This window comes from Cervus canadensis, chromosome 4 (genome assembly GCF_019320065.1).
Source record: "Cervus canadensis isolate Bull #8, Minnesota chromosome 4, ASM1932006v1, whole genome shotgun sequence".
NCBI lineage: Eukaryota > Metazoa > Chordata > Mammalia > Artiodactyla > Cervidae > Cervus > Cervus canadensis.
This window is the reverse complement of record NC_057389.1, coordinates 51,451,211-51,523,299: the sequence shown is the minus strand read 5'-3', so window position 1 is coordinate 51,523,299 and position 72,089 is coordinate 51,451,211. Positions and strand designations below refer to the sequence as shown.

The 72,089-nt window shown below is 36.6% G+C and overlaps 1 protein-coding gene across 5 annotated transcripts; it reads left to right on the top strand.

The window, feature by feature from the left end:
- The first annotated feature begins 12,859 nt into the window (after positions 1 to 12,859).
- Positions 12,860 to 70,069, top strand: RBM27 (RNA binding motif protein 27). Of its 5 annotated transcripts, none has more exons than XM_043465103.1 (21): positions 12,861 to 13,119; positions 22,469 to 22,587; positions 24,836 to 24,960; positions 29,243 to 29,334; positions 29,997 to 30,190; positions 31,117 to 31,377; positions 32,864 to 33,145; positions 37,379 to 37,513; positions 44,688 to 44,852; positions 46,751 to 46,900; positions 48,976 to 49,120; positions 49,548 to 49,701; positions 51,981 to 52,274; positions 53,566 to 53,706; positions 57,808 to 57,927; positions 58,813 to 58,887; positions 59,030 to 59,194; positions 60,738 to 60,842; positions 60,955 to 61,146; positions 65,300 to 65,410; positions 66,830 to 70,069. In XM_043465103.1, exons 1-21 carry the CDS (start codon positions 13,061 to 13,063, stop codon positions 66,911 to 66,913), a joined length of 3,168 nt encoding a protein of 1,055 aa, XP_043321038.1. In that variant the 5' UTR covers positions 12,861 to 13,060; the 3' UTR covers positions 66,914 to 70,069. The 5 variants fall into 5 exon arrangements, with proteins under 5 accessions (XP_043321039.1, XP_043321038.1, XP_043321036.1 ...); XM_043465101.1 differs by having other exon boundaries at positions 31,114 to 31,377; XM_043465104.1 differs by lacking the exon at positions 53,566 to 53,706 and having other exon boundaries at positions 12,860 to 13,119; positions 31,114 to 31,377.
- Positions 70,070 to 72,089: the final 2,020 nt, after the last annotated feature.

Here is a 72,089-nt window from a genome sequence, read left to right as displayed (position 1 = left end):
AAAGTGTATGTACGTGTGTGGTGCTCACAAGCTTTGGAGTAAGATGTCTAGGTCTGACTGGGAGCTTTGTCCTGTGCTAGCTCTGCTCCTTCAACCCTGGGACTGCAGGTCTTCACATATAATGTGTGGGTAATGATAGAACCTACTTCCTAGGCTTGCTATGAAACTAAAATGACCTATGTCAAAGAAGGTGATTACTGTGGTTCATGATCTAAGTGCTCAAGAAAGATTAAAGAGAAAGAGAAGTGGTTGACTGGAAGCCAGTTAGATCATTGTCATGGTCTAAATGTTTGGGTCTGCACAAAATTCATATGTTGAAATCTGAATGCTCAATGTGATAGTATTAAGATTTATGAGGTGCTTGGGTTAGAAGGATGAAGCCCTTTTGAAGGGATCAGTGTGCTTATATGTGATTCCCAGGTGGCACTGGTGGTAAAGAACCTGCGTGCCAATGTAGGAGACGGAAGAGACATGGGTTTGACCCCTGGGGTCTGGAAGATTCCACTGGAGAAGTAAATGGCAACCCACTCCAGTATTCTTGCCTGGAGAATCTCATGGACAGAGGAGCCTGGAGGGCTACAGCCCATGGGGTCACAAACAGTAGGACGCGACTGAAGCGACTTAGCATGCACGCATGCAATGCTCTTATACAGGAGAGCCCACAAGCTCCCTACGTCTTCCACCTTGTGACGATACAAACAGAAGTGTTCTCAGTGGAAGAGGGCCCTCACCTGGTCATGCCGGCACCCTGCCCTCAGACTGTCAGTCTTCAGAACCATGAGAAATTTTCTGCTGTTTACAGGCCTCCCAATCTATGGTATTTGGTTATAGCAGCCCAAATGAACTAAGAGAGTCATTCAGTTAATGGGAGTTCTGTATCTGACTGACATAAGCTAGGAACAACTAGCCATATTAATTAAGAAGACAAATGTAACCAAATTAGAGAAGTTGCACTTCCAGGTACCAAAGTTTCGAGAAGCCCCTGTTGCCTAGATTTCTCCTAAAGCAATGATACTTGTAATTCTCAGGACTTGGAAGTCACTCATTCATGCCATCCCACTGCAGATTCAGGATCCACATGCCTCAGCCTGCTCTTGTCAACATTCCACAGAGCATTGCCAGGGTGTCACAGGGTCATATGGGAAATGTGACACCTGAGTCATCAAAACACTGCCTGTGATTCCTAAATAACCTGCCTATCCAAACTGCTACCAGCATTTCCATCACCATAGTGGAGCAGTCCAAGGGCCTCCAGAAATAGAAGGAATGGGATTCCCCTGGTGGTCCAGTGGTTAAGAATCTGCCTGGTTGCACAGGGGACATGGATTCGATCCCTGGTCTGGGAAGACCCCACATACCTCGGGGTCTAAGTGGGTGGGCCACAACTACTGAAGCTTGCATGCCTAGAGTCCATGCTCCACAAGAGAAGTACCACAATGAGAAGCCTGAGCTCCACAGCTGGAGAAAGCCCACGCACAGCAACAAAGACCCAGTGCAGCCACACACACATACACACCTGAAATAGAAGGAAAGAGGGAAGGACAGACAGATGGAAAAGAAGAAAGAAAGGGAGGAGGAAAAAAACAAGTAAAGACAGCCAATCACTTATTACACAGTTTCCAGTTTCAGTGACTATATTTTTAAAATTTAGCTGTGCATTTACTACATTTGGGATTCCTATTTTTACAGTATCAGTGAAATCAGACTGGTCTAAATATAATACTGGAGTGTGTTGCTATATCCTTCTCCATAGGACCCAAGGATCAAACCCAGGTTTCTCTCATTGCAAGCAAATTCTTTATGTTTGAGCTATCTAGGAAGCCCTAAGTTCAAATATGTAAATTAGGGGCACAATCATGGTCTTACATTTTTTTCCCTAGTAATTGGACAGGCTCCCATTTTCTTTGTAGCCAGAAGTCAGTATCTTCCTCTAGATGCCATTCTAGGTAGTGTCTGAAAAGGTGGGCTCTAGTGCCAGGTTGCTTGACTCAAGCATACCCCCATTGCAAATTTGCTGTATGACCTTCGACAAATCACTTGATCTGCCTAGGCCCATAACATAGTAACAATAATAGTACTTACCTAGCAATATTGTTTTCATGATTATATTAGTTATTCATTAATATTTATTGCACATCTATTATATACCAGGTTTTGTTTTCAGCACTAAAGATATAATGCAAACAAGGAAGACAAAATCCTTGACCTCATGAAAATTCTAGTTAGGATGAGGTAAAGAAAATAAATTCATGAAAAAGTTTCAGACCATGAAAAATGCTATGAAAATAAAACAGGATTATGTGACAGAGAATAACTCTAACACTAATAACACAAATAATAATCACACTAAGAGAAATGTAGTGTTAATTTAGATGGATGGTCAGAGAAAGTCTTCCTAAGAGGGTGATATTTGAGCTGACAAGAAAAAATCGACCATAAAAAGATGTGTGGAGGGACTTCCTTGGTGGTCCACTGGTTAAGAATCCAGCTTGAATGCAGGGGACACAAGTTTGATCCCTGGTCCAGGAACTAAGGTCCCAGATCCCTGGTTGGGGAATTAAGATCCCACAGGCCACAGGACAACTAAGCACTTGCGTCACAACTACTGATCCCGTGTGACACAGCAAGAGTCCATGCACCTCAACAAAAATCCCGCATGTTGCAGCTAAAACCTGACATAGCCAAAAAGAAAAAAGATGCGTGGAAAGGAGTTGCAGACACGGTTTCCCAGGAGGGTCAGCGGTAAAGAAGCTGCCTGCCAATGTAGGAGACGAAGGAGATGTGGGTTCAATCCCTGGGTCGGGGAGATCTCCTGGAGGAGGAAATGGCAACCCACTCCAGTATTCTTGCCTGAAAAATCCTATGGACAGAAGAGCCTGGCGGGCTACAGTCCATCGGGTCACAAAGAGTCAGACACAATTGAGCACACACATGTATGTCAATTATACCTCAATAAAACTGGAAGAAAAAAATATTTTTTTAAGTTCTAGGCAAAAGGGCCAGCAAATACAAAGGCCCTAAGGTAAGAAGGAGCTTAAAATGTTTGAGAAATCTAAGATGCACCTCACACCTCTCTTCTCAAGCATCCAGCACTCCTTCTTCACATTCAACTGATGATTCCTTTCTAATTCACTGAAAACATAGAAGCAAACTGTAAAGAACCTCCATGAGCTCCTTTGACTACAGCTACTATTATGCCTCCGCCCCTTATCATGAGCTCTATTTTCTACTTATCATGAATAACTGGGGCGCCTATTAAGACCTAAACTCCGTTTGTACACTAAATCTCATTCTTTTCCTACTAAGAGACTTCATTCCCACAGTTGCCCATTTCACCTTCCACATCATTGAATTTTCTTTCCCAACTAGATCACACCCATCTACCTTCATACATATCTTCTAACCTAACATAAGCCAAAGAAAAACAGAACAAAATATAAACAAATCCTTCTTATCCCATCATATCTTTTGGTACCCTCTTTGTTCTACTCCCCTTTACAATAAAACTCAAGAGAACTGTCATACTATCTCCAATTCCTCTCTTCTCTTTCTCTCCCAGACTCTTTCCAATTGAGTGTTCACCTCCTGCATTCCATGGAATTTTTCAGATCACCAATGACCTCCTCATCCATATTGCCAAATCTGATGGTCAATTCTATGTCCTCATTCTACTTGATGGAGAAGGAAATGGCAACCCACTCCAGTATTCTCGCCTGGGAAATCCCATGGACAGAGAAGCCTGGTGGGCTACAGTCCATGGAGTCACAAAAGAGTCGGCCTCTACCTAGCAACTAAACAACAACAACATCTTACTTGATGCAAGAACTACATGACATAGTTGAAAACTCCATCTTTCCTGAGGCACATTTCTTGTTTCTTTATTCTCCTCCTTCATCACTGGCCAAGTCTTCTCAGTTTAGCACATATTATTCCCTTTCCTTGTAAATAGGAGAATGCCCTAATGGCCTTTCATTCTAGATACTGTAAATTCTTAGATGATCTTTTCCAGGCCCATGATTTTCAACACACTTTACAATGCTGATGGATCCACAGTTTTATTATCATTATTTTTTTTTTTTTGGATCCACAGTTTTAAACACCAGACCCAATCTCTCATGAACTCCAGACTCTTAGACTCAACTGTCTACTTGGTATTTCCACTTGGATTTTTTCCCCTACACTATGCATCTTGTAGGATCTGTCTCTTAGCCAGGGACTGAACTTAGGCCACGGCAGTAAAAGCCCAGAACCTAACCACTAGGTCACCAGGGAACTCCCTCCACTTGGATTTTTATATTAATTATGTGTCTTGCCTAAGAAATTACCCCAAATTCAGGGGCTTAAAACAACGTTTTTTTTTTTTTTTTTTTACTTTTGGTCATGCTGCATGGCTTGCAGGATCTTAGTTCCCCTACCAGGGATCAAACCCATACCCTCAGCAGTGAGAAGTGTAGAGTCCTAACCACTGGACTGCCAGGGAATTCCCAACAATAACCATTTATTATCACTCACAGTTTCCATGGGTCAGAAGTTTGGAAGCAGCTTGACCGAATGGTTCTGCTTTGGGGCTTTCATGAAAATGCAGTCACATGCTGACCAGGGCTGTGGTCATCTGAAGGTGTGACTGGGGCTGGAAGATCTACTTCTACCACGGCTCACTCGCAAGGCTAGAAAGTTAGTCCTGGCTGTTGGTAAGAAGTCTCAGTTCCTTTCAATCTGGGACTCTCCAAAGGGTTGATTGAGTGCCTTTGAACATGTGACTGGCTTTCCCCAGAACAAGAGGTCCAAAATAGGAGCTACAATACCTTTTATCCTAGACTTAGATGTAAAAGACTGTCATTTCAATGTATTCTGTTGATCATACAGAGAAGCCCTGATCCAGTGTGGGAGCAAAGGACACATGAATGTGATCCTTACAAGTTAAGGATTGTTGGCAGCCATCTTGAAGCATGGCCACCACCATGTCTAATGTCTAAGACAATGTCTAATTCACGACCCAAACTGAATTCATGATCTACCAGCCATTCTCTAAATCTGCTCCTCACTCATTTTCCCCACCTGAGGTCAAGCACCTTGGTTTCATCCTTGACTTCTCCTTGTGTTTCACACCAACAATCATTCTGTTAGTAAAACTCCTTGACTCTACCTTTAAGATACATCCAGAATTTAACTTCTCACTCTCTCTTTGAGTGCTAGTCTGGTCCAAACCAACATTATCTCTCACTTGGATTATTCCTTCCTAACTGGTTTCCCTTTGTTCATTTATGTCCCCTCCAGTCTGATAACCATGAGGCAGCCATAGCCATAGCTAGTGTTTAAAAATAAAACACTAAATCATATAATTTGATTCCTCTGTTTAAAACCTTCAGTGTCTTCCAGTCTCACTCAGAACAAAAATTCAAAGTCCTTACCATGACCAACAAAGTCCTCCATGATCTAGCTTCTCACTACCTCTTTAATCTCTTCAACCATTATTTTCTTCTTGGCTCATCCCATTGCTTTCCTCCTTTCCTCAAACTGTCAGACCACTGCTTTCAGATCACTGCTCAGTCCTCCTAACTCCCCCATCACTCTCTCCCCCCACTTTGCTTTCTTTCTTTATAGAATGTACCCGGCTATATGATAACAGTTGTTTACTTGTCACCATTCTCCTGATGCTAAAACAGATCTCCAAGACAATGCATATTTTTTTCACTGAACCAAGGCCTATAACAGTGCTTTGCCTATGATAGGTTGGCAATCAATATTTCTTGGAAGAAAGAAAGGCTAAATGCAGGAACCAAAAGAGGCTAATCTATGCAAAGTTGGTGGCAGAGTACCTAGTACACAAGGAGTATGAGTTATTATTACTTGCTGTGTGCAAATCCCAAAGGGCTTATTCAACCCAAGGAAGAGAGGGCAGTTGTCTTCTAATATCAGAGAGATAACCAGAGGGAATTGGAGTCTGGTCAGTCTACTGTTGCTATTTCCTGCTTGAAAAAATAAAGTCACTATTATTGCAGTGATGCGTCCCACATTTCTGCTGGATGTTTCTCTAATCTGCAAGGAAGGATGGCAGACTGAGACCCCTATGAAACTCTTGAAGAATGGCACGTGGACTAATTCTGGTCTACACATCCAGAGATGCCACTTTCAACCTTTCCTCCCTGTTGACATGGCTCTCTCCATGTGAAGCAACTTTTTAAAAAATTGAGATAATTGTAGTATCATAAGCAGTTGTAAGAAATAATGCAGAGAGAACTTTTGCACACTTGTCCTAATTTCCCCCGATAGTAACATTTGCAAAACTATGGTATATCATAATCAGAACATTGATATTGACATGTTTTATATGTAACCATTTGTGCACATCTGTGTGTGTGTGTGTGTGTGTGTGTGTGTGTAAACTTCTTTACAGCATTATCATACCTGTAGCTCCCTGGACCCATCCTGGCAGTCAAGATACAGAGCAGTTCCAGCCCCACAAGGATCCCTCATGTTGCCTTCTAAAAACCACACTCATGGGACTAACCTGGTAGTTCAATGGTTAAGAACCTGTCTACCAATGCAGGGGACATGGGTTCGAACTCTGGTTGGGAAATTAAGATCCCATATGTCACGGGCAGCTAAGCTGGTGCGCCACAACTACCGAGCCTGCGTGCCCTAGAGCTCCTGCTCTGCAACAGGAGAAGCCATGGCAGCCGGAAGCCCACAGACCTCAGCTAGAGAGTTTTCTCTGCTCTCGGCCCGGATGCAGCAATGACGACCCAGCGCAACCAAACATTAATTAATTCTAAAAAGCCATAGCCACTTTCCCTTCACACCCCCATCTCTGTCCTCTGTTACATAAATGGAAGCACACAATATGTAACCTCTGGGGATTGGTTACATATTGTATTTCATTTTTTTCCTCACTCAGCATAATTCATCCAAATTGTCGCATGTATTTAACAGTTCCTTCCTTGCTGGAGGGAAGCGTGGAGTCCCATTCCATGGTATGTTATATCACACAGTTTAACCATTCACCTGTTTAAGGTCACCTGAACTGATTCTTATTTGGGCCTATTATAAATAAAGCTGCTCTAAACATTTGAGTATAGGTTTTTCAGTGTAAACGGAAGTTTCCATTTCTCTGGGATAAATGCCCAGAAGTGTAATTGTTGGGTCATATGGTAGTTGCACATTTAGTTTTTAGAGAAAATACCAAAGTGTTTTTCAAAGTAGCCGTACCATTTTACATTATATCAGCAAAGTATGAATGATCCAGTTTCTCTGCATCCTTATTGGCATTCAGCGTTGCCAGATTTTTGTGTTCTTTTTTTTTTTTGTATTAGCCAATCTTATAGGTATTTAGAGAGAAGCAACTTTCTAAAAAAAAACCCTTTTAACATAGTTCTCCTAGGAAAACAATCGACATTTCCATAACCAAGAGACTATTTTGATTGACTGGCAATTTGGCTGCCTGCCCACTCACCTGGACTTTGTGTAAGGAAGATTCCAGAGACTTTTACTAAAGCAACTTTTCTCTGAGCCAGATGGGCTGCTCCAGGGGACCTAAACTCAAGAGAGACTGACATTTTGATGGGTGTGCTGTTCAATTAACTGATTATTTACAAATATACAGACATGACAGGGTCTGTTTGTAAGCATGAGCTTCCTAGTTTGAAATTCCACCAAAGTTTAATTTAACAGCATGTAGAGGAAGTCTATTGTGATTGTAAATGTCACAGAAAAAATTCAAAGATGACTCCCCACTTCTCTTATTGTACATTTGGGACATTCTCATAGGTTGGTGACTAAGGACCAATCCCCCTCCCCCAGCCTTCCTGCCCCAAAGTAGGCACAACACAGTCTGATTTTGCAAAGCCTGTTTACCCCTGACAACACTTGTGCAAAATCACCCACTGACAGCTCTTCCTGGTGGAGAAAGAACACACAGTTGACCTCAAGCCTAGGAAGAGAACTTGGTCAGAATAAGCATGTCTTTTCTTCTTGTCACTCTCTGTTTTCAATGTCCCATATTAATAATCTCTTTTTTCCTTTGATTTCTTTCTTTCTCCTCTGTGCAAATAAACTGAGAGAAAAGTCAATATTTGTTAAGTATTCATGTTAACATCCAACTTAACTAAGGAAAGAACATTTATTTGAAATCAGTTTTCCTCTGAATTATCCAAGAGCAGTGCCTAAGATATGGTAATAGGCTCAATATGTATTTGCTAAATGAACCTCATATCTCAGTGTTTGCCAGTGAGGTGATTAAGTGAAGGTTACAGGTGGGGCTTTGGAACCTAACAGACATGGTCAAGGCTGGGCCTCTTCACTCCAGCTTCATGACCTTTCTGGGATGCAATTTTCTTGCCTATGAATATTGTTTACTATACAGGGGGACTCTGAGCCAGATAGGCAACAATATACTGAGATATTTAGCATGGGGCCAGCATAGGGTAAGTATTCAACAACCTTGGGTTTGATTATTATGTCCAGTGCCTGACTATCAGACCACCAGAATCTGAGCTCCCAAAAGGCAGTGAATGGCTGCTGCTGCTAAGTGGCTTCAGTCATGTCCGACTCTGTGCGACCCCATAGATGGCAGCCCACCAGGCTCCGCTGTCCCTGGGATTCTCCAGGCAAGAACACTGGAGTGGGTTGCCATTTCCTTCTCCAATGCATGAAAGTGAAAAGTGAAAGTGAAGTCGCTCAGTCGGGCCGACTCTTTGCGATCCCATGCACTGCAGCCCACCAGGCTCCTCCATCCATGGGATTTTCCAGGCAAGAGTACTGCAGTGCCTTGCCATTGCCTTCTCCAGTGAATGGATATAACTCTTCAAACTTATGTCTCTGCCCCAGCCCAGCACACAGAATCTGGTACCTTGTACAATACTTGATAGAGGTATGTTGAATTAGTACCTATGTGTATGCACTGTCTTCAGGGTAGCCCAATAACTGAATGACTGAAATCAGTGCCTCATTCATTCATGGACTTCAGACGAGTCAGTTCTATGCATACAACAAATAAAGTATATGGAAAATTCTGGACCGTGGCTACTGACTAAATCTGAACCAACCATCTAGGAAATGGAGTGAGCGAGGCTTGGGAGTGGGATTCATCATACTGTATTCCACTTCTGGAAAAGTGACTCTTCTATAGATGCCACTTTCTCAAGGTATGGTTTGGAGTTTGACATCTACATTCAAATACTGAGCTTATATCTATCCATCGATGCCATCCTACTCAGTTTAGAAAAGTAATGACATCATAACTTGAAAAAATAGGGAAAAGGAAAAAACTATCCATGGTCCCCAAACCCAAATATGACTATCGTAATCATGTCTGTTCTACTCCCTGTAATACTCTTGATTAAATGATGACCTCAGTCACTAGAAAGCCAGTATCTCGGCACCCTCACCTCTGAAGTAAGGCTTGAAAATTTGTTCTATAAATATTACATTTAAAAAGTACTTTGAAAAAAAAAAAAAAGTACTTTGAAATTCTTGCAGCAGAGTGATTTATTGTGAAAAAGGCAATTCCTATTCCATATCAATCATGCTATCAAGTTCTTGCCTAGCTGCAGGCCTAATCAAATCACTTTTACATTTCTCTTTTTAAAATATCTATCATTTGTGGGTAATACTTCATCTCTGCAGGGGAAAGAACTGAAGGGAAAATGAGGATAAGAATAAAGCAAGAAGAGGAAGAGAGAGAGAAGAAAAGGCAACAGCTGAATGTGTCAAAGCTCTGGGCTTGCTGTTAGAAGATCCAGATGTTACTTAGTCTCTGTGGACTTGACATAGCTGCAGAGCTGGGGAGGAGATAACAGTGAAGGAGGCTCACTAGATAATTTCTAAGTGTGTTTCGCTTTTATTTTTATCTCTTATTCCGCTATGTAAGGGGTCCAGGCTTCCCAGGTACATATGTGCCTGCCAAGTTGCTTCAATTGTGTCTGACTGTTTGCAATCCCATGGACTGTAGCCTCCCAGGGGATTTCCCGGGCAAGAATACTGAAATTTTCTGTGATTGTGATTTTCATCTTGTCGGCCCTCAGACAGATAAGGATAAAAACATCTACTTCTGCTTTATTGACTATGCCAAAGCCTTTGACTGTGTGGATCACCACAAACTGTAGAAAATTCTTAAAGAGATGGGAATACCAGACCACCTTACCTGCCTCCTGAGAAATCTGTATGCAGGCAACAGTTAGAACTGGACATGGAACAAAAGACTGGTTCCAAATTGGGAAAGGAGTACGTCAAGGCTGTATATTGTCACCCTGCTTATTTAACTTACATGCAGTGTACAACATGCGAAATGCAGGGCTGGATGAAGCACAAGCTGGAATCAAGACTGCCGGAAGAAGTATCAATAACCTCAGATACACAGATGACATCACCCTTATGGCAGAAAGCAAAGAACTGAAGAGCCTCTTGATGAAAGTGAAAGAGGAGAGTGAAAAAGTTGGCTTAAAACTCAACATTCAGAAAACTAAGATCATGGCATCCGGTCCCATCACTTCATGGCAAATAGATGGGGAAACAATGGAAACAGAGAGATTTTATTTTTGTGGGTTCCAAAATCACTGCAGATGGTGACTGCAGCCATGAAATTAAAAGACACTTGCGCCTTGGAAAAAAACTATGACCAACCTAGACAGCATATTAAAAAGCAGAATTACTTTGCCAACAAGGGTCCATCTAGTCAAAGCTGTGGTTTTTCCAGTAGTCATGTATGGATGTGAGAGTTGGACTATAAAGAAAGCTGAGCGCCAAAGTATTGATGCTTTTGAACTGTGGTGTTGGAGAGGAGTCTTGAGAGTCCCTCGGACTGCAAGGAGATCCAACCAGTCTATCCTAAATGAAGTCAGTCCTGAATATGCACTGGAAGGACTGATGCTGAAGCTAAAATTCCATTACTTTGGCCACCTGATGCGAAGACCTGACTCACTAGAAAAGACCCTGATGCTGGGAATGATTGAACGCGAGAGAAGGGGACTTTAGAGGATGAGATGGTTGGATGGTATCACCTACTAGATGGACATGAGCTTGAGTAAGCTCTGGGAGTTGGTGATGGACAGGGAAGCCTGGCGTGCTGCAGACCATGGGGTGGCAAAGAGTCGGACACAACTGAGCAGCTGAACTGAACTGAATGCTTTAGTGGGTTGCCATTTCCTCCTCCACGGGACTTTCCCCACCCATGGATGGAACCCAGGTTTCTTATATCTCCTGCACTGGCAGGCGGGTTCTTTACCACTAAATGCCAGCTGGGTCACTTCGCAAGTGGTTCAGGGGTAAAGATTCGCCTGCCAATGAAGGGGACACAGGAGACGAGGCTTCCATACCTGGGTCAGGAAGTTCCCCTGGAGGAGGAAACGGCAACCCACTCCAGTAGTCTTGCCTGGAGAATCCCATGGAGAGAGGAGCCTGGTGGGCTATGGTCCACAGGGTTGCAAAGAGTTGGGTGCACACATACACATGCAGGGGGTCCACATATTAGCCTGCAAGCCCGACCATGTTGGCACCTGTTCCTAGACACCTGTGAGGTAACAATAACTTTTACACTTTTAAATGGTTGGAGGAAAAAAATCAAGGGAGTATGTTGTGACACATGAAAACTCTCTCACATTGAAATTTTCATATGCCTTTTATTGGAACACAGCCACAGTCATTTGTTTCCATATTACCTATGACCTATTTCATGCCAAGAGGGCACAGTTGAGTAGTTGTCAGAGACCTCATGGCCCACAAAACCAAAAAAATATTTGCTGTCTAGCCTTTTACAGAAAAAATTTGCCTACATCTGCTACATATTTATATTACAGTCTGTCTGCTTATTTTGGGTTGACCCATCTCTTTTATATGAGGTGTATGCTCATCAGGTATTTTTCATAATGTTATGATTACAACGCATAATCTCATAGACTGTTCAGCTTTCTGGGAGGAAGGACTGTTTGTTTTGCTCACCACTGGAATCCCAGGGTCTTACACAGTGCTGGTATACAGCAGGTGCTCACTAATCGTTGTTGAATAAAAATTCTAACACCAGTGCCAAGCCAGTCATTTCAAAACTCCAAAAGGAAATTTTTCATCTAGTACAAACCAATTTGCCCATTTCAGTGATTTCAATTTTTTAAACATTATTTTTAAAAACTTTTTTGCTGACCAACATCTTCCCTGCACAAAATCCCCATCGAACTTTAGACAAGCAATGAAAAGAGAATTTTTTTTTAAAATGGAATTCTTTTTCTCCCTTGTAGAGAATATACTAAAAATACTGATAAAATTGAAATGGCCTCTGTCTTCTGCAACCGTTGCGCCACGTTTTTAAAATGACGATTATTGGAGTCCAAGGCAGGGTTGCCATAGCATTGTGCATAATTTAAGCACAGCAGCAAAAGATACCAGCATGTGTGCCGAACAAAATGAGCGTGTGAGGAAAAAAAGTAAAATTTTGCGATCTGTGCACAGTGTCGAACGTGAACGTATTGCACGTTATGTTGCAGATTTACTACAGCTGAGTCATTTCGGGACACTAGTGTGTGTTTCCAGGAAAAAACGGGAGGAAGGAACCAGGCTGAGGGGCTCACCAGGTTCCCCCAGGCACTCCCAAGAGCAGACACCGGTATTCCGCGGCGGGCGGCGGCGTGGTTTAAAAAAAAAAAAAAAAAAAAAAAGTGCCGCGGCCCCTTTAAGAGCCACAGCACCTTCTCCAAGATACCATCTTGCACCAGGAGTTCACGTAAGCTCTCTACCTACCTTGGTAAATCCCTCCTCCTTTACTGGGTACGACCGGCGGGCGGGGCGAACGAGCCTGTTCATTGGCTTTGCGTGCACGGCCCTCTCTTTCCTATTGGTTCCAGCGCTCGCCACTCGACGCTATCTCCCACCCTCCTGTGCCGTCGGGCTAGGTTGAGTGAGGGCTCTTGGGTTAGTTCCTGTTAGGCCCCGGCCGGGGGAGTAGGTTGAAGTCTCCTAAGATGCCCGGTGGGCTGAGGCACCCGGAGCTGTGAAGAAGGCGTGAGGAGGCGGCTAGGGGCGACTCGCGGCAGGCCCGAACAAGAGCGGCGGCCGAGCCCGCCTTCCTTGCACCATGCTCATAGAGGATGTGGATGCCCTTAAGTCCTGGCTGGCCAAGTTACTGGAGCCGATGTGAGTGAGGCAGGCTGGGCCGGGGCTGGCGAACGTGGGCGTTGGGGGCCCGCGGGGGCGTGGGGGGAGGGGAAGCGGCGTGGGGGAGGGCGGAGCGGAGGGGCCGCGGTCGGGAGGTCCCGGCGACGTCTTCTCTGTAGTACTATCACCATTGTGGGGGGGTGGGGGGAGGAGAGAAAGGGACGTAGAGGCGGTGTGGCTCTGGGAACGGGGCGGGGGGGCGGGGAGGACAGCGAGGGCTTTTGAAATACACGTTTTAGGGTGCTCAAAGGGGGAGCGGGAAGTGAGGGAATTTAAAATACTGCTCTTTGAGAACTGAGAGAGTAATCGGGGCTCTTGAGTTTTAGAATTTGAATATCGGGATCTTGAAGGGAGTAGCAGGATATCAAGCGTTTTACAAACAGTATTATTCCGGGACTAAAAGATCTAGAAGCGGAGTATTGGGGGCCTTTTGGAAGCATGAAGGGAGAAAAGGAGAGTAGGGACATTGAGGGCTTTATAGCTATTACTGATGAGTTCTAAGGGTTCAAAAATATTGAATTAAAATAGGGTAGTGGATAGGGATTTGTGGACACTGAAGTGTTTGGGGAATTATTAGGAATCTGATAAGGCTATTAAGGGATGCTATTATTGAGGAGTTGATAGTGCCAAGAGAGCTGATGATTTTTAAATACCATTAGGGGTTGGGAAAAATGAGATTTTTGTAAGTTTGTTTGGGGGTTGAAAGGACTACTCGAGTATGTAATATTATTGGAGGACAGGCTGAAAGGGGTATACCGGCAGCACCAAGGGATTTTTAGATGCAGGTATTGGAATAATGAAACGGGTAGTGGAAAGAAAGAGTTTTGTAAATGCTGAGAGGATTGGGCTGTAGGATTATTGGTGAGGGGTTTGTTTCTGTTATCTGGAGTAGTATGGTGGAAATACTGTTGGGACCCTTGAAATAAAGGAATAGCGAAGATATGAACTTTTTGTTGGTTTTGTAACCGTTTTAAAGGGATGAGATGGTGAAGTGTTAATTTGGGACACTGGGGTATAGGTAGTCTCTGAAAGGTATCTCCGTGAGCCAAGAGGAAAAGCTGGAAGGAGGGTAGGAGGAGGTGGTATCTAACTCTCTTGGGAAAGAAGTCATGGGGAGGGATTGAAAGGAATCATTTGCTGCCCCTTTGTCATTTCTACTTATTACTTTTCCTCCTACTGGAGGTGAGGGCTTTCTGGCTGAAAGAAAAGGAGTACAAGAAGAGATGGGCAGGCTTTGATTCATTAGATCAGATAGTTTTAGTGGAAAAATTGAGTTTTTGCAGAGGTGGAAATAAAGGGTAATTCGGGAGGTGTGGAGGTGTGGTGAAGTTGGTTGGTAGGAGACTGCTACTTCCCTGTTTGTCTGTTTGCTTGTGCTCCTGAGAAACCCTGTTAACTAACTTGATGTTTTGCTATTTGGGTTTCTTGGGGTGGGATGGTAACACCTAGGAAGACTCATCTGTAGTCCATTGTGTCAGCCTTGTGAAGATGGTAGGGTGGGAAAGTGAGACAGCATTAGGGGAATTTTGATGTCTGAAGTGGTATTTGCTTTCTGAGGATGTGTGTTATGACTAGAGCACAGGTATGAATGAGTATACTCTAAGGGCTTCTGAGTTTTACATTAGTGATGGTCTAAGTAAACTGCAAATGACTTCTGGGCACACTTAAAAGTTTTATAGAAGAATATGGGCCTCTTAAGTGTGCATCATACTTTTCCAACATACAGTATCAAGATTGGAGCACAAAGGTGGAAATGGATTGTGATGAAGGTGGGAAATCATGAAGTAAGAGTTTGTGAAATTGACTGTATATGGAAGAGGCTAAGAATAGAAAAAGGTCTATTAAAATACAGAACAGGAGAACCTTTGTGTTTTTAGTTGGTTGGTAGATACTTTTGAAAGTATTAAATGTTGGTAATACTTTTGAAAGTATTAAATGTGTGTTTTATGTCTTGAGTAGCAGGTGACAAGTTTTAATATTATAGTTAATTATTTTTTTAAAGCTCCCTAAGATGTTTTGATCTGGGTAATGTTTTTTGATTTTTTTCTTATTGTCAGAATTTAGTTTGGGTGGGAACTTAAGTCTCCCTAGGGTGTTTTCACCAGATTTTTTGGACTATTTGTGCTGATTTTGTTCATATATATTCTGTAATTTTCATGGGTAAAAGTTATCTTTCAAAATGATTAGTTTCCCCATTTGTTTTGAGTTACATGTTCAACGTAAAGCTCACATCATGCCTCTTTTAAATTTTTGTTACTTTTTTAGTGTTAAGAAAAATCTGAAATCACTGCTTAGACTTAATAATAGAGATGATTTTCCTAGAACTACAAATTACAAAATAAACTACAAAACAAATGCTTATTTTTAACTCATATAGGTAATGGTTTTGGGTGAAAGTGTTAATAAATAGTAAAGGCAAGTGCAAATGTCACATATATTCTCATTCTTAATATGTTGTCATGGGAGATTTTTTTTGTCTAGACATCCTAAAATGTAAGAAATGATATGCTGAAGTGGGTTGTATTTTTAAGTTTACTTTTTCATATTCCAGATTCAAGAAAATTATCATGGGAGATTGGCATGTTGCTACAACATAGCATTTCAGAGCAGTTGTCAGGCTTTCATATAATGTAGTTGCAGTGGATATGTTTTAATCAGACTGTAGCTGTGTACATGATTTCCTGTTGCACTTTCTTATTTAGCTTAATTTAAAATTATCTAAATTTAGGGAATTCCCTGGTGCTCCAGTGGTTAGGACTCTGTGCTTTCACTGTCGTGGACCTGGGTCAATCCCTATTGTGGGAGCTAAGATCCTGCAAGCCACATAGATGGTCAAAAAAAAAAAAAGTAACTGAATTATAAAAGTTCTTGATTTTTAGGGATTTTTAGTATGGTCCACCTTGTCATTAGTGAAATGAAGTCATGTAACAGAATATTATGAAACCAGTCTCGTTTGTATGTGTTTGTGCCCCATAGACAAATTAGGAATCTCATACTGTTAGAGCTTATCTGTTTCCACTCCTTTTGTAGATGTGGGACATATTTGTTACCTTATTAGAGGAGGGACAGGAGGAGGGAGACTAGAAGAAATGACTCCTTAACTAGCTGTGGGCCACCCAGTACCATTTTCATTGGCAGTGCAGTAAAAGGGAGAGAAACCATCTTAGTCCAGGAGTTTCTCTCTCTTCCTACTGCTGCATGAATAGTATGAACTCACAGATCTTGTCTGGGGTCCTCATCTTTCTTCAGTTTCAAAATCTTCTAGATATCCTAGTTATAGAGACTATGTAGGGATTATACATGGGTAGGACATGTCATGATTTCTTTTTATTACAAGTAACTGCTCACTTGAACTATCAGACTCCTTAAAGATAAGATTCTAAGTAAATCTAGAGGATAAATCAGCCAGTGGAGAAATTTCTACAAATTTAGAAAACATTCAAGCAAGCATTTTTTAATAACAAACATGCATTTCTACCAAAAATGTTGTCTTTAATGAGGAATGTTTTAAGTTATTTTTATTTTATATATATTTAATATGTATAAGTACATCTAATTCACTGCTGCTTATTAGGTTTATTGTAAAAATTTGTCTTGTGATAATAATTTTGTAATGTATAGAAATACCAAATCACAGCGTTGTACACCAGGAGCTAATATAAGTGTTTTAAGTCAATTTTACTTCAAAAACAAACTCATAGAAAAAGAGATCAGATTTATGATTACCAGAGGTGGGGTTGGCCGGAGGAGAGTTTGAAGATAGTAAATAGGTACAGACTTCAAGGTACAAGATATATAGTACTAAGAATGTGAAGCATGATTAATATAATTAACCCTGCTGTGTGTTACATATGAAAGTTGAGATAAAATCCTGACTTCTCATGACAAGGAAAAAATGTGTTTTTTGTTCTTATTTTGTATCTATGTGAAATGAATGTTCACTTAATTTATCATGGTAGCATTTCATATATGTAAGTAAAATCATTAATGCTGGTTCAATTCGGACATACATAGTTCTTTATGTCAATTATATCTCAAACTGAAAGAAAAAAGCTATGAACAACCACAAAAAATTGCCTTGATACATGTTTTGAAGAGAGTGATAGGGTTTATAATACTTTCTGGGCAGTTGCATTCATTCATTTATCTGTCATCTGTTTTGGTAGAGCATCATTGTGCGATGCAGGGCATTTAGTTTCTAGATCTATATTTGAGTCACTGACTTTGGAGAGTTTTCTCACCTTTCTGTGTTAAACAATTAATTATGTTAACCTTTTACCTATCTCACAAATATGAGTATTATAGTGCAGACTATAAAAAGTACTTTATGTACCAGAATCATTAAATATAAGTGAATTTTATGGTTTTTGAAATGTGAAAATATATTAAACTCTTTTTGCAGAAATACTTATTAATACTAGTGTTAAGTCCTTCTGCCACTTAAAGAATAATCAGTCTAGTGCATGACAGATTCTCATTGCAGGCCCTAGACAAGAATTGGTAGAGAAAGCCATTGACTTGATGTGCAGTTTCTGTGAGTTTAGGCCATATCAAGATCTTTGTAAAAAAAAAAAAAAAATGCTGTAAAACATTAACTTTGTGTCATTTCTGAGTATGATGGAAAAGACACAATAATGTTCGTTGGGATGATTCTATTGATGCAGTGGTCAGGGGGTGTATATTTGGGTTGAACTCTAGAGTTTACATGCTGTTTGCATGTTTGCAATCCTTACCAAATTAATTTTGACTAGAAATCTCTGCAGTTGCCCAAATGGGAAGAAAAATCACCGTGTAGCAGCTTGTTAGATCTCACCTCTTAATAAATGAACTGCAAGGATAAAATGAGTATTTTGTAGGTATGTTCTTGAGACTGGAAAGTACTGATAATTTTCTAAAATGTATGTAGTAGCTTCAAAGAATTGATGTCCCTCTAAAGTTCTGTGGGACGTGTTTAAGGAGACCATTCACTATTTCATAGAAGACTTATATTCTGGCCCAAAGACTTCTTGGCAAGTTTTAGTATACTAAGTTAGGAACGTATTTGTTCTTATATCCTTTGGTCTGACTCCTAAATGTTTCTGACTTCACTCTCCCTGGCCCATTTGCTATAGGCTAGGAGCCGTATATTGCCTTCATAGCCTCGTTTCCTACCAATGTCTTCTCTCATCCTCTCACAGTATTGTTACTTCATTAATAATCTCTTTGTTTAGCCATTTGATATTTTGTACTATAATTATTATTTTTTCATTTCCTTGTGACTGAGGGCAAGGTCTGTCTTGCTCAAAGTAACTCCATTTCCCAGCAAGAAGCTTGGCATTTCCTTAACATTTAGTAAATGTCTAATCAATGTCCTCATATGTGTATTTAGGTTGGTCACAATTAGAAAAGTGTGATTTTTTTTTTTTTAAGTAGTCTCATTTTCTGAGTGTGCTTAGCTGGTGGCTACTGTGCTAGGAGCTGTATAGTTCCAAGTATCACAATGGTGTTTGCAACTGAGAAACGTCTGTTTTTCCCCTCCAGATAAATCTCGGGGTATTTTCTTCCACATCATCTTCATTCATGAGAGCCCCTAACTAATGATGGGGAATATGAAAGCTTTCATTTGAAAAGACGTGGAAGTACCAATATTTTTGTTTCCTACACAATAGTAGTAGTACAGTAGCCTCCAGCTAAGCACATCGAGAAAATCAGATTACTAAAAGTATCTGTAAGACTGAGTTGATAGCTCAGTGGATGTGTCAATACCTGCAATGGTGATTTCATTAAGAAGAAAAAAGACATTTGAGATTTTTACAGATAAGACATTTCTGGGCACTATTTCTGTTAACTTCTCGTGATAAAAATTCATTCTAAGCAATTTTTATTCTTTTAAATAAAAATAGATAATGGAAACATGTTTGTAGAACATTATGCAAGATGTGAATTTTAAAGAATCCTCATTTGTAACTTCCATTAAACTTTAGGAAACTTCTAATGGTTCTTTATTTTAACTGAAAGGTGATTACTGATTGAGGCTTAGAAAACATTAATTTGTCATGCAGATAAACATTAGAAAAAATGTATATGCTGTGATAGATTTTACTTGCATGGAATAGAAACTGAGTTTTAGTTCCACAGGTAGGCTGTCTCCCTGGTCTTGAATGGATCACTTGATTTGTCTTTACATATTTACAAATTTAGGCATCTGTAAAGTGAATAATAATTGATCATGCTGTTAAGGGGTTTCCCAGGTGGGGCTAGTGGTAAAGAACCCACCTGCCAGTGCAAGAGATATAGAGATGTGGGTTTGATACCTGGGTTGGGAAGATCCCCTGGAGGAACGCATAGCAACTCACTCCAGTATTCTTGCGTGGAGAATCCCATGGACAAAGGAGCCTGGTGGGCTTCAGTTCTTAAGATTGCAAAAAACCACAACTGAAGCGACATAGCACACGCACACACATGCTGTTAAGACCTTTTAGAGACTATAGAATAGTACGTTTTGGTGGATGTTATTACCTTTTCTAATCTCTTTGTTATGATGGAAACCCCTTTTTGTCTAGAAACGTGTGTTTAACATAGCCATGGCCCCATAATTTCAAAATCTCTTTCCAAGATATACTTTGTCCCTATAGTTAAGCAGAAATGAATTTCCATAAGCTTTGGTTATAAATGAAGAGCTAAAAGGGTTTTTTAAAAAAATTAATTAATTATTTTGGCTGCACTGGGTTCTAATTGCAGCATATGGGATCTTTGATCTTGCATTGCAGCATGTGAACTCTTAGCTGCGGCACATGGGATCTAGTTCCCTGAGCAGGGATTGAAACCCAGATCCCCTGCATTAGGAGAGTGGAGTCTTAGCCACTGGACCACCGGGGAAGTCCCAAGAGCTAAACGGTTTTAAATACTCTTTGGGTACTGTTTTTGTAAGAGAAGTAGGAAGTGGCCCTGCATTTGTCTTGTAACCTATCAAGGGTCTTAGTCATGCTCATATTTTTGTGACATACTTCTGAAAGTCGTTTTGGTCTAGTGTTAGTATTGGTATCATGTCCATGTCAGTGAAAGTCTCTCAGTCATGTCTGACTTTGCAACCCCATGGACTATCCAGTCCGTGGAATTCTCCAGGCCAGAATACTGGCGTGGGTAGCCTTTTCCTTCTCCAGGAAAGTTGGTGCCATAGCTACTATTATAGTATAGCTACTACCATAGCTACCATTATAGTATAGCTACTATTATAGTATACTATTATAGGATAGTATAGTATACTACTATAATGGTAGCTTGACTAGATGAACCTTTGTTGGCAAAGTAATGTCTCTGCTTCTTAATGTGCTGTCTAGGTTGGTCATAACTTTCCTTCCAGGGAGAAAGAGTCTCTTAATTTCATGGCTGCAATCACCATCTGCAGTGATTTTGGAGCCCAGAAAAATAAAGTCAGCCACTGTTTCCACTAGGAGCTGTTAAATTTAAATGGTCCCATTCCTTTGGCTGTAAACGTGCTTTTTGTATTTTATGCAGAATCATTTATTAACAATTTATTAACAATCAGTTGTTCACTCACATTAAACAAATATTTAGAATCTATAATCAGTCTTTTCTTGGTGTCTACTCCTACCTTGTAACTATTCATCTTGAGTTTTATCACTGTTCCATCAAAATGTATTTCATCAGAAACAACCTAATTCTGTATTTGTTTATTAGTCTGAATACTAACTATATGTAGAAGATACCTGGATTTGTTTAACTCACCTCGTTTTCCAGTAATCTGAGTTTCACCTGTTTCTCACTGGAAACCTCATATTCTTACCCAGTGTTATACCTGTTAGGTCCTGAGACTCCTTGAAGGTTCCCATAACATCAGGGAAATAACATTGCTTCTTTTCTGCCATTCTTAGTTATTTAAATAAAAAAATCCTTTCTCTTTGTGTTTAGAATATAAGTGGAGATGGTATATGTCCATTTTAGAATTTAGCAGTTGGATTTATTAAGGTAATCTGTTCATAATTCTCCAAAATATAATCATTTTATTTAAGGATTCCAGCTTTCTTTTAAGTAATACATAACTCATCATCTGTGTACTTAGACTTCTAGTGCACTTTGACATTTGCCCATCATTTTTTAAAAATTAGTTTTGAGTTTTGTAAAATTGATAGAATTGAAATTTACTCTTAGAATTTGGTACATAAATGTTTTAAAAGTATACACTAGAAGGGAAGTAAGGGTGTTGGTGGTGTTTTTTGCTTACTAATATCATAAACTTATTGGAAATGTGATTGATAGCTTGAGCTGAAACTTTTTTAACTTTCTGATTTATAGTAGAGGCCCAAGGATCATAGAATAAGATTAGTGTTTTATAGGGATATAATCATTTTGCTTGCATAATGATTTTACTTCTTGTCATTCTGAGTTTTTTCATTTTATCTTCACAACAGTGCTGTGAAGCCACAAAGGATATATGCTACTTAAGTGTACATTCATGGGGAAAATAGAATATAAATATATAAGCATGTGTATGTATTTGTTTATATAAGAAGAAAACTTTCTATTACTTGTAATATATATAAAATGTCAAGTCTGGCAGATTGCTGTACATTAGGAGTTGGCAACTCAAGGATCTTGTGCTGCCCTGGCATAAGAGATAATTTGGAATGTCAAAGTCAGGTTACTACTGACTAGAAAAAAAAGTGACGTAGATAAAGGTTATCTCTGCTGCCCTTTTACCACTTCTCTTATCCTTTCTAACTCCCCAATCTTTTCTTTCTTCCTAATAGCTGCTGAAGTGTTTGCCAATAAAATTTAAGGTGACATGCTTTTTGTGTTCTTACTTTTTGTCTTAAAATGATCCTTAAGATACTCACTGAGAAGATTAGAGGTAGAAATTGCCATTTTTAGATGCTGGTGCTTGGCATTACAGAGAATGGAAAAGCTGTCCCATCACTTGCCCTACTTCTTCTTCATTGATCACTCAGAACAGAGAGTTCCTGAGGAGATCTACAGCACTTCTACAGCCTGGGAGTCAAGCTGCACCTTAAGAGTCCATTGCCACCCTTTCCCTATTACCATTGAGAGCAAGTAAATATAGATTCATTCCAAAGTTCTGAGTATAATTGGAACATTGAAAATAGGAGGCACATTATTTTATAAAAATAAGCAGAAAAAGAAAAAGTTAACTATAGTATATATATAAATATGCTCTTTGTTAACGATAGTCGCCTATGTTTGCAGTCATTTTTTAAAACAAAGTTTTTTACTTGAAGCCTCCCAAAACGGGGGTGGTTTCATTAATGACATCAGTATTTGAAAAAAAAAAAAATGTTTAAAAATACTTGTTTTCTCTTTGTCTAACTAGATGTGATGCTGACCCTTCAGCCTTAGCCAACTATGTTGTAGCACTGGTCAAGAAGGACAAACCTGAGAAAGAATTGAAAGCCTTTTGTGCCGATCAACTTGACGTATTTTTACAAAAAGGTAATTATTATAGGCCTTCAACCGAGTATTTAAATAGAGATTTTAAATTTAAAACTTCCTGATAAAATCTTAAAGATAAAGCTTGAAAGGAAAGAAATTGGTCAGAGCCCTTCAAATACTTGAATATACCTATTCATGCTTAATTATTTATTGTGTATTCGGCAAAACTTTTTTCCCTTTCCTACTCTGCTCCTCTCCAATATTGAGGCAGTGGTAATTCAAGTACTTTTTAAGTGAAAGAATCCTTGGAGCTTGTGGTAGAATCTAGTTAATGGTTAAAGAGTAACAATTTTAAAGATAATGAAGCTGCTTATTCTTACTGTTTATTAAGACAATGAAGGTAACTTTTTCTCCTTCTTGACTGGGGCTTCTTGATGCAAGAAGAAATGGGCATGCTCCTCTTCTCTGTGTGTCTTTAACTTCTTATCTTAGCAAAATCTTGTTCCTAGTCTGCAGAGCTTCCTGGGTGCCTCCCTGCTGCTTCTGTAACCTCATCTCCTACCACTCCCTGTCATTTGTTTCATTCTAGCCACATGGACCACCTTGCTGTTTTGTAAAGCATGGCAAACATGTTCCCAACTGAGGGCTTTTGAACACTGTTTTACCCTTGCTTGAAACACGATTTCTCATGGTTTCTGGCCTCTTGTCAAATGTCATCTTCTCAGAGTGGTTTCCCCTGAACATCCTGTATACAGGATAGGTCACGCTCTCCTCTTCCCATTTTTGCTTTATTATTTTTTCATGGCATTTGTTACTCCCTGTCATGTTATATGTTAATCTGCCTGTTTATCTGTGTGTGTCTCTCTCCACCTCCCGTTTGTCTTTTCCTTTGTTAAGATTGGAGACTCGGAACCTACAGACTTGACATGTAGAAGATACTCAATAAATATTGTTGAATGGACAAACAGGAATGTGGATATTTTATATTTACTAGTTGAGATAGTTGTTAATAATGAGAAAAGATCCTTTAGCTCAAGTATCTGCTGAGAAAGAAAAGATAAGTCATATGGCTTCTCAGTCTAAAACAAAGGATTACATATTTTTTATGCATTTTTAAGGCTTTTTATACAAAATTAATACAGAATTCTTTCAGTACAAATGAGTTTTTTCTAAATGTATTAATTTATATTGCTTAGTTTTAATTAAAGATAGTCATGTATATATTTTAAATTACAAAAGTAATACATGTTTTAAAAAGTGCTTTAGAAATGCAGAGGCAGGTGAAAACAGTCTTCTGATCATAAAGTCTTTTGAATGGTCTGATTAATTTGTCTTAAAGTTATGTGTAAGAAGAGCTTACCATTTTATAATCATGGAAAATGCTTACTACACAAATTAATAACCTAAAAAGTTTATGAAAAGATGCTTTTCTGAAGAAAAAATTTGACATTTTAGAAATAGCTATTTGTATAAAACGTGTAGCAGTTGCGGTGTAAATAGAATCTGTATTATACCTTTAATGTCCTCTGTAGCTCTTCCTGAGGGGTAGGACCCATGGAGGTGACTTGAATTTGGTTTAAATAACGTAAATATCTTGACATTTAATTTTTAATAACTTTCTCTGGTTCTCTCCATTAAAGAGTCTGAAAAAGTTACAAAATAGAGCAGCCTTTTTCATGTTTTACTTAAAACACAAAATGATATTTTCATACCATTCTCATGTCAAAATTTATTTTTCAACTAATTTAAAAATATTTTAAATTAAATATTTGAGTAGGCAATTTAGTTAATCTAACAATATAAAGGTATATCATGAAAGTCTGTCTCACCTCATCTGATCCCTTCCCACCCCCAGTGCATTACTTTATCATTTTTGTGTCCTTTCAGAGTTTTCTTTAATGCAAATATATAGATACAATATTTAATTTTATATCTTGGAGCGTTGATATTATCAGTACTCATTCTTTGTATAGCCTCTGTGTGTTATTGTTTGATTGTCATATGATTTATTTAAATAGTCTCTTATTCATGGAAATTTGGGTTGTAGCCAATCTTTTACATACTCAAACAGGCAATCTTGCATATAAATCATTTTGTACATGTGCAAGTATCTTTAAAGGGTTTTAAACCCCAGAAGTGGGATTCTCCCCCATAAGGGGTAGACTCATTTTTAGTTCCACCAGCTGTGAATCAGATGTCCCACTTTCCTCAGCTTTGCCGATACAGTGTGTTGTCAAACGTTTGGTTATCTACTAGTCATTCCCCATTTCCCTTTGTGTAACATTTACATATTATTTCTTCTCCTTAGAAACTTCAGGTTTTGTGGATAAGCTATTTGAAAGTCTCTATACTAAGAACTACCTTCCTCCTTTGGAACCAGTTAAGCCTGAGCCAAAACCACCAGTCCAAGAAAAAGAAGAAATTAAAGAAGAGGTAATGTAAAGTTTTCTTTCGCTTGCAGGGACTTCTTAGGTCTTATTACCAGTATCATTCTTAGTTGGTAGTTGACCTCTGTAAAAGCTATTCTCTTTTAACTGGACATAGAGAACAGACTGATGGGTCCGCACAGGAGGAGGGGACTGGGGAAGGGGTGGAGTGGGAGTTTGGGCTTAGCAGATGTAAACTTTTATACACAAAATGGATAAACAGCATAGTCCTACTCTGCAGCACAGGGAACTATATTCAGTATCCTGTGATGGTAAACCATAATGGAGAAGAATATGAAGTTGTGTGTGTGTGTGTGTGTGTGTGTGTGTGTGTAACTGAATCACTTTGCTGTACAGTGGTAATTAGCACACCATTGTAAGTCAGCTACATATCAGTTAAAAGAAGAATGGGCTCCCAGTATGTTTCTTCAGGTAATGCAAATACGAAGAAACTTTTCTTCTATATTGGATAATGTATAATTTTTGGTTTAAGTTATAGGTTAGGGAATTCTGGTGGTCCTCGTTAGTATAGTGGTGAGTATCCCCATGCGGGAGCGAGCCCGGGGTTTATTCCCTGATGGGAAGGCAACATGCCCTTGGGCTTCCCTGATGGCTCAGATAGTAAAGAATCTGCCTGCAATGCAGGAGACCCAGGTTTGATCCCTGGGTTGGGAAGATTACCTGGAGAAGAGAATGGCAACCCACTCCAATATTCTTACCTGGAGAATTCCATAGATAGATGAGCCTGGTGTGTTAAAGTCCATGGGATCGCAAAGAGTCGGTCCGGACCAAGAGACTAATGCTTTCACTTTAGGGCTTCTTCGATGGCTCAGTGGGTGAAGAACTTGCCTACAATGCAGGAAACATGGAAGAAGATGCAGGTTCGATCCCTGAGTTGAGATCCCCTGGAAAAGGAAATGGCATCCCATGCCAGTATTCTTGCCTGGAAAGTCCCATGGATAGAGGAGCCTGGTACAGTCCATAAGGTCGCAAAGAGTCAGACACGACTGAGCAGCTAAGCATGCAGCATGCGGCACTTAGGACTCCGTGCTTTCATTGCTGAGGGCATTGGTTTAATCCCCGGTCAGGGAAATTTTTTTTTAAAGGTATAGGTTAAATCTTTGTATAATAAGTTAAAATTTTTGCAACATGTGTCCTTTTTTAGAGTCATTGAAGGTCAGTGGATTGAAAGTGTCTGTTTGAAAGATAGCTCCTTTGAATGAGGAAAATTACATTATCTTGAGTTTTGAAAGAACAGTTAAAAACAAATTGTTACACTATTTCATTTTGTATCTTTGCAGTAAATCCTAATTTTGAAAATTATGGAAAATGGATTTCAGCTTTTATGTATACTATCCCAAATGTCTGGCATTTTTTCCATTTTCTTAGCTTTTATAGATAACTTGTTATTACTGACAAATAATAGCTGGTAGAATAGTGTGTAAATTATAATAGTTTATAGTAATTGTTAGATAACATTGAAGGGAGGAAGTTGTCTTTTTTTGTACCTTCAGCCACTTGCCATCCTCATAAATACTTAGTAGGTATCTCTAAAAGGTTATATTTTTAAAGCCTCCAAATATTTTCGTATATAAAAGTAACAGTAACTCCTTAATATCAGATATCCAGTGTTTAAATTGCTAATTGTTCATAAATGTCCATTTTTTCCCTCATTTGTTTGAGTCAAGATCTAAATAATAAAGTTGACTGAACTGTCTTTTTTTTTGTAATTCTTTATGTATTCCCTCTCACTTCCCTCATGCCAAGATTACTGCTATTCTTATTTCTAATACAGTATAAAGAAGTGAAGTCGCTCAGTCGTGTCTGACTCTTTGCAACCCCATGAACTGTAGCCCACCAGGCTCCTGAGTCCAAGGGATTTTCTAACCCATGGAGTGGGTTGCCATTTCCTTCTCCAAGGGATCTTCCCGACCCAGGGATCAAACCCAGGTCTCCCACATTGTAGGCAGACGCTCTACCGTCTCAGCTACCAGGGATACAGTGTATTCTTGGTTTTTTCATTTTATGTAATAAGAATAATATAGACTTTTTAAAATCTGTACAAATCAAGCATTTTATTTATATAGCAAGGAAGCACCCATTTATTCTCGACTTAAGTATACTTGAGATTAAAAATCATGTTTGGCAATGTACTGCAGGATGCTGAATAAGACTTCACCCATATTGCTTTGGATTTTTTGATCTTTGTATGTTTTCCATACCCATGGGAACAATTAATTTAGCTTCCTTAACCTACTGGATGCTCCCTGGATGTAAAAGTCTTATACTCTTTTGTCTAGCTTCCTTAGCTTATTTTTATATGAGATTCATTCATATTGTGCATGCCCTTTGACTTTTTTAGAACATTTTCAGCATCCAAAAAAGAAACTTCATGCTCATTAAGCCATTACTTCCAAATGCTTCCAGTCCCAGTCCCCACCCCAGGCAATATACTAAACTATTTTCAATCTCATTAAATTTGCTTATTCTAGACATTTCATATAGGTGGAAGTACACAGTATGTAATCTTCTGTGGCTGGCTTCTTCTGTCTAGCATAACACTTAAAAGGTTCCTCCACACTGTAACATGTATCAGGACTTCTTTTATTTTTCATGGCTGAATAATATGCCATTTTATGAATATATCACATTTTCTTTATCCAGTCATCAGTTGATGGATATTTGTATTAATAGGCAAATAGTTAATACTTTTTATCTATCATAAACAATACTGCTATGAACATTCATCACAGGTTTTTGTTTGGCTTTATGTTTTTATTATTTTGGGTCCTTTAACTTTTTAAGAATAGATTTTCCCATTAGAAAAGCTAATTAGTAGTTTAGAAAATTACTTCCCTAAAATGAGGAAAATTCAAGGCGTGAATTAATAGATGTCCATTAGAAAAAACTTCAGAGGATATACAAAAGCAAAAAGAAGGATGAAGTTCTCCAAGTTGTTATCTTTTAAATCTCTTTATATTAACCCCCTGCTTCCTGCTTACCTATATATCTCTTCTTTTCATCACCCCCTTTTTTCCCTTAAATTTTATTTTGTTGAAGAAACTGAGCAAGTCATTTTTGCTCAGCAAAAAACTGAATCATTTGCTCCAGAAATTGGAGTTTTTGACTCGATTTTGGTGATTGCATCTTCTGAATTTTCTGTGAATTGGTAGAATGATTTTTTAAATATAGTTTAATAATTGTAGAATGTTTTTGTCAGCACCACATGGTTGTCACATTGTGGCTGCCATTATGTTGCCTGGATTTTACTAAATTGTTATCTTTTGTTCCATTCATTCACTTCCTGATTTGTGTATTTTTTTTTTTTTTTTGATTTGTGTATTTTTAAATGAACCTCTCACTAGATGGGCGTTTGTTTAGCTCTTCCAAATGTCCTCATTTGTCTTAATTTCTCTCTAATAAAGGCCATGTATATGTTTTTAACTTATTTACTTTTGGCTGTGCTGGGTCTTGGTTGCTCGTGTAGGCTGTGTCTAGCTGCAGGGCTCCTCTCTGGCTGTGGTGTGCGGGCGTCTCGTTGAGGTGGCTTTTCTCGTTGTGGAGCACAGGCTCTAGGTGCCTGGGCTCAGTGGTTGTGATGCGTGGGCTTAGTTGCCCTGAGGCGTGTGGGCTCTTCCCAGACCAGAGATTGCACCCATGTCCCCTGCATCGGCAGGTGGATTCTTTGCTACTGGACCACCAGGGAAGTCCCATGTATTTGCTTTGAGATTAACTTGTGTTTAAAAAACTAATAGAATCACTAGTTCTGTATTTCTGGTCAATCTTGACTTTAAGTTTTAAAAGAAGCCTTAACATTTCCAATAATTCTGATACCGTTTTTCCATAATTCACATGAAATACTTAGTTTTATAGCAGTGGTTAACTTAACCGTTTGTTCCTTAAACTTTGTCTATGAAATAAATCTAAAGTTCTCCTCAAATGAATTATATTGTGAGTATATTTTGTAATTAGGAAAACACACAAACCATTTTACTATATGATACTTAGAAGTAGAGATTTGTTATTTTTACTATTACATTTTAAAGAATGAATTAATGTTTTCCTCCTACACTGCTATTAGGGTGATATTTAAAATTTAACATGTTGCTGTTAAAGTAATTTCAACATCTTTTTTTACTTCTTCCCATTGACCAACTTTGGGGGGTGTGATTTGATTTTAGTATTTCAGTATATTTATGCCCTCTCTTGTGGCCAGAAAGATTTATGAGGTGGGTGTTTTATAATTTATGGAAGAACTGTTCTTGTTTCTAATGAATATTTTCATGTAGGTATTTCAGGAGCCAGCAGAGGAAGAACGAGATGGCAGAAAAAAGAAATACCCTAGTCCCCAGAAGACTCGTTCAGAATCTAGTGAACGAAGGTTTGTGTTTAATTAGGAAGACATTGATAACTCACTTTTCAGTTACCTTATAAGGACATTAGCAGGATTTTTGACATATGTTCTACTCCTCTCATTGTAAAATGATTAAAGAAATAATTTTTTTTTCTCATTCCCTGTGTTTTTTGTCTTTGTCATACTTTCTCTTCCTTTTATAAACAGTAATCATTATGTGCTTTCCCCAAGAGCTCAGGGGTGGGAGCAGTGTCCTTAGAGAATATTAATGAAATGTTCCATTTGGTTAGGGGTGCTCAGTATTAACATTGTCCATAGCATTTTATATTACAAGTGGTGTGGTATATATGTTGATTCATCAGCCTGCCATCAAAAAATTAGTTTTTGTTTAGGAATGCTTTGTTTTGAACTTTTTGTCTTTTCTAGTTTTAAATATGTTTTTCCTTTTACCCCTCCCCGTGCTTTGGATTCACCTCTTTTTTTCATTTCTCCCCACCCAGTATACTTGAAGGGAATGTTTTTCTTTTTATATAATGGATTAGAGAAATTATGCAGTGGTTTTACGGCTCTCTGGAAAAGCTTAGAAGTTACGAATTTTGATGAATCACAGAGTATAATTCATGTTCCAGATTTGTTTTCTGTCCTGTTTGCTCCAGTGTACCTATGGCTTTCATATCTGTGTATTACAGGACACGGGAGAAGAAAAGAGAAGACGGCAAGTGGAGAGACTACGACCGGTACTACGAGCGGAATGAGCTGTACCGCGAGAAGTACGACTGGAGGAGAGGCAGGAGCAAGAGCCGGAGTAAGAGCCGAGGCCTCAGTCGGAGCCGGAGTCGGAGCCGGGGGCGCAGCAAGGACCGGGATCCAAATAGGAGCGTCGGTGAGTCCATGTGGCTCCCCTGAAACCCCATAGTTGCTCGTCTTGTATCACAGGGGTGTCAGAACACCACTGAGAGGTAAACGTACCTTTAATGTGGAAACATTGGCGGCAACAGGAGAAGGAGGCGGCAGAGGATGAGATGGTTAGATAGCATCACTGACTCAGTGGATATGAATCTAAGCAAACTCCGGGATATAGTGAAGGACAGGGAAGCCTGGCGTGCTGCAGTCCATGGGGTCGCAGAGTCAGACATGACTTAGGGACTGAACACCAACAAGCAACCTTTAATATGTCTAAGCAATGTGAAATCTTGAATTGTGTCACAAAAACTTGATTTTTGTTACAAGGTCAGGGCTCTATTCTCAGGGTGGCATCAAAGGAGTTTGACTAAGAAGAAGCTATTTGTTCATGTATCATAGGACATGTCTAAATTTAAGTCATTTTGTGTAATTGAAACATATGTCCTTTAATCAACAAAACTATTACTGGTGGGAGAGGGTTGCCTCTTTCCATACCCACACCCACTGCCTGAAAATAATTGATTTGCTTTAAGGTTGGCTAGAGTATTTAAAAAGAAAAAAATTGCAATAGATTACTGGGATCCCAACCTCTGATATCCTAGGATATCAGTTTGAAAGTCAGTTCTTAGCATTCTTACTAAGTCAGTAGAGAAACTGATCTTTCTTCATTATGTATTGATGTTGATGTTATAAAAGATCATTTTATACAAGTTACTGGTCAAGATCCATCACATTGTTGATGTTCTTGGTTTTAGACTATAGTAATAATGAGAGCACTTTAAAATATGGACAGCTCATTAAGTTTACTTCAGTATTCTCATCTTTCCTTTTCTGTGAGAAAATAAATATAGTTTAACAACATAGAAGTCTGGTCTTATTTGTTTCTTGTCTTTGTCTCCAAAGCAGAACATAGGGAAAGATCAAAGTTTAAGAGTGAAAGGAATGACTTGGAGAGCTCCTATGTGCCTGTGTCTGCACCAGCTCCGAACTCTTCTGAGCAGTATTCCTCGGGGGCACAGTCTATTCCCAGCACTGTTACTGTGATTGCACCTGCGCACCACTCTGAAAACACAACGGAGAGTTGGTCTAATTACTATAATAATCATAGCTCTTCCAATTCTTTTGGTCGAAACCCACCACCAAAGAGGCGATGCAGAGATTATGATGGTAAATTCTCTTTTATGTTATACCCCAAAGTACTAGTAAAGTAAATGTTGCTAGTAGTGCATACCGTTTCATTACAGTCTGGATTTTATTAAAAGGGATGAATGAGGAGGAGAATCTCTTTCGGCATATGCTTCTTTACTTGTTGGATGTAATAGTTTGGCTCTTGTTAACATAGTGTTCAGATTTGACCCTTTAATTTATTTTTTGTTTTCCTCTTCCGACACTGTACGTACACCACCAAATTTGGTAGACACTAGGAATTGTCATTGTTTTATGTGCTGTTTGACCCTGGGGATTTGTTAAGCATGTGTAACCTACTGACAGTTTTAACTTGGCTAACTTTCCATTTGGATGAATGGATTGGTGTTATGTGTGCAATTATTTTAATTTTTTATTATGGGAATATTTTAAATATTTACAAAAATTCACAAGGTAATATAATTAATCCTAGTGTATTTGTGACCTCATATCAACAGTTGTCAATTCATAGGCAATCTTGTTTTCATGTATACTTCCACAGTTCCTCCCAGGCCTGTATTATTTATAGCAAATGACTAGACATCATAACATTTTTTCTTTAAATATAGAATGTATATATTTTTGCTTTTTATTTATTTTTAAGTAGGGAATAGAATCACATGATTCAGGCATTAACTCACCCTCACCCTGGTCTCCCAGCCCCAAAGATCTTCTCAAAGCCAATTTAATGCTGTTAGTTTCTTGGTATGTTTCCACTTAGTCTATGCATGTGTACATAAAAACACATTCTCCCCCACTTTTTTTTAACATAAATGTTATTGTACTTTATACTATTTATACTTCATACATACTATGCATTTTGTTTTTCTTTCACTTAACATTATTTCCTGGCAGTTCCTGTATAAATATATTAACTAGAGCTTCTTCAGTTTTGTTTTTTTTTTAGTACTTCTTAGTATTCTGTATGTACAAAAATGTGTTTAAACTGATTTCTTATTGATGACACTTTTGGGATGTTTGAAATATTTTGCTGTTACGAACAGTTCTGCAGTGAATAACCTGGAACATAATACTCAGTTGAATAATTTAAAGTTTTAACCTATAGCAAAAATGGTTGCTTTAAAATAATATCATGAAAGTAGATAGTTGAAAGTAGGTCATCCAATTCACATTCCTTATCCTCTCTACCTTTGTTAAGTTATTTAAAATATCAGAATTTTTATTATGAAAACTCAATAGCAAATGGGTTAATCTGATAGTGGTTGATAGCCTGCTTTTGACCTGATTATTTGCAATCTCAGCAAAGCATAATGTCACAGTATAGAAAATAGAGAGTACACCTGTTCCTACCTCAGGAGTATGCAATGGTAACAGAGTGACACTAAGAAGGCTTTAAATTCCTTGCAGAAAAAACACTCCATAAATCAGATTGGTGGATGTTTCAGGGAATTGTTTGTTTGCTGAACTCTGTGTAGATCATAATGAAATTTATCTTTGATTCTTACAGAAAGAGGATTTTGTGTACTTGGTGACCTTTGTCAGTTTGATCATGGAAATGATCCCCTGGTTGTTGATGAAGTTGCTCTGCCAAGCATGATTCCTTTCCCTCCACCTCCTCCTGGGCTTCCTCCTCCACCACCTCCTGGAATGTTAATGCCTCCAATGCCAGGCCCTGGCCCAGGCCCTGGTCCCGGCCCAGGCCCAGGCCCAGGCCCTGGCCACAGCATGAGACTTCCTGTTCCTCAAGGACATGGCCAGCCTCCACCTTCTGTTGTGCTTCCCATACCAAGTAGGTATATGTATAATTTCTTTAGTGAAGAATATTTAGAGGAATCCATCCCTTTTATGTAACTTGACACTAGATTTTAAGAATTTGAAAAGTAAATTATTAATAGAATTTGGAATATATCCCCATAATTAAGATGTTCTTCCCTTTTTTATACCCAGTGTCATATTGCATTATTTATAGCACCTCCAAGTGTAAATTTTATTAGTAGTGCCCTAACCTATATTGACCTGGAGTCAAAATCTTGCTGGTTGATAGAAAGCCAGCGTTTTGAAGAGGTCAGAAAAAAAGAGCATGCCAGTAGTTTAGTGAAAGTTCCATCTTTAAAGGGGAGAAGGAAATGGCAACCCACTCCAGTATTCTTGCCTAGAGAATCCTGTGGACAGAGGAGCCTGGAGGGCTGTTGTCCATAGGGTGGCACAGAGTCAGACACGACTTAAGCGACTTAGCATGCATGCATGCGTTGGAGAAGGAAATGGCAACCCATTCCAGTATTCTTGCCTGGAGAATCCCAGGGACAGCAGAGCCTGGTAGACTGCCGGCTGTGGGGTCACACCAAATCGGACATGGCTGAAGCAACTTAGCAGCAGCATCTTTAAAGAAAATCTCTTAGAGAATATTGAAATACTCTTTAAAACATTTTATTATGGAACTTTTCTTGTTTTTCTTCTTCCAGTTATGTTAATCTATATACATACAGCACTGTATAGTTTAAGACGTACAGCATACTGATTTGATTTATATACATCATGAAGTGATAATCACAGTAAGTTTAGTGATCATCCATCATCTCATATAGATATAAAATTAAAGAAACAGTAAAAAAAATTTATTTTTCTTATGATGAGAACTCTTAGGATTTACTCTGTTAACAACTTTCATATATAACATTCAGCAGTGTTAATGATATTTATCATGTTGTACATTATATCCCTAGTACTTATTTATCTTATAATTGAAAGTTTGTGTCATTTGACTGCCTTCATCCAATTTCTCTTCCCCTTTATGGAAATTTTTGAATACACACAGATGTAGAATAATAATATACCATGTTTCATCATCTAAATTCAATGGTTAATATTCAGCTGTTTTTGTCTCATTTATTCTTCTTGCCTGCCCCACACAATTTTTTTTACTTTTTTTTCCTGAAGTATTTTTCAGATATCAGAGCATTTCACCAGTATGTACTGTGGTATGAATCTCTTTACTGATAAAAGACTTCAAAAAAAAAGGTCAATATGCTGTTATCAAATTCACCAAAATTAGGAGAAATGTTTAAAAATGATCATTTCAAAAAAACAGTTGCTAGTTGAGCTAAAACAGATATAAGACTGAATTTTTAAAATAGAACTGAGAAAATTCTTGAGCAGTCATTTTACATGTTGTCAGTTCAGTTCAGTCGCTCAGTCATGTCTGACTCTTTGCGATCCCATGGACTGCAGTACACCAGGCTTCCCTGTCCATCACCAACTCCTGGAGTTTACTCAAACTCATGTCCATTGAGTCGGTGATGCCATCCAACCATCTCATCCTCTGTCGTCCTCTTCTCCTCCCACCTTCCATGTTTTCCAGCATCAGGATCTTTTCATTTGAGTCAGTTCTTTGCATCAGGTGGCCAAAGTATTGGAGTTTCAGCTTCAACATCAGTCCTTCCGATGAATATTCAGGACTGATTTACCCTAGGATGGATTGGTTGGATCTCCTTGCAGTCCAGGGGACTCTCGAGTCTTCTCCAACTTCACAGTTCAAAAGCATCAAATCTTTGGTGCTCAGCTTTCTTTATAGTCCAACTTCACATCCATACATGACTACGGGAAAAACCATAGCTTTGATTAGACAGACCTTTGTTGGCAAAGTAATGTCTCTGCTTCTTAATATGCTGTCTAGGTTGGTCATAACTTTTCTTCCAAGGAGCAAGTGTCTTTTAATTTCATGGCTTCAGTCACTATCTGCAGTGATTTTGGAGCCCCCAAAAATAGTCTGTCACTGTTTTCACTGTTTCCCCATCTACTTGCTGTGAAGTGATGGGACCAGATGCCATGATTTTAGTTTTCTCAATGTTGAGCTTTAAGCCAACTTTTTTGCTCTCCTCTTTCACTTTCATCAAGAGGCTCTTTAGTTCTTCTTTACTTTCTGCCATAAGGGTGGTGTCATCTGCATATCTGAGGTTATTGATATTTCTCCTGATAGTCTTTTTTCCACCTTGTGCTTCATCCAGCCCAGTGTTTCTCATGATGTGCTCTGCATATAAGTTAAATAATCAGGGTGACAATATACAGCCTTGATGTGCTCCTTTTCCTACTTGGAACCAGTCTATTGTTCCATGTCCAGTTGTAACTGTTTCTTCCTGACCTGCATACACATTTCTCAGGAGGCAGGTAAGGTGGTCTGGTATTCCCATCTCTTTAAGAATTTTCCACAGTTTGTGGTGATCCACACAGTCAAAGGCTTTGGCATAGTCAGTAAAGTAGAAGTAGATGTTTTTCTGGAACTCTTGCTTTTTTAATAATCTGTCAGATGTTGGCAATTTGATCACTGGTTCCTCTGCCTTTTCTAAAATCAGCTTGAACATCTGGAAGTTCACAGTTCATATACTGTTGAAGCCTGGCTTGGAGAATTTTGAGTATTACTTTACTAGCATGTGAGATCAGTGCAATTGTGCGGTAGTTTGAGCATTCTTTGGCACTGCCTTTCTTTGGGATTGGAATGAAAACTGACCTTTTCCAGTCCTGTGGCTACTGCTGAGTTTTTCAAATTTGCTGGCATGTTGAGTGAGGCACTTTCATAGCATCATCTTTTAGGATTTGAAATAACCTAACTGGAATTCCATCACCTCCACTAGCTTTGTTCGTAGTGATGCTTCCTAAGGCCCACTTTACTTCGAATTCCAGGATGTCTGTCTCTAGGTGAGTGATCATACCATCGTGATTATCTGGATCATGAAGATCTTTTTTTTTACATGTGTACAGAGGTATAAGAAAATAGGTACCTGAAGATACTTAATGTTTTAAGAGTTGGCGAATTATTTGAAAAAATGGTTACCATTCAGTTTATTTAAGTGGTACTTTTTCAATTCTTCTTAAAATTTTTAATTTTTAAAATTATTATAAGAGTTAGGGTCATGCTCCCCCGTGCGCACACCCGAGTCCTTTGTTGCATACTTAGGACTCGGGTAGTTAGGCTCGGAGGAGAATTGTAGAAGGGGTCTGCATAATTTTTGGAGGTCTTGTTAGATAAACAAGACCAACAAAAAAAAAAAAAAAAAATTATTATAGGCTCACTGGAAGTGGCAGAAATAGTTTAACATGATACCTTGTACCCATTGCACAGCTTTCCTTCCATAACATTCTTTGTAGAACACATTTCATTAAAATTGATAAAGGTTTGTATACATTTAACGCATAGATTTGGTCAACAGCAGTATGGTTCTTTTAACAGTTTTTGTGAGTATTTAATATTGTCACATAAATGGTATAATTGTGAAGCTCAAGTTGAGATTTAATTTCTCAGATAAAAGCATCTTTGATGTATAGAAATTCTCACAATAAAAGATCCTTCCTCATTTGGGGGATCATACCTGTGTAAAAGTTAAATCTAAGAGTGTCATTTCCCCCTGAACACTTTGCCAAGAAAAGTTTCAAGGAAACAAATACCATCTAGCTTCTACAATTAGCACTTTCCTATCTCCTGAAGAAGGGAATGGCTACCTACTCCAGTATTCTTGACTGAAGAATTCCATAGACAGAGGTGCCTGGTGAGCTATAGTCCATGGGGTTGCCAAGAGTTGGACATGACTGAGTGATTCACACTTTTCTTTTTCATATTGTATTATCATATATCTTTCCATCTCTCCATTTTTAGTTTTAACGCATTTCACAGTACATTGTAGACATCAATACACTCAAACATGTTTATCATTAACTTAAGAGTTCTATAGAACTTTATTATCACCCCAGAAAGTTTGTTCAAATCTCTTGGCCATTTTCTACTCCCACCCTCCAGATGCAACCAGATCTGCCCCTTTTCCACCCTAGATTAGTCTATTACAGAACTAAAATGTCATTTCACTTAATAATGCTCTCAGTGCTCAAGCCTGCTCATATCAAATTTCTTTATTCTGTTCTAAACCAAAGTAGGTATTTTATATGTGAATATCCTTCTTGTACTTGGTGTAGTGAGTGTTTTTATTAGTTAGCAAACATTATTGCTCTACCTCTCACTTTTTGTTGTCTGTAGGACCACCCATAACACAGTCAAGCTTGATTAACAACCGTGACCAGCCTGGGACAAGTGCAGTGCCCAATCTTGCACCAGTGGGAGCAAGACTACCTCCTCCTTTACCCCAGAACCTCCTTTATACAGTGTCAGAACGTAAGTATACATTTGATTTATTAATAAAATTGTTAGGGCATAGAAAAGCCAGAAGTTTTCTCAGAACACTTTAAAAAAAACAGTTAATTTCTATTTTAAGGACTATGCAAAATTGTACTTACGTTTACAGGGCAATTTACTGTGTGGTTATGCTCTGTAACTGTATTTTAATTTTGTGTGATGATGGGAGAGAAGGACAAGGCCTTCTGTATTGGAGAAGTCTGCTCTACTGTAGTGTAGCAACATTCTTCTGCTAAAGGAATTATATTTTGAAGCTTCTGTTCAAGAATTGTTCTTCTGATTGAATTTCCAAAGCCTAAGACTTACCCCCTAAGAGCATACAAAAGATCGGATAAAATACACCTAATTATTTAACTTGTAATGCTGAAACGAGCATAGCATCATTTAAACTATAGTATTTAGTGGTTAGACTTGTCTTGTAACATTGATGTGTAACTGTAATAATATGTTTTTCTTGAATCCTGTCTTTTATTTTTCATAGTTTTTGTTAACTGTTGTTTTTAGTTTACTGAGGCTTAAAAGAAAAATTTCTCTCTTCAGAAATATAAAAATAAGGCAGTTAGTTGATTGTTAAAAATGTCAGACTGTGAGAATTTCTTTACAGAGCTAGGTAACTTTATAGATAAATTCACCTTTTTTGTAACTGTGTTTATCATAAACATTTCTTCATCTCTGTCATGACCTGGGGAGGCAACTCAGGAAAGTAATTAAGCTTAGGTTCAAATTTTGGTTCCATCATTTATGTCACTGTGACCTTAGGCAAGTTGCTTAACCTTTTTGTATCCTAATTTTCTCTTTTGTAAAACAGAAATAATAGTAACATTACTCATCTCATTAAGGTTACTTTGGGGAAACATGTTATGTGTTAATACATATAAAGCATCTAGAATAGTATCTGGCACCTTAAGCTATACATAAGGAATAGTTGTTACAGTTTTGTAGTTATCGTCTCCATAAATTTCAGCCTCTCCAAAATCAAAACCTGTTCTTTTCCCTTAAGTCTCTATTACCTCCACAATCCCTGTCTTTCTTTGCTAATATGAGTAATACCCACCTAATCACCTAGAATTAATAACCCTAACATGACTGACTCATTGCTTTGCTTTTTTATTTCTAGTTAATTGAAAATTTCTTCCTCTTTTTTCATTGACACGTCCTTTTCTCTCTCTTCCTGCTATGGTTTCTGCCCTCATCCACACTTGAATCACTTCACATTTTGGATTATTGCTGCAATCTTTTTGACTCCAATGTATTTTACTCCCACTTTTCCCTCTACGTTACACCATATAATGCTGCTCAGCTAGTTTGCCTGAGAAAACCAACCATGACAGTTCCTTACGAGAATTCTTCAGTGCTACTGTTTCCTCCTGTGTTCCGCTGTGCTTTCTCAGAACAGAAACCATATCTGATAGTTAAATAATTATCCTTTTTTTTTTTACTTTTAGTATCTCACAGTCTTCTAATTACTCTAGTATCTTGTTACAGTACTTATTTTACTGCTCTCATTTTTTAAATTATGGGCAATTTCAGACATATATAAAAATAAAGAAGGTAGTATAGTAAACTCCCATGTTTCCATCACTCAGCTTCAACATTTACCAATCTTGTTTCATCTTTCCCCTCCCTAAATCAGCTCTTAGCATTATTTCTTAGTGCTTTTGGACTTGTAAATATGAAAAATGGGTTATTTATCTGAAAGTCTTTTGCAGATTACACATTTTCATATTGTTAAATATAGCATTTTGACTCATGATAAAAATTTCATTTTGTTTTTAATTTATAAAAAATATGATTTATTTTAATATTATTAAATTTAACATTGTGATTCCATTTTTATTTTTCCTCCAACATTAGATTTTATTTTCTACTTCAGATAATTATGGGCAAATGTATATCTAATTTTGTGGCACAAAGTCCAGCTTTTTTTTTTTCAGCCTTTTAAAAAAAACTTCTGTTGGAGTATAGTTGATTAACAATGTAGTGTTAGTTTCAGATGTACAGCAAAAAGCGAATCAGTTATATATATATATACATATATTCACTCTTTTTTTAGATCCTTTTCCTGTATAGGCCATTACAGAGAATTGATTAGAGTTCCTTGTGCTATGTGCTAGTTCCTTACTCGTATACTCCTTACTATTTTATATATAGTGTGTATATGGCAATTCCAGTCTCCCAGTTTATCTTCCCTGTCCCCCACTTTTCTTTTTCCCCCAGATATTCATAGGTTTGTTTTCTATATTTGTGAGTTTTTGTTTTGTAGATAAGTTCATTTGTACCATTGTTTTAGATTCCACATACAAGTGATAGCATATGATATTTGTCTTTCTCCATCTCAGTTACTTGACTCAGTATGACAAAAGCTCCCTTTTGGTTTTAATGAAAAAATACTGTAAAAAAATTGTAGTTTTTTAAAAAAAATTCATTATGAATATTCACAGCGTAGAACATGTGTATAAGTGAAGAACAGCATATCATATGATAGTTGTGAAAATTTTATCAGTAGGGACCCAAATAAACATAGAAAAATTAAATCTGGTATTTTAGAGGTAGGAATAGGGTCTATTCAATGCTCAGTACTGGGAATATGAGTGAGAGATGATTTTTCTCCTAAGAAGCTAAAAATGTAATAGTGGGAAAGAAATATGTCAAAAATTAGAAACTCACAAAAAACCAATTACAGTGTATTTTGCTGTTAAAGCAACAGAGTGCCTCAGAAATACATGTAACAAAGGAACTAATTCTGCCTGAAATAAAACCTTCATCTAGTCTAATTATTACTGAGTTTTGAAGAGGACAATTGAATGTTAAAAGGAGAAAAAGAATTTCCCCACTGTAAAACTGTGTAGGGTATATGGGGCTCCTGGCAATGCTATTTAAAACTTAATGGCATGTATGATTATAATTTAGAAAAAACTATGAAATTTGGTTTTTGTTGAATTAAAATGTCACAGATGCTCTGAAAAGGATTTAAATAATGAAATGTAGTTGGAAGTGTATGGAAAAACACCTATTAAAAACAACTATTTCCTTTGACATATTTAAGCATTTTTACCCAAAATCAGAGTTGCCAGTTCAGTGTGTGGTTTTGGGGTTTGAGGTTTTGTTTTGCTTTGTTTTCACAGGACAGAACCTATATTCCTTTACATTTGACTTGTTTCTTTTGCTTCTTTGAGAAAGATGTAATAGAAATATTTTGTACCTGCTAAGCTCCTTGTATTGAGTATGTGAAAGATTAGTAGTAAAATATATAACAGCCTAAAGTAGTAAAATATAACAACCTAAAGATTGATTCTTTGGTTGAAGGCAGTTGTCAATCTTCAGGTGAATTTACATAAATTACTTTTATCTTTCAGAGAATATATGTAGCTGTGTAAAATTATTAAAACATCATATTCTTAAACTTGAGATGTCTCATTTAATTCTGTGGAGTACATAACTTTTTTCTGTGCACAGTCACAGATGTTGATGTCTAGAAAAGTCAGTCTCCTATAGAGTCGTATATTGTCTAGAATTTCTCTCCCCTTGTGTGTTACTTGGATTTGTTTTGCATTAGTTGTCATATTGCCCATTTCAAATAATGTCTGATGAATATCAAATAAAGGTATTTGTCCTAAGAAATACTTAAATGTCATTGGGATGCAGTTAGTAAATAACCTTTCATCCATTCTGTTAAATATTGAGTTCCTACTATGTGCTAGGCACCATTTAGGCCCTGGAACTTTAAAAGGTATGCCAGGGACCTTGGATTCTAATAGAGAAGACACATAATAAATATGGCCAATAGTTGGAAGGTATAACTTTGTATTTTCTTCTGATTGAGCTTTCAGTTTAAAACTCATCTTAAGACTTTTTTTTTCCTTTGTGAATACTCTTAAAGACAAAATCAGGAGAATTACAAAGAGTAGCTAAAATTTTAGTTTGAATAAAGACTATCTTCAAAAGACTAGAGTTAACATTGTGTGTGTGTGTGTGTTAGTTGCTCAGTCATGTCCGACTCTAAAGAATGAAAATATTGCTATCAACCAGACATATAAGATACATGAATGACTTACAATAGGAGCATGAACTTAGGAGACTTGCATTTTGAAATTATTCAGTCACTACACTAAAACTAAATTGAATCAGAATCTGAAAAAGAATATATGCACACACCTATATTTATGTTAAACTGACTCACATTGCTGTACATCTGAAATTGGCACAGCAGTGTAAATCAAATATATTCCAGTAAGAGTTTGAGAAAAAACTAAAGTGGAATGAATCTAAATTGTGACTGACTTATCTTCACCATCATTATAACCAACGTGATTTTTTAAAACTTTTTATTATGGAAAATTTCAAATATACATAAGAGAGTAAACACTGTGGTAATCTTCATTACTCAGTTGCTGGTTTCAACATTTATCAACGTATTGATTAACCTAACTTTATCTGTAACTCACTCCTGACTTGATTATTTAAAAACAAGTTCCAAACATAGCATTTAATCTATAAATCTCTGAAAGATAAGGGATAAAGACATGCACACAATTACTATACTTTATCACAGTCCCAAAAAATAACAGGTATTATTCTCAAGTATCTAATCAGTGTTCATATTTCCCAGTTGTATCATAGACATTCCTTTATATCTGGTTCATTTGAAGCTGAATCCAAGCAAGGTTACACATTACATTTAGTTGATATGTTTCTTAAGCCTTTGAATCTATAACAGTTTCTCCTACCTCTTTTTTCCCCCTTGACACTTATTTGTTGAAGGAGCAGATAATTTGTCCTAAAGAATTTTTCCATAACCTAGACTTGGCATATCTTGCATCTGCTGGTGTCATTTAATGCATTCCTGTATCCCATTTTTTCTGGAAATTGGAGATTATCTAGATTTAGATTAATAGGGTCACATTTGGGGGTTTTTGCCTCCTTATTTTGCATGAATGTTTTACTGATGGGGTTTTGTACTTCCTACTGCAGTATATACCTGGTGGACAATGTCAGGTTGTCTCCTTTCTGTGTTACAAATATTGATCACTGTGTACAGGTGTTTTCATCCTGATCCATCCTTTCAAAAAATTGCTCGTGGTTGTTTGTGATCCCTACCCAGTTCTCTTGTTTCATTTGGGGCTATAAAAGTGTGATACTCTAATTCTATGATTTCTTTTATGTTTATTGGCTGACAGTCTACAAAGTAGAACTTGGCAGTGTTCACCATTTGGTTAACCGAAATGTACTTTTTACAGGAAAGACAGCATAAAGCATAAAGGCTTCTGTCCTTTCATTTATCAGTTTTCAGAAAACGAGTTTGTTTCCAAGTATCTTCCAGAGGGACCACTGTACTTTTTCTAAGTATCATTATGAACTCATGGATTTATAATGTTTGCTATGTTTCACCCCATTGTGGCCTTTTTGGTGTTCAGATTGGCTTTTTATTTGACCACGGGAAGCCTCTTCATGTTGGCTTCTGCAGGTTGCTTTGTTGTATTTTTTATATGCTGGTGTTTGGTAGCCATCTTGCTTCTGGAGCATTATACGAGGGTGTATCAGACTCATCTTACAAGTTTTCTATCCAGACCTAGAATCAACCTTTTATCTAAGGAACTCTTTCTTTTTCACATAGTATTTAGAGAGAGACCTGAATAGATGTTGTTAAAGAAAATCAGGCCTCATTTGAATAAACAGCCATCTTTCTGAAGTGTAAGAATGCATGTTCTTTGTCATTCATTTTAAAAAGGCTTTGTACAAACTAGCCTTTTATTTTCTCATTTGCTTTGAGATAGTTATTAATTAAATGCACATGCTATAAAATGCTTTATCATAAATTTAAGCTAGTCATATGAACTGAGATTGTACTTCCCATTTTTATTTTTCTCTTTAGCACACGACTTCATTCTGCAAGGAATTCTCTGCAGTATATCATGCTTTGACTATTTAAAAAAAGAAACAAACTATTTTCAGATCATTGAGGATATGTTAGATTGCTTTTGGAATGTAATGATTGATCTTTTTTCATGTAAATTTTGAAAAGATTGGTGCTAAGCACACAATTATGTGGTCTGCTTATGCAGTATGATTTGTCACCTTTTCTCCATATATGGGAAAGTATAGCATATCCATTTCTTCTCTACATTTATTGTGAAATCAAGTGGTTGCTTTGTGACTTGTCTTATTAAAGTGTATTAAAAGTCTTCTGGAATTTTACAACTTTATAAGGATATTTCATCATATTAAAAAAATCTAAATTCACTTTGTCTTGTGTCACATAGTGAATGTCTGACTTCAGATATAAAATATTGAGTAAATCTTAAAAATAGATCTCATATGGAGTAGTAAATGAAAAGGATACTGTTAAATAACCAACCAAAGAGAGGTTTTGCTCCTTGATACCTTGTCTTTTTTAATCTTGTTCTACAAAATTTGGCTTCATTGTTTCTGCCATTTTTGCATCTATAAACATAAATTCTAAATGTGCTTTCTTTCCAGAAGTGGTCCTTCATATCTGAGACACTTCCATGTGCACAGTAGCTAGTCTGTTCATGTGGGACTTTTGTCCTCTTGTCTGTTTGTTGTCCTCCTACTTACAGAATAGCAGATTTTCACTGTCTTTATGTTTTTCTTTTGAACATTTCTTATTCTCCATGAGAGTATGCTTGTGGTGGGTGTTTCTTTTTTAATTCCTTTATTACGTTTGTTTTTTCTGCTCCCAGATATGGGAATAGTTTGTGCATACCTGAAATTATATGAATTTGGGAGGAGTGTTTTTAATTTTTTTAAATGGGTATGACAGCTTTCATAACCATGTCTCCCTGGATATTAAACTCTACATGAATAATAGCTCAGGGCTCCTTTGTCAATAACTTGATACGGTTGATCCGTTTCTGGTAAGATCAGCATGTAGTTACTCCATTTAAGATGATAAAAAATGGACATTATGCAGTCACACTACCTCATTCTTACTCTTTCTTTATACCTCAGTGCATCCTACCCAGTTGCATGTCTGTTTCTTGAGTTAGAAGGAATCTTAATAGCATCTTTCTCAAGTACTATTCCCATTGGTGTACTTTCTCTGTTCTTGGCTCAAGTCTCAGGAAGTAGATCATTACTTAAGAGAAGCTTGTGACTCTCAATCCCAGCTGCCCTCCTATTCTTTCCTCTGTAGGACAGCCCATGTACTCTCGTGAACATGGTGCTGCTGCATCTGAGCGACTTCAGTTGGGGACACCGCCTCCTCTGTTGGCAGCTCGTTTGGTGCCACCTCGAAACCTCATGGGATCCTCCATTGGGTACCATACCTCAGTCTCCAGCCCCACCCCTCTGGTCCCAGGTAAGCTTTGCTACGGATGGCCATCCACCTCTGATCTTTTGTACCAAAACTGGCCAACCTAAGAGGTGACCTGGTATCCTGATCTGCTATCACAGATTCCCATTAAAGCTCCCAGGTGGTTTTGTTTTCTGTTTCTCTGCTCCTTTGGTTTGTCCCTAGTGCCCCTAGATGATTAGGCCTCCTGTGTGTCTGTCATCTCCGGTGTCCTTTGTATTTACTTTCTGTGCCTCGGTAACTAAGGTCATGCGAGTTTCTTGAACTAGTTTTTAATCCAGCAGATAGGAAGAGTATCTACTTGAATGTTTTCTAATCAGTTATATGTTACAAGAAAAGCTAGGTTAATTTTTCTCTAAAACAAAACAAAAACATGTGGTTTCTTGCTGATCATGGATGAACATGTGTTTTTTCCCCTCTACCCCTGTTGTATGGAATGACTGTGTATAATGATTTCTTGAAAACTTTTCCCTCCTATTGACATTTTTGAAGATCTGGAGTGTTTTGAGGGTGTCTCATGAGGTTTTTAACATTTTTCACTTTGCCTTTAGATCTCAATTCATCATAATTAACTAAGGGACCTTCAATTTTCTTGGGGTTCTGTGTGGTCCCAAGAATTATTAGAACAAGGCTATTTGATTATGTAACTTCTTTAAAACTTTTTGCAGCCTTAATGTAGGAGATTTTTCTGTCAGGAGTACCAAATTGTATTAATAACTGGAAATTTTTAATCATAATTTGCTGATCTTATACTCTGAATTACAGAACTGATTGGCTAGTAATAAAAATGTAAAAGGTACCTTATCTTGTAGCTAAAACTTAATATGAGCAACAAAACAATTTTTCCATTAAGGAAGAAAAGAGATGCAAGGATTTATAAATGCATTTGAGAGAATCATTGTCTTCACTCCATCTTAACCTTTCTTTGATTCTATGTAGGATGTGGAGGATGTTTTGGAGATCAACACTTTCAGAATGTTTTTTCAGTGCTTATAAAATATTTATTTAGCATTAGAATTTTAAATTTTTAGGAATTTCCCTGGTGGTCCATTGGTTCAGACTCCATGCTTCCACTGCAGGAGCTTGGGGTCCATCCCTGGTTGGGAAATTAGGATCCCTCATGCTGTGCAGAGAGTAGCCCCAAAAAAACAATTAAATATTCAGTTGTAGAGAAAATATAGAGAAGATGATAAAAATGTGTTGATGAGGCAGATGGTAATAAGATAATGATTACATTTGTAAATATAAAATTTAGCTTGTTTAGCTGTTTGAAATACAACATTTAAAATATGTTTTACATGTGAAATTGACTCTTCTCTCTAGTTTAAAGTGCAAATAGCCAGGGACTTCCCTGGCCATCCACTGGTTAAGATTTCTGCACTTCTTATGCAATGGGTGTGGGTTTGATCCCAGTTGGGGAACTAAGAGTCCACATGCTGTGTAGTGTGGCCAAAAAAAAAAAAAAAAAAATGCAGATAACCAAGTTAATAGATTTATTGTTTCTTTTCTAATTAAAAGAATACCTGGAAAGTGGTGAGACATGATTACAGAGGAAACTCAGTCATTTGTATATGGTGTTTGTATATGTGAACATTTCTCTTAAAAATGTGCAATGAAGTTTGAATTATGTGGTTATTATAGAGGACAAAAATGACATTAGGTGAATGAATCCAGAAACACATCCATAATTCAGAATGGATTTGCATGTCTGTGTTTTGTGACTGGAGCATTTTTGTTTCTTTGATGTTCAGTAGGTTTTATCTATATACTCTTAATTCAAAGAGAAATATATGTGGGTTGATATAATTTTATTTGTTGAAGAAAATTCATTTTTGTGGTTATTTTATAATAAGAAATTGTTTACTCTTGATTTTTACATGTTCTGTTGTTTTGTTTTCCCTCAGATACCTATGAACCTGATGGTTATAATCCAGAAGCTCCTAGTATTACCAGTTCTGGTAGATCTCAATATAGACAGTTTTTTTCAAGAACACAGACACAGCGCCCAAACCTGATTGGCCTAACATCTGGAGATATGGATGCAAATCCAAGAGGTGATACTGCCTTTAACTTTTTGTCATGCTAAATGTCATTTGGGCATGGCATTTCTGACCTCACTAAGATCTAAAAATACCTTATCTCTGAAGGGTGTTATGTAATGATCTCTCATAAATGTTTTTGAATATCTGTGTCCAAATGTTACTTTAAAGCTTTAAGCAGAATATATTTATTTTTAAGTAAAAATAATACTAATGTTGACTAATTGCTCTTTTTGTAGGACTTTAGGCTATTTTAGGCACTGTGCTGGATGTTAGATATAGAAAGAGGACATGATAAAAAAAAAAGAAAGAGGACATGATCCCTTTTCCTCCAGGAATAAAATCATTTAATGGCCTACTTTGTATTTTAAGAGCTGTGCTTCATACTAATAACACAGAACTTAAAACACTGTCATAAAATTATTCTTTGACTGTTGTTAGTATTCATGATTATAACTGTATGTTAGGACCTTTATAAAGTATAGCGACAAATCTTAAAAGATGAAATGCAAGTATTGCTTTTAATATGGGTTGATATCTCCACTCAGAAAAAATTTGGTTAAAGAGTTTGATGAGATTCTGGTTTCTTATAATAATAGTCAGATTTCCAGTATTTAATTTCAATTTCAATGATTGGCCATGGGCCATCCTGATAATATTTTCCTGGTTTAATTATCTGGTAGACATTTTCCTGTTCTTACCTTCTTATCCTGATTCTATTTACTGTTCTTTACTTCCATTAATAGTACTATTGTCAGTACAGGTTAACTGTAAGACTAAACCAAATGTTTTTTAATGCATTATTATCTCTCGTATTCCTTACCACCAACTCCTTAAATGAGGTACTATTAATATTTTTACTCTCTTTTAACAGTTAAAGACACTCAGACCAACTAAAAGAGGCTAGATTAATTAGCTCATTAACCTAAATCCAAAGAAAAGGCTCTTTTTTTCTGTGCTGTAATGCATATATTGTTACCAAATTAGTGGGAAGATCATGGTTTCAGCCCCACAGTTCTTATTCTTTGCTATTGATTTTACTTTTGATAGAGTTACTGAAAGTCATGAAGAATACTCAGAATGTAACATGTGTAGTTTTGTGTTGGTATTTGCTTTTTTTGTTCAGCACACCTCTTTCCACTGACAACCTGTTGTAAGGTCAGTGTGTTAATACAGTGTTGGGTTGGTGAAAGTTTGTTTGGGATTTTCCATAATATCTTTTGGAAAAACCCAAACGAACTTTATGACCCAACCCAATATTTTATTAGTCCTGACTATTGTGAATGAAATGTGTTAATTTATAATATTAGCTTTGAATTTTCCTTTCAGCTTTTAAGTTTGAGTAATTTTGAAGCTACAAATCAGAAGTGCAATAAGCCCCTAGATACTTTGACTTAGATTCACCAGTTGTTGATGTTCTCTCAGCTTTGGGCCTAAATGCTCACTGGTGTGCACTCATCTCTCCCTTCCTCCCCTCTCCCTGTACGGTTTTTTTCTTGAATCACTTGAAAATAAATTTTAGAGATTCTGACACTTTAAGATCCTTTAGTCTACATCTGAGAAAAATACACAGTACTATATGAGCACAATATTGCCACACATAGGAAAATCATAATTTCATAGTAATATCGTATCCATGTGAACCTCTTGTTGAATCATATAAGGAGATAAATATTTCACTCTGTTTATGGTCTAATAAATTTGATCACTTACCTAAAGCAGTAATTGTTTCGCTCTCTGTTGTAAAGTAAATAACTTGTAGAGTGGTACTTTGGCATCAGGTTAAGTATGTTATTCTCCAGCACTGTTACACTGATTTTTTTTTTCCCTTTCCATTCATGATCCTTGCTTGACTCAGTCATTAGATTAGAGTTGGCTAGGACTTTTTAAACATGCATATTGTATCTTTAAAAAAGGAGGAAAGGGAGTCAATTGATAATTTATTCTTACTGTTAAACATTTCTGAAAAGGAAGTGGTAGTATTAGGTACTATTCACAGTGATTTTTAACTTTTGGACTAAATATTTTAATCATTTGAAATTCCCCAAATATAATGCATTGCCAGTAATGTTAATTTTTGTTTTCAACAGCTGCTAACATCGTCATCCAGACTGAACCACCGGTTCCTGTTTCAATTAATAGTAACATAACCCGAGTAGTTCTTGAACCTGATAGCCGGAAAAGAGCTATGAGTGGCTTGGAAGGGCCACTCACAAAGAAACCTTGGTTGGGAAAGTAAGAGAATTTGCTTATTAGTAACATCTAATTGATGTTTTTGGCTTTTTGCTTGCATTAGTAAATTTGTAAAATTAAGAGTTGTCATTAATTATTAATTTTCAATCTATGTGTATCAAAGCTAAGGTTCCCAGAGGCATCATTAGTATGTCTTATATGTTAAAAAGTCAACAGAATATTCATAACAGATATTAATAATTTCTAGGCCTAGCCCAGTTTTATAATTATTGAGACATCAGTCTTTCTTTGCACCTGTTCTGCTCTTATGTAATAAGGATAATGTGAAAGTTACCTACTAATATCTGAAGGATGTTAAGTGCTTAAAGAAGACACTTGAATAAATATAAACTTACATTCTTTGCTGATTATCTCTTACCTAGGGCATAATGTAAGAGAATTAACTAAGATCTGTTAATATTCCTTTCAGACAAGGGAATAACAATCAGAGTAAACCAGGATTCTTGAGAAAGAATCAGTATACAAACACCAAATTAGAAGTCAAGAAAATCCCTCAGGAATTGAACAACATTACCAAGCTCAATGAACACTTCAGCAAATTTGGAACTATTGTTAATATCCAGGTAGGTGTGGCTATGTTGGTGACAGAATCCATGTATATGATGTGTTTTTTAAAGATTTATGTATTTTTGGCTGCGCTGGGTCTTCACTGCTGTGTGGGGCTCTCTCTTGCTGCTGCAGGTCTCTCTGTTGCGGTGTGCAGGCTGCGCTCGTTGTGAAGCACAGGCTCTCGGTGCATGGGCTTCAGTAGTTGGGGCTTAGTAGTTACGCTTAGTAGTGCGCTTAGTAGTTACGGCGCATGAGGTTAGTTGCTCTGTGGCGCATGGGATCTTACTGAACCAGGAATAGAACTCGTGTTCCCTGCATTGGCAGGCAGATTCTTAACACTGGACCATATTGTATCTTTGGAAACAGCTCACTTTTGCTTAAACAAATCAGTGATTAGTTTGATCATCTCTGCTATGTGTTTTAAATCTCACCATGTATTTGTATGCCCAACTTGATGTTGAAATTGTGCTGAATTTGTCCTCTGAATTCATTTGGTTTCTTTCTGAACCTCTTCCTGAAAGACATTGGGCTGGTTATTATATCTTTGTTCATAGTTTTATGTCTGGACAAATGACTTTTTTTACCTGCTTTAGTATTCTAACTAGGTAGTGAGATTTTTGGTAGTTTCTAAGATTGTATTTTTGTCTACTGAACTGGCTTTTGTGAAATATTAATTGATTAAGCTTGGTTCTAATTATGAGAATTTTAGATACTAAAATTTAACATCAGGTAAATCATAGCTTTTATATTTTGCTATGTGCTTGCTAATTTTTTGAATTTACCAACTTGGCAGTTGAGGGTTATGCTGTAATTGAGGGTAATATATTAGAAGATCTGTTTAAATTGGTATTTCAGTCAGTTTACTTAGTGTTGCCATCAAATCAAAATATAATTTACCTATCTCTAGCTTCCTTTTTTCTCCTAAATTGTTCCTAGGTCATTATTCTTTATGGCATTTAGAAAAAGTAGGTAGCTTAATGTAGATGAGTCTGCTTGGGTGGCTATAACAAATACCATAGCCTGGAACCCAAGGTACTAGCCTATATGAATCCTGACTTGCAGATGGCACCTTCTTGCTGTATGTCCTATCTGATTAGGGTCCTTTCCCTTTGATCTCATTTAACCTTATTTACCTCCTAAAAGCCCTGTGTCCAGATGTAGTCTCACTGGGGGTTAGGGCTTCAGTGTATGAGTTTAGTGAGGACATAATTCAGTCCATAGCAGTAAGCCATAATTTATATAAGGACTATTCTCTGGGGAGATTTACATTGTTTTTTTTTAATAGAAACAATGCTATGGTAAGGCTCCTTTTGGATAAATGTTTTTATTTTTATTTTGTATGACACATTGCTGAAATTAAGGAAATTTTAAAACTTTTTATTTGAACAGCCAAATTGATACTCCCAAATGCAATTTATGAAGCCTCATCAAAACTATAATACGGATCCATTAAAAATTTTTAGACCAGTTTCATAAGTGAAAAATTGTACTTGCTTGAATTTGCTTTGTTTTTATTCCTAGGTAGACTCTAATTGATATATACCATTTGCAATACTTTTGCATTTACCTATCCACTGTCTTTGCTCTTTTTTTTTTTCCATTTATTTTTATTAGTTGGAGGCTAATTACTTTACAATATTGTAGTGGTTTTTGCCATACGTTGACATGAATCAGCCATGAATTTACATGTATTCCCCATCCCGATCCCCCCTCCCACCTCCCTCTTCATTTTTTAAAATGAAGGCATATAAGGCTTTTCCAAACCTTTGCTCGTCATATATATTAAATTTCTTTTTCATTTTGTCATTTGTTTTGTTCGTCACTTGTTTGGACTAACAGTGGTTTAAGATTTTATTTGATCAAATCTGCTGTTTTGTCTTTATGGTCCTGCATTTATAGATGTGTTGTAAAAAGGCTTTCCAGACCTTCAGAGTATACAGATGTTCACTTCTTCTCCCTGGGTTTTTGTGGGTTGTTTTGTTTATTGTAAAACATTTTCTGTCTCTGGAGTTTATTTGGATGTAAGATATCAGGAAGGAATTCTTATATCTTTTCCCAAGTGGTTATGTAACATCACTAGGATTATTTATTAAATGATCTAGTATTCTTTCATATATAACGTTGAAATACATATGTTACCTTATAAGAGATAACTATCTTTATTTACATAGACTTCACAATGGATTTCAGCAGGCTGTTTTCTGTTTTGAATTCTTTATCAGTAATTTATTTATTTACTTGCCTGTAATCATTCATTTCTGTGTTTTGTTGTTGCTATTGTTTTTTCTTATAGGTTGCTTTTAAGGGAGATCCAGAAGCAGCCCTCATTCAATATCTTACCAATGAAGAGGCCAGAAAAGCCATCTCTAGCACTGAAGCAGTTCTGAACAACCGGTTCATTCGAGTCCTGTGGCACAGGGAGAATAACGAGCAGCCGGCGCTGCAGTCCCCGGCGCCGCTGCTCCTGCAGCAGCAGACGCTCAGCCACCTGTCGCAGCAGCACCTCCACCTGCCGCAGCACCTCCACCAGCCGCAGGTGCTGGTGGCCCAGTCGCCGCCCTCGTCGGCACACGGGGGCATTCAGAAGGTAACCTGCTGCTTCTCAGGGGATTGAAGGCCCCTCAGGCCTCTCCTCTAGATCATTGTTTCTCAGTTTGTTGTCTTTGGTCTTCTACATCAGAGCAGTCATTTTGGTTTGTAGGCCAGCAACATCTGATCTCCTTGGAGCTTATTAGACATGTAATTTTGGGCTTCACCTCAACTTACTGAATGGGTAGGACTCAGTAATCTGTTTTAATAGGCTGTCCATGTGATTTTTAGGTACCTTGAAGTTTGAGAAGCACTGTGCTAGAATCACTTACCTGGATGCACATTTTTTAATCTTACCTTCTCAGATCTACAGAGTCTAGATACAAGGCCCATAAATCTTCACGTTTAAGAAATACCTTCTTCTCAACACTCAGTTACGATAACCATCCACCACTGAACAACTCTGAATCTAGAACAACTTCTTTGTTTTGTGTTAGAATCAATCACTCTTATACCCACCATCTTGTCCTAGTTTTTCTCATATAGAAATATTATGTTTCTTTTAAAACTGAAATGGGAGCCCAGGAGACTGGGATTTTGTCTGCTTTATTTGTTCTATCCCTGGTGCCTAAAACAAGGCATGGCACATAGTGCTCTAAACATATTTGAATGAATAGATGAACGAAGGAAAGAGCAAATCACCCTGCAGTAGAACTATTCAGATATTGGTGATGTTGATAATGTCCTAGGCATTCTTTTGAGTAAATATACTCAGATAGAATAAGAAGCATGTTCCTTAACAGGACCTAGTATTAGCTCCATTCACCATCCTGTTTATTTGCAGTTAAGTTTGCATTTCTTTTGTCTCTGTCCTATTTCATGTTAGGTCCTTAAGGTAAAGGCTTTCCCTAGGTGTTGGCTAAAGGGTGTTTAAAAGTGATACAGTCATCTCTGTGATCCATTAGACCCCATGCTGTTAATGCAGCCTGAGATTATGTTATGTTTTTAGGGTAGTCCTATCACAGTTACTCATATTAAACTATCAAAACACATAAGTCTTTCAGCATTACATACTGAGGGGATCATTGAAAAATTACTAATTTTATTTGTGAGTACATACACATATATTTGCATTATGTTGTGATATATTTCAGACATCCAAAAGAATATGGATAATAGCAGTCATTTGTATGTCTACCTCTTCACTTAAAAAACCTTATAAATAATAGAAACACTCTACCTTCACATTCCCATGTCTTCCTCCCCAGGGTAATCACTGTCCTAAATTTGTATCATTCCTAGGCATTTAAAAAACTTCTGCCACAAATGTATTTATTTTGTATATGCAGATGATGAGCAAACCGCAGACATCAGGGGCATATGTTCTTAATAAGGTTCCTGTGAAACATCGTCTTGGACATGCCAGTGGTAACCAGAGTGATGCAGCACACTTGTTGAATCAGTCAGGTGGTGCTGGAGATGATTGCCAGGTATATATATTTCTGTGAATCTTTAAATATATTTAGAGTTGGAGTTGTTCAGTGACACAAAGAAATTAACAAATTGATTATCACCCAGATTTGTAATGTCTTAGTTCCTCAGTCAAGATAGTTGTGACAGCTAATCATAAATATGGCTGGTCAACTTGCCTAAATTTCAATAATTCAGCCAGAAATTTGCTAATTAAATTTTCTTTTCCTATTCAAAGCTAAGTGGGAATTGAGAATTTTAGCCATTTATTAATAGATGTCTTTATTAATCCATTTCTTTAATCATTTGTCTTGCTTAATTAACATCACGAAAGGGATTCAGTCATAATCAATTCAAAAGTCAAATTTTGAAACATATTTTTAACTAGTTTCTTTTGCTTTTGAAAATATATCTATATGACTGCTCTCTAGAATGGTGATTGTTTTTTCCCAATAGAGCTAGGAAAACTAAAAAAGAACAAGTGGGGATAGTTCTCCTAAATATTAAAAACACTGTGAAGTCTATACAACTCAAACAATTTGATACTGGCACATGAGAGAGCACTAAGACAAAATCTGAGACTGAGATTTATAGACTTAAGCATAGGGATATATTGTATGCTAACACATTATCTGAGATCAGCGGGGAATGTATGGGCTTTTGGTGAATGGTATTGGGATGACTGGATAGCCTAATGGAAAAAAAATTTTTTTTAAATACCTAACAAACCAGGGTAATTTCTACAAGGATCTGAAATTTATATGCTGACAGAGATGCTAAATGGTACAATCCCCATGAAATTTGGCGTTGTCTGTGAATTATGCTGTAAAATTATGTAAACATTTACTCTAAACCAGTAATCCTCCTCTAAGAATCTATGCCAAAGATGTACTTGTCAAACTATGGAAAGAAGTATGAGCAAGACCAGGAAACATAGACTCTTTTCAATAGTGAAAGACTGGAAACAGTCCAAATATCAATTGGTAGGCGATAGGTTACTAAAAATGTAGTACATCCACCCTATAGCATATGTGTAACTTTGCAGAGGAATGAAGAGTATCTTTATATATACCATGAGGTGATCATCAGGATACATTAAGTAAAAGAAATAAAATGGAACAAAAAATGTAGTCAGCCACTGTTAGAAAGCAGGGGCAGTGAACACATGTAAGTATTTGTTTATAATAGGAAAAAAAAAAAGTAACCCATGTAATTTAAATCTTGGTGGTATCTTGGTAATTTAAATCTTGGCAGGGATAGACGAAACTAGACAACTTTAAAAACCTCCGAAACATTTCTCAATTCTGTCCACTAAAAAGGTCTAGAAACACTAACCCAGCCTGATGGTAATGACCCTGACACTCCTGTCCCCAGCATCAAAAGGAACCAGGGATCCTTGAAGAAATGTCTGTTCCCAAATCTGGGGCTGACAGTGTTCCAGATGAGCCCTAGAATATTTTGTCAAACCAGAAAGCAAAGAATTTGTTAAAGATTACTAGCATCCTTTCAAAGAGTGAAAAAATGTCATGAAGACTCTAGAACTCTTCACCAATTTAAAGGAAATTCAGAGGTCAGAGAAACATGTTAAAGGATACCATAGAATCCTGTGGTGAATACAACAGGATGAGTGACCTGGTCTCTTCAACAAGTGATTTACAGTGATATGGAGGGACTTCCCTGGTGGTCCGGTGGCTAAGACTTCACACTTCCAGTGCAGGGGGCCCAGGTTTGATCCCAGATTAAAGAACTAGATTCCACGTGCTGCAACTAAGACCCAGCAGAGCCAAATAAATGTTTTTCTTTATTAAAGGAAAGCTGTGGAGAGGGAAACAGAATTAGAGGAGACTTTAAAGAAATATAACCAATTATACTATATGGACTTTCAGTTCAGTTCAGTTCAGTCGCTCAGTCGTGTCCGACTCTTTGCGACCCCATGAATCGTAGCACGCCAGGCCTCCCTGTCCATCACCAGCTCCCAGAGTTTACTCAAACTCATGCCCATCAAGTCGGTGATGCCATTCAGCCATCTCATCCTCTGTCGTCCCTTTCTCCTCCTGCCCCCAATCCCTCCCAGCATCAGGGTCTTTTCCAGTGAGTCAACTCTTCACATGAGGTGGCCAAAGTAGTACATCCTAATTCAAATATGGGAGAATGTTTTGAAAATTATATTGTAATCTGGAGTTGTAAATATTTAATGATTTTAAGGAATTGTTACCATTTAAATGTGATGATTGTATTGTGGTTTTATGTAAAAAAGGAAAGAGTCCTTATCTTCTAGAGGTAAAACTGAAATACAAGGACTTCCCTGGCAGTTCAGTGGTTAAGACTCCATGCGTCAAATGCAGGGGGCATGAGTTTGACCCCCTCCAACTAAGATCCCACGTACCTCATGGTGAAGCCAAAAAAAAAAAAAAAAACCCACAGATAAAATAATATGTGGTGTTTGTTATGAGGATACAGGTGGGAATTTAAATATAACAATGTTATTTTACATAAAATAATGTAAATTGATCATTGCTGCTTGGTGATGGATGCATCATTTTATATACATATGTAACTTTGTACTTCTGTTTATTTTTTAAAAAATCTAAAAAATGGAAAAACAAAAACAATCACAGTTTTTGAAGTCACACAGTGATGACTGACTCTTAATAGCTGTGTTAGATAATTGACAAGCATTGGTTTCCGTTTTAATAAACTTAGTTGCTATGGGGATTAAAAAATTTTGTGTTGGTAAAACACAAAAGAATATATTAAGTGCTCAGTAAATTATAGCTATTGATATTTTTATTTTGATAAATAATTATAACACCATGAACATCATATGTGCAGATTTCTACAGTATTTCAGTTTCCTGTGTATTTAAAGTGGTTTAATTTTTAGGGCAATTAAGTGTTGTTTGATCGAGAGAAGTTTTATATTTGTATATATTACATGACTGAATTTTCCACAAATTTCTTAGTATTGTATCTAAGTATTTATAATTTCTTAGTATTATACACATTTTTCTGTGTCCCTTATATGATATCTTCAAAGTTAATTTAAAACATAAGAGTGGAGTATGTTAGGGAAATCTTGACCAGAGAGATTGTAGTATAGTATGTTGCTCTGCTATGCCTTTAAGAGGGGAAGATTATCTGGAGTCATCTGTTTGTAAAGGAATCTAAATAGCAAAATGAGCAGAGTAAAGACGGACACCATTTTGCTTGCAGCATTAGATCTGTGAGCTGGCTACTTGTCTTATGGTTGGTTGTAACATTTGCAAAGTACCTTACTTCTTAGGAGGGTTTGCAATTATTAGAAACATGGATTTTTATTTGACACTTGTGGAAGATAGCTTAGTGACATTAGCCACCGCACCCCCACCAAAGACCTCCACAAACACATCTTTAGTTGAGCAAGTTGAGTTTATTATTCATTGAGGAAGTATACACAGTGAAACCATGGAACATGTCATTTAGAGGGTGTTAGCAAGGGCTTATTTTAGGATTGGCTGTGTTAGGTAATTTGGGGGAAGGTTAAAAGAAAGAGGAGTAATGGTATGATCAGATTGCCTAATAAGTTTACCTAGAAGGAGGGAAGACCAGAATTAGGCCAAAGCTGTATTTGGTAAAGAAGCTGTAGTCATTCATATTAGCCAGGGTATAGTTTAGTCATTTTATGGTTTGGGTAGTATTTACAGGTTTTTTTGTGTTTAGTCATGCAATGATTTTATTTTTGTCTTGATCCACCAAGATCCACAAGAGTGGCCTTGTCTGAAGTTAATATACTATGAAATTGTTCATGTTTAACAAGGGGACACTGAGGCCCAACTGTGAGTGGCAGTCTGGCTCCTAGATGTCGAGAAGTTGTTCTTTTTCTCCCAATTAAAAAAAATATAAAGAAAAGAAAAATTTCTTTATATTCAGGAATGCAACATTATTGCTAAAAAGTTTTTGTATTTGAATGTTAATTGAGTTTATATATAAAGAACTTGTTTTATAAATGGAGAGTTTTTAAATGTAAAAATAAAAAAAAATGTAAAAATAGCCAAAACTTTACTCCTTTAAAAAATTTATGCAGTCTTTTTAAAAAATTATTTAAAGGCATTGCTAAGATTTAATCATATTTGTGTTTTGTAGATATTTTCAACTCCAGGCCATCCAAAAATGATTTATAGCTCCTCAAACTTAAAGACACCTTCAAAACTTTGTTCAGGATCAAAATCTCATGATGTCCAAGAAGTTCTTAAAAAGAAACAGGTGACAATCTTGATTCTTCTTCTCTTCAAAAAGAAAAGATCTATTGAATTCTTAAGTGATTGTATTAATAACTTGAACAATTCAATGTTGGTATGGAACTACTACATCATAATGTTTATTTAACTGCTACTTGATACATTGTATACTTGAAAAATGTTTTGCAGTTAGTTGTGTTAGTAGCTACATCAAGCACAAGGAAATAATTTTTTTTTTTCTATGTAAAAATTAAAGACACTGAGTGAGTTGACTTTTTATTTCCTTTTTTTCCTGCAAGGGAGAGAAAAGGGCGAGAAATGGATATGTCTGTTCCATTATTTTCTCTTTGTACACTAGATATTGTTTCACATGAAGTATAACAATAATTATCATCTTAGATTTAAACTCACATAGTTTTTCAAATAAAATAGATGTTTATTTATATTACCTAAGTATAATTAGAGATTTAATTAACAGAAGGGTCAGAGGTGACATTTTCCAGATAGATTTTGCTATCATTTCTAACCTAGAGCTGCATCTCACATTTTTAGACTTTAAACTTCAAAAATAAGGATTTGACTTTTTACATGGGGAGGTGAAAACAGCTCTTGTTTTCCTTTATATATGCATTCAGGTCTTTTAAGTGAATAAACCTCATAGATACAGCTAATTTGTGTTCAGTATTTTAAATGTTAAAGTACAATTATAAATGTAAACTTTTATATTGGAAGTGTTGGGAAAATAGATTTAAAGATTTCATATCTGGTCAGCTATGTTTTGATTAGGAGGAAGAGCTGTCTTGTATAAGGGATGACTCAGGGGAGATGAGTTGAGATACAGAGCCTTATGTATCATTGGCAAATTTGTAAGGAAAAAATTAGTAATGAGAAACTTAACCTGTTTGTACAGGAAGCAATGAAGCTACAACAAGATATGAGGAAAAAGAGGCAAGAAATGTTAGAAAAACAAATAGAATGCCAAAAGGTAAGACAAACATTCATTATTTGCTTGCTGGAATTGATGTACAGAATGGATTTTCCAAAGATATTCCCCCCAAAATTTTCAAGGTTATTTGTATTAGAATTTACTAAGCATAGTTTTACTTTTTTTGTTGTTTATTTTATAGATGTTAATATCCAAGTTAGAAAAAAACAAAAACATGAAACCAGAAGAGAGAGCAAATATAATGAAGACTTTGAAAGAGCTTGGAGAAAAGATCTCACAATTGAAAGATGAGTTAAAAACGTCTTCTGCAGTCTCCACACCGTCTAAAATAAAGACAAAAACAGAGGTAATTGCATTTTTCTTTCAGCATAGGCTAATTGAACATTTGTGGTGTGCTTGGCACTTTGAAAGTACAGTGGAACCCTTAAGTGACTAGTGTGAGACACTAGCAACAATTTTTTTAATATTTCTGTAAATGCTATGTACTCCCTTTGAAAGAAATGATACTACCCAGTTTGAACAAAGATGTATTTTTTTAACTGAAATTTTTTGGTTCTTCATGCTGAAGATGTAACTGCTAGAGTAATGACAAGGAAAGAGACATTTCCTCTTTTCAGTTCTTTCGGTAATTCTTCAATACATTGTAATACAGCCATCTCTTTTAATAGTCAGAAGATAGCATTGACTTTAGTATGGGTAAAAATATGGCTTTTTATTGAAAACAATAGTCAAAAGTTCTAAATCTATTTAAGTCTAATTTTGTTAACTTCTATTTGTTTCCTTACCGCAGGAGAATGCTTGCTTTTACACTGAGGTTCTATCATTGTTCTACAGCTCTGTAGTAGGATTTTAGATAAATCTGCAGCCCTTTGAGAACTAGAGGGCTTCCCTGGTGGCTCAGATGGCAGAGCATCTGCCTGCAATGCAGGAGATCTGGGTTCAATCCCTGGGTCGGGAAGATCCCCTGGAGAAGGAAGTAGCAACCCACTCTAGTACTCTCTTTTTTTTTTTCCACTCTAGTACTCTTGCCTGGAAAATTCCATGGACTGAGGAGCCTAGTAGGCTACAGTCCATGGGGTCGAAAAAAGTTGGACACGACTGAGCAAGTTCACTTCACTTGAGAACTAGGAATAAATTTGTCAGATATATAGAATGTAAACTTTTATATACAGTATTATATTACATTTGAAATTGTGGTTTTCTGTTAGTAAAAGAATGTGTTTCTTTAGGATTGTTTTTCGCATAACATTGTCAACTATATAATCCAATAAAATTTTGTTTAAAATATTAACTTATCAAAAGCTTTTAAAATATGTAATAAAAATGTTATTTTTAATTGAAGCTTCCCCAATTATGGAAAGAACATTTAATTATAGAAATTTAAGAGAATATGGGGGAAGAAAATCTCTCAAGAGTCACACCAGCTAAAGACTGATCATTTGTTCCTTTAAAAAAGAAAAAGAGTGGCAATAGTTACAGGGTTCAGATCTGAAAGCAATTATTATAACTGTTGTTAGTGAATTTTTACAATATAATTTATTCTGTACCATTGTGTTTCAGTTATGATGTTTTATTATGTGATAATCATTCTCAGCTCCCTTATCTCAGATGACTGTTTTCAGTGTCTGATTTTTAGGCCATCTTAAGCATATTGTAATACTACTTGCTTATTAAGCAGTAATACTTTTTATTGTTATTACTGATAACATTATACTCTACATGTTTTCAGTATTATATCTGTCAAGTTACTTTCCTTAAAACACCCAGAAGAGATTTCATGCTTTCACATCTACCCAGAAGAGATCTGTGTCATTCTAAAAGTGTAATATTCTGAACAAGATTTTGTAAGTTGTCTAAAAAATACATTTTTACTCTTAATTTTTCCACAGGCCCAAAAAGAACTATTAGATACTGAACTGGACCTTCACAAGAGGCTATCCTCAGGAGAAGACACAACAGAGTTACGGAAAAAACTCAATCAGTTACAGGTTGAGGTGAGATTAAGAAGAGTTACCTATTACAGTTAACATCTCAAAAAATAATATCCCTCTCTTTTCCAAGGTTTAGTCTGACAGTGTATATTATATTCTGCCTTTTGTTATTCAGGCTGCACGATTAGGTATTTTACCTGTGGGTCGAGGAAAGACCATGTCCTCTCAAGGTCGAGGGAGAGGCCGAGGCCGTGGAGGGAGAGGAAGGGGTTCACTAAATCACATGGTGGTGGACCACCGCCCCAAAGCACTCACAGTTGGGGGCTTCATGGAGGAGGAGAAAGATGACTTACTTCAGCATTTTTCAGTAAGTTTTCGAAGTAGTAAGTGCTAACTATAAATTCATTGTATTCAGCATTTCCTTGCTGCCTTCTGTATAAATGTCAAATGTTTTATAGATTAGAAAATTAAGTTGTAAAATCATGGATATTAACACATTTCTGTTAATATATTTGAAGGTCAAGAAGTAGCTCATGCTATATTCCGTAATATTTCACATAAATGCATTTGTAGTGACAAAAGTTGTTCCAAAGGTATATTTGATTTTTGCTTTAGGGTTTATTACATCTTTTACCAGGTGTTTACATGGTTTACCAGGTACCAATAAGTGAAAATAGTCTGGGATGGAGATGAAATCCAAAGGAAAAATTTGTTAGGAGAAGTGTCATGCTTAGTTATATTCTGTACACAGTGATGACCACTTACTTTTAGACAAACATTTAAATAAATATTTGCCACAGATAAATGTTTCTGTTATTTTGCATATATTCTCTTTCTAACCATTCATTAATTCATTCAGTAAATATTTTCTGAGTGTTATTTGTGCTAGAGCATTTTCATGCATGATCTCATGTAATCCTAAATAACTGTATAAAATACATGTAAAATCCCATGTGTAAAGATGGGAAAAGTGAAGCTTAAAAAAGTCAATCAAGATCATACAGTTAATAAGTGGCAGGACCAAGGTGATAATACACAGTTTACTGTTAACATCCAAAATCCCTATTCCTCAAACAACTTTTTTGAGAGAAAGCATTTTCAGCCCTAAAGATGGTGAAGGAAATCTTACACAGCAAGACTTCACACTATTGTTTTATTAGTTTGATGCCCATTAACCCTGCTTTGCCCTGGCCATTGGAGAACGCTAGCTTGTTATAAAATGTCCAGATTTGAGAGCCATCTTGGCTGTAGCCTGTTTACTCTTGAGCCAGTTCTTTCACTAGTCTGACCGTTATTGTTTTTTTGTAAAGTGGAAGATTGTCTTTAAGAGACTTCTTTTAGAAGTAAAGAAGGTAACATGTGGAGGAGCACTGTACGTGTGCAGGGTGTTCTTCTGGAGCCCAGGTTAATGTTGATTTCAGTGTTGATTATATAACATTTGAATCTCCTTGCCAAATAGTTGGGCGTTTAGATCCATGGCCAGCTCTGCTGAGGTGACATTAGATAATATAAATCAGAATTTTCATAAATTTGGCTCTGCAGAAAGTTTTCGTTAAAAAAGGAGGTTATCTTGTGGGGTAGGAAGCCACTTTGCTGTATCCTGAGGGTTACTGGAGATGTATATGTAAATGTTTAAGTTTTAACCCAGAAGTCATGCTCAGTTGGCTCTCTGCCTTTCTCATAAGTAGAGTCATTTTAATAGAGTATTTATAATAACCAACTTTTACATACATACTTTTTTTTAAGTCTGAAATATAACACCCTCTGCATTATGGGATATGTCCAGATATTTGGGGAAGGAGCAAAGAAAGCCAAGGCACATGAGCCAACTTAAAGAACAAGACACTATTGTTCGTTTTGATGGTGTTTTGTAGTTTGTTTTTTGTTTTGACAGGGTGCTATCAGACAATCTTAAGTGCTAGAAAAAACTCTGGTAACAGGTACTTGGACAGTATGGTATGCTTTCTTTGGGAAAAAAAAAATACAGAAATATATATGCCTGAGATGTTATTGAGAATAGATTTGACAAACTTAAGGGCAGCTCTTCTTTGAGGTATTTCATATCTCACAAAGGCTAAAGTAAAATGTATGTTTTCAGTATCCTTTTACTGTCCTTAATGATTGTGAAAAGCTCATTGAGCAGCTGTATCTGAATGTAAAGATGGTTGATGGGTTTTAGTGAAGCTATTTTGAAGTGTGTCTATTTGGTTTTTTTCTTAACATTATATTTCTGAGGTTTATTCATGTTATTACATGTAACAGTAGTTTACTATTTTTATTTCTGTATAATTTTCAGTTGTATAAATATACCACAATTTACTTTTCCATTCTCCTATTGATAGATATTTGGATTATTTCCATTTCATTTTTATGAACAGTGTTGCAGTGAACATTATTTTAGATGTCTTTTAATATATGTATGCATTTCTGTTGATGTAGATGGAACTGTTGAGTAAACTCAGTTAGGTTAGTTTAGTTTAGTTAGTTTAGGTTCTCGTCAGTGTTGTGTGCGAGTTCCTGACTTGAACTTAATGTTAAAATACATCTATTTATTAATCTTATTTGTTGCAAGTTAGGTAGTGGGAGTTTTATATTCTTAGTTCCTGGCTGCATGCAAATTAGATTTCTCCTCTTTCTTCAATAATATTAATAGATATATAATACATTTAATGCCTTAAAATTCCTTCTGGAGGATATAACTACTGCGTTTTTTGGAAAGCAACCCAGTTAATACAGATTAAAATTTTTATATTGCTTTTTCTTGCTAGTAAAAGTAACACATCTTTATTTAAAAATTGAAATAACAAAGTAAGAACTTAATGGTGACTGCAGTTGATTAGATTGTATTATATAATTGAAATTTGCTAAGAGATAAGAACTTAAATGTTCTAGCCCCCTTCTTCAACCCCCTCCCTAAAGGCTAAGTATGTGAGATATGGATGTGTTGATTGAAGGAGGAAGGGTATCTTTTCCCAGTGTTTCAAATCATCACATTGTACACTTTAAATATTTTACAGTTTTGTCAGTTATACTTCAGTAAAACTGGAAAGAATTTAAATAATATAGGAATGAACAGAATACTGATGAAGTCTCTATAATTGGTCATATTATATGTTAAAGGATAGAGTGAAGGATGTCTATTACACAAATTAGGAGCTTCCCTGGTGGTGTGGTAGTAAAGAATTCGCCTGCCTGCCAATGCAGGAGATGCAGGTTCAATCCCTGGGTTGGGAAGATCTGGATTATTCTGGAAACAGAAATGGAAACCCACTTCATTCCATGGACAGTGGAGACTGGCAGTCTGCAGTCCATGAAGTTGCAAAAGAGTCAGACACAACTTAGTGACTGAACAGTAACAACAACAAATCAACAAATTACACAAGTTGCCTTTTTTTTCAAGATTTATTAAGATATAATTGACATATAACACTATTATTTTCAGATGTACAACTTAATGGTTTGCTATACATATATGATTACTAAAATTAATTAGCATCCACATTGTCACCTCACATGAGAAAAAATTTTTTCCTAGTGATAAGAACTTTTAATATCTACTTGCTTAGTAACTGCCTAATTTTGAAAAGATGATAAATGTAAACATTTTGATTTGTGGGACATATTGAAATGAGTAATTCTGATATTCATTTTAATATGTCCCACGAGTTTTTTGTTTTCTCTTATTGAAATGTGGTGGTGGTGGGGGAATGTTTAGATGGTAGTAACAAGAAATACATTTGAAACTGAGTAATTTTACCGTGAGGTAGGTAGTATAGTGTTTGATTTCCCAGGTGGCTCAGTGGTAAAGAATCTGCCTACCAGTGCAGGAGACACAGGAGATCTGGGTTTGATCCCTGGTCAGGAAGATCCCCTACTCCAGTATTCTTGCCGGGAAAATTCCATGGACAGAGAAGCCTGGCCAGCTACAGTCCATGAGACGCAGAGTTGGACACAACTGAGCACACTCGCAGAAAGAAGCAAACAAAAACAAAACCACAGGATAGCGTTTAACACTTGTGGGATGCATAGATATGCCGTGGAGTGTTTGTCGTCATATAGCATTTCACGAAAGGAAGTGGGAATAGTTTCATCAGATATAGATTGGAATAGAAGGGATGTCATGAGATGAATAGATGATTTTTAAATTACTTACATTTGTAAGCTTTTACTCTAAATTTGTAATTATCAACGTGAAAGGTCATAATCATAGTAAGGCAGTATTTGTTCTCATCATGATTTTTCTAAGTAGAAGGACTGTGTATAATTTATCTTCAAACCAAGACAAATTTTAAAATTTATGTGGCATCAGCATTAATCATGGATTATCCTGGGAAAGCCAGACATGTTTTTCTAATTAAAAAGAACATCACTTTTCTAGCTCTCATTGGAGATTATTTGTAGATCCATTTTAACAGATTTTTTTTTCCTTCAAATAATCATTAAACTTTTAATAGCACACAATTTGAAGAAATCATTAGTAAATGTGAGTACAAACTTTTGTGTTCTAAAATCTATTTTAGCCTGCAAACCAAGGGTCGAAATTCAAAGACCGTCGGCTACAAATATCATGGCACAAGGCCAAGGTGCCTTCTGTATCCACTGAGACTGAAGAAGAAGAAGTCAAGGAGGAGGTAAATTTAACAACTGAAAATAACGGAGTTGAATTAGATTGTTTTCCAGTTATATGCTTTTCTTGACATTAAAGTAAATAATATAAATTTTAAAATGCATAATGAGTTTTTTCATGCATGTGATTAACACTAGTCTAGAAGCTTATTAAAGAATCAGGACAGGTGCAGAAATGAAAAAGCTCTTTTGGGGATTATTTTCTGTTTTAGGAGAGACTTCTTTTTTTTTAAATTTGCATTTATTTCGTCTTTATTGGGGCTCTGGACATTTTTATTTTGGTAAATAAAGATGTGGATTAAGGGAACAATTCAATTTTATCTGGTTGTTTTAGTTTTCATTTATTCAAGTTCCATAAGGAATAGATTTGAGTTTCTTATTTTCTATGTATAATTCACTGAAGTGAGAGTGTAAAGAAGTTGGACATAAGAGGAAAGAATAGCAAAACCATGGATTTAATATAAGTATTAATCAACTTCTTAAAACAATGGGGACTAATATTGCTTTTTTACTCCTATATTTCTAGTTAGTTTATCAAAGTAGACACTTTAGGGAGCATTGCATGCAAGTTATTCCTCATTCACTGTAATTTTGGTTTTAAAAGATAGCAAGCATTTATGGCTGATCAAGAGTTTTCCTGACCAAATGGGTAATTTTACCTGAAGCAGAAAATTTTGCAAAAGCAGAAACTTTTCCCTTGTTAAAAAACAGAACAGAAAAATCTTGGTATTTTGGGAATGTTTATAGATACTTTGTAATGTTTATAAGATTTTAGATTTTTATGGTAGATTTGGAATGTCAGTGTCATAGGGAAGTTATTACATTCTTCCCTCACAAATAATTGGCTTTTAGAGGAAAAATTCAGAAGTTCAAGGGTTATTTATTTTTCTCACTTTTAATATAATAGAATAAAATTAATCAAAAACATGTTTCATAGATACCACCCCTCACTAAACATATGTTTTTTAATTTTCCTGATATTAGAATGGAAGTTTCCTATTAAACTAAAAAAATTAGCAAGGAAGACAAATATATATATGTATGTATTTTTAACATTTTTAGTTTTTCTTGCCCCTAAAGATACTTGGGCTTCCCTGGTGGCTCAGACGGTAAAGTGTCTGCCTGCAATGCTGAAGACCCAGGTTCAATCCCTGGGTTGGGAAGATCCCCCGGAGACGGAAATGGCAACCCACTCTAGAACTCTTGCCTGGAAAATCCCATGGACAGAGGAGCCTGGCGGGTTACCATCCGTGGGGTCGCAAAGAGTCAGACACACTGAGTGACTACTTACTAAAGATACTCTGAATTTTCCACTCGTAAATCCAGTCTGGGCATTGTATACTAGTCTGTCTGTTCTTTGGCCTAAAAAGTACTCTACTTAGCTTTCTTGTGCCACTGAGTGGATTTTACCCTCTTTTTTTCAGGAAACAGAAACCTCAGATTTGTTTTTGCATGATGACGACGATGAAGACGAAGATGAATATGAGTCTCGTTCATGGCGAAGATGAAATCTGATGCGACTTGTATAATTTTTAGGAATATTGTTTAGAAGAACAACTTTTTAAAATTATTTAAAGAAGTCAATGAGCCAAAAAAAAATTTTTTTTAATTTTTCTTTTCGACACAGTAGGTGTAAGGACAGCAAGTTTGCTATTTAAATACATCTCATAACTGTTCATGATATTAAAGCACCAAAGGCCTAGTGACTTTTACACAGTTGTGAAGATCCACAGGAATGACATGGATAATCTCTAGAGCCTTATTTTCCACACCACCTGTTTTTGTTGCTATTGGTGTTGGATTATGATGTAAATGACAGGGTGTTCAGAAATTTTATTTTGGATTATAATCTGCTGATAAAATTTCATTAAATGTCAAATCGCCTGGAATCTCTTAACTCTCAGCTATTATGGATGGGTCGTCAGACAGTAGGAGATACTTGTAATTAAAATACCCTTTGGCTTTCAAGAGTTGTCTTGGAAGAAATGTAAATTTAGTTTTTTTTATTGAGGCGGAGCCCAACTTATATTTAATCTAAATTTTGGGGGGATTTAATATGCAGCAGTGAGTACTATTTTAGTGTTAATCATATCTGTTCTTCAGTGCTAGGCAGGCTCTGTGGTATTTCCATTCTGTCATCACATTAACTCTTCTGAACTTCTGCTACTGAGTTTTAGTTTGCTTTGAAATTATCAAGCATTGGTTCAGTTGTGGTTTTTTTTTTCTTTTCATGTTTTCAGACTATAAAAGGCTTTTATCTGTTGCCCCTTTCTCATCCTCATTTTCTTTCTCCTTCCTTTTTATTAATAGCCTGACTTACCCATTACTGAGATAAGTGATTCTTTGGGGCCACCAAAAGTCAGTCCCCAATAAAAAGTTTAAACCAGCACCTTGATAAATAAGTGATATTTTGATGAGAATGATGGAAGGATTTGTGGGGAGAGTCACCAGCTTTTTTTTTAAGCTTCACTTCAGTTAATAGTTATGCAAAAGGGTTTTAAAGTGTCTGAAATGCTTTTCCTAAATTTAAACCATGATGGTGAGGTGAGGTGACTGGGGGTAGGTTGGGGGTGGGATGGGGAAGGGGGATGGGTATGCTAGTAATAAATGGGAGTCATAACTTGACTTTGATCAGATGACCTTATATTTTCATAATTTTGTAGCTTGTTGCTATCCATGAACATATGCATCTTTCAGTAGACAGTTTCCTTCACTGTGTGCATTTTTACTGTACACTGTATAGAGTAGAGTATCTGTTAAGTAAAATATATCTGTAAATTTATGTCCTTGTGTTCTGAATGTTAGATGGAAAAGCAGAGGAGCAACACTACACTGTATTGACCCCTGGGGAAATAAAATGATTAATGTAAATAGGATATCACTTTTTCAAGGATATACACATCTATGTTTTTATAATATGTGTGGTGTGAAAATTTGAAACCTCCTGTTGGCTACAGAAGGTTCTTGGTGATCACCATGTCAAGGATTTTGTTTCCTGAGGTAAAGACTTGTTTCTCACAGCAGAAACTATTCACTAAGAGACTTAAAACCATCAGGACTCTAGATTTTTTTTGGCTCTAAGAAGTTAAGTCCCACATTCTGATTATCTTTCCTCTTCTGTATATTTTCCTGGAATGATGTGTCAAACCAGGATCATTTTTAAGTTTTCATGTATTTCTCCCTTCATAATGATAAGGACTTCCTCTTTCTAGGTTATTACTATATTTCTGATAACACAAAGCTTATAAGAGAAGGAAAACATCACAATGGGGTACCTAGAATAAGCAATCTTGCTCCTTCTTCCTCCATCATCTCTAATGAAATTTTCTTGATGTCTGTGGCTCAGTCGGTATATATTTTGAAAGATTCATTGTGGTGAATATTTTGAGTCCTGACAGTTTAAACGTGATAGAGGGAACAAAGGATTTATATATTTTTTGTACAAAGTTTTTTCTTAAACTGTATAATTTTGTAAATAATTTGTTTGGGTTTTTTTGTGTACTAAAACTACCAGCGTATAGATTTCAATAAGAATTGTTGTATTTTTGTATTTGGAAACTGAAAATTACAGTAAATTAATGGAGCTGTAAGAAAATTTTCAGTAGACTGACAGTTCAGCAGAATGAGATTCCTTTTCATATGATTTTTTTTTTTAACCTAAAATGGACATCTTATTACACTCTCAGTACGGAGAGAGTTAAGGATTTGTTTGATTTTTTAGTTCTTGGGGGAGAAGGGGTGAAAGAGAAGGATGTTAAAGTGAAGAATAAATAGACAGTTTTTCCAGTAAGTTTTTAGGCCCTTTAAAATGTAATTTATGATACACCTTAAATAGGACCAAAACACTTTCAAAATGTCATTTCTAATGTTTGACTCTCAAAAATAACTCAAAATATGCATTAAATATTGGAAAATTTAAGTTAAGGTTAGCGTAAACTAGTTGTATGTATTTTTTCCTTTAGGGCTGAGATCCCAAACCATTAGAATTTCTCTTAAAAGCGAGTAAAGATGACTTGTTTTCTTGGGCATCTTCACTTACAGAAATAACACATCCCATCTGAGGCAAATTCTGTTCTTTTGAATGTGTATGACATCTTTCTAAGTAGCTATTGAACAATAACAACCACCAACCTGGCTCAGTCAGCTTGGTTTTACTAGTGGCTTACTGCCCAGGCTTAAAAAAGTTAACCCCGGGGAATGTAGGATTTCCCTCAATTTCTTCATGTTGTAACATTGAGAAAACATTGTCACTAGCTAAGGTGATAAATTGGAAAACGTCTTGTTAGGGTGGAAAAAGAAAGGTCCATGGTATGGATCATTATTTCAAAAAAAAAAGAAAAAAATCATGTGAAAAGGAATAGTGGTTCCTCTTGATGTATAGTATGCCTGTATTATAGTTTTTACAAAATTGTGAACTTGTGTAATAGTATAATAGGAGATATTGTTGAATTTCTAACTGTTTATACATTTAAATTCATATATGTAATGTTTGTTTTATCAATTACAATCTGAATTTCTAAGAAGCATGTTGACTTTTGCAATAAAGATGCAATATGGAATGGTTCACAATTGGAAAAAAAGAAAGAAAAAAAGATAAAAGTTACAAATTTCAAAGAATTTGCAAAATTTATGAACCATTCCAAAAATTATAACGATCACCAAAAGAGCTGTAATTCTGGCTTGTTCTGGAAAGAAAGAAAATGTGTGTGTATGCTTGCTTGAGTGAGAATGAATGAGTGATAGATATGAATGTGTGTTTTATGTTGAGTTCATGTACATGGGAGAACGTCACTCAATCTGAATTTGGGTACCAAAATCACTGGCTATTAAATGTTCAGTAGAATACCTCCTTTGATAGGTAGAGTGGTCTTGGAAACAAAAGGGAAGGGCATTAAAGTGTTACAAGTAAACTTGATAACATATTTCTCTGTTCATGAATGGGTCTTCGTATCACAGATAAAAGCACAAACTATTTTATAAAAGCAGTTATTTTAGTATTATCTTGAGGATATTCAAGCTGCCAGCAAACAGTAGGAAGGATACTTCCCTTAAGCACAATAGAGAGGAAAGAACACCTTGAAGAGATGAACTAAAGGTAACGATAGTAATTGTGGTGGCTGTTTAGAGAGGAATAGCAAGAGAAGGAGTGATCTTAATCAAGAGGACTGGGTGGTGACGGGAAAGGGAAGTATATCGCTTGGACTCCCATTTCTTGTTTTAAAAACTGCTTTTTGTACACAATTCCCTCCAAATGTTTATTCATTGTCCAAGAAGAGTCGTTCTTCAAATCTCAGTTTATACAGGAAAGGACTAAAGAATGGGAGTAAATTTCATTTTCCTTCTTTTCAAATAAACTTTTATCCATATTTTATGAATTAAGTAGCAAATAAGCTGTGTTACCATTTGTTTTGAATAGATTATAATTTATCCAATATATGTTCATAGTAAACATTAGTCTGAGGCTTTTAGGGGAGGGCAAGCATAATTCTGAACATAGCTATATTTGTTTAATAGTAACAAGTCAAACATTTTACTAAAATGGAGCTCTTATTAAACAAATTACCGGCTTTATGTGAAGTTTTTACTAATTTCAATGTAAATTATTCTAAAGCCAAGGATACTTTGAATTGCAAACCCCATTGTAGTATCTAGGCTGGGTCTAGTTATGTTCCAATAAACATAAGACATGAGTGTGTATGTCAGCCTATGGGATCATTTTAAGATGCGCCAGGTTTGCTTTAGACGAACCAAAATTTTGCAAGTCAGACCTGTCCATTTTTGTATCACTTTCAGTCTCAAAGATCTATTTGAGGAGCCAACCAACACTGATAAAAAAAAAAAACAAAAAAAAAAAACTGCTTCTAATTGATGTGTTATGAATCACCTTCATTTATGCTAAATTGATTTACTGCCAAGTGATCTCCTTTCTACAGGATCATCTACCATTTATTTGGCCTCTTACCTGGTTCTGTAATCAACCTTAGGTTTACTAAACCATCCCAAACACTCTTGAGATAGGTGACTTGACACAGGTGAAATTAAGGTCAGAATAGTATTTGATGATTGTTTGCAGGATATTTGTGGTTTTAGTCTCCTCTTAGACTTCTGCAAACAGATTTTTTTTTTTTTCAAATTTTTATTTTAGGTTGTGGTAGTCAGGAAGCATGATCAACATTGTTACTTTTTCTTTGTATTTATATTTTTCCTTTTATGAAAGTGGAGCAAGGGAAGAATGCCTTAGCCTAAGAGCCTATTAGCTATTTCTCAATGGAAACTTGTATTACCTACAGCACTTCAGTTTTCTTATCACTTCATAGAGTTCTATTACTTTGATATGTGACCCCTTAGTTCTTATAACAGTTGAGTTGGGGTAATGGTTAGTACTTGATTGTTCAGAATTTTTGCTCTTTACTCAAACCTTTTTTGGGGAGTAGGATTATGGGAATAAACCTTTTAGTTGCCTGGCTGCGTGTCTGTTGATTTGAGTTTTCAACACTGCTTTGTGAAAACCTCATAAAAGTGAATCTCTTCTTAACAAGACTAAAGTCCTCATGATTCTTTCACTTCTTAGTTTGCCCCCAAACAGCTTCTTTTGTGAGATACTGATATATTTCTCTTAATTTTAAATTAAACAAAGGCTAAGGTTGACCTTTCCAAATTAATGTGGTTTTTTGAGGATGGTAT

Coding starts and splice junctions, on each gene's coding strand:
- RBM27 (XM_043465101.1), top strand. CDS start 13,061: ATGCTCATAGAGGATGTGGATGCCCTTAAGTCCTGGCTGGCCAAGTTA. Junction 49,702..51,980: donor GAACTATTGTTAATATCCAG/GTAGGTGTGGCT, acceptor TTTTTCTTATAG/GTTGCTTTTAAGGGAGATCC. Junction 57,928..58,812: donor AAGTTCTTAAAAAGAAACAG/GTGACAATCTTG, acceptor CTGTTTGTACAG/GAAGCAATGAAGCTACAACA.